At 45.1% G+C, this 71,681-nt stretch overlaps 2 protein-coding genes and 2 long non-coding RNA genes across 5 annotated transcripts in view; 1 reads left to right on the forward strand and 3 right to left on the reverse strand.

Moving 5' to 3' along the window:
• Positions 1-8,976: 8,976 nt before the first annotated feature.
• On the forward strand, positions 8,977-17,664 carry LOC144170732 (lopap-like). Its single transcript, XM_077700708.1, has 6 exons — positions 8,977-9,232; positions 12,005-12,138; positions 12,271-12,300; positions 13,203-13,279; positions 13,680-13,787; positions 17,140-17,664. The coding sequence occupies exons 1-6, from the start codon at positions 9,104-9,106 to the stop codon at positions 17,304-17,306; spliced, it is 645 nt and encodes a 214-aa protein (XP_077556834.1). The 5' UTR covers positions 8,977-9,103; the 3' UTR covers positions 17,307-17,664.
• Positions 17,665-18,775: 1,111 nt separating this feature from the next.
• On the reverse strand, positions 18,776-54,042 carry LOC144170731 (adhesion G protein-coupled receptor L1-like). Of its 2 annotated transcripts, XM_077700706.1 has the most exons (9): positions 53,688-54,034; positions 51,376-51,481; positions 50,548-50,701; positions 46,933-47,005; positions 46,678-46,744; positions 36,160-36,245; positions 35,948-36,080; positions 32,942-33,031; positions 18,776-19,204 (listed from the first exon to the last, which is right to left on the reverse strand). In XM_077700706.1, the coding sequence occupies exons 1-9, from the start codon at positions 53,801-53,803 to the stop codon at positions 18,980-18,982; spliced, it is 1,050 nt and encodes a 349-aa protein (XP_077556832.1). In that variant the 5' UTR covers positions 53,804-54,034; the 3' UTR covers positions 18,776-18,979. The 2 variants fall into 2 exon arrangements, with proteins under 2 accessions (XP_077556832.1, XP_077556833.1); XM_077700707.1 differs by lacking the exon at positions 32,942-33,031 and having other exon boundaries at positions 53,688-54,042.
• A 10,996-nt stretch (positions 54,043-65,038) lies between these two features.
• On the reverse strand, positions 65,039-66,758 carry LOC144170733 (uncharacterized). The gene is made up of 3 exons (XR_013322670.1): positions 66,520-66,758; positions 66,300-66,417; positions 65,039-65,851 (listed from the first exon to the last, which is right to left on the reverse strand). It is a non-coding gene; the product is annotated as an uncharacterized LOC144170733 (long non-coding RNA).
• A 91-nt stretch (positions 66,759-66,849) lies between these two features.
• LOC144170734 (uncharacterized) overlaps positions 66,850-71,681 on the reverse strand; it is a 41,192-nt gene continuing 36,360 nt past the window's right edge. The window contains exon 3 of the long non-coding RNA XR_013322671.1: positions 66,850-66,972. This is a non-coding gene — a long non-coding RNA (uncharacterized LOC144170734). The remainder of the gene's footprint in view (positions 66,973-71,681) is intronic.

Raw genomic sequence — 71,681 nt, forward strand, 5'->3', positions numbered from 1 at the left:
AGCTCATCCACCAAGGACTCAAATTCTGGTGTAGACAATTGATGACCCGGGGGAACGTATAAGGAACATACCGTAATCAGCCGGCCAAAAATGATCACGCGGACAGCAACTGCTTCAAGGCTGGTGAATAGTCTAATTGACTGAGATGGAATGGATTTTCGCGTAACAATGGCAACCCCGCCAGGTAAATGAGCAAAGGCATCTCTATCTTTCCTGAAGACAGTGTATTGTTTCAGAAACGTACTTTGCTTGAGATTCAGGTGTGTCTCTTGGAGGCAAAAAATACTGGATTGATGTTTATAAAGAAGTTCATGTACATCATCTAAGTTTTTTATGAGACCTCTACGGTTCCACCGAACTACGTTTTCAACAGCAATTATGGATTAAAGATAATAAAAATATAGTTGAAGTAGCGTATTTTGGTTCATGTCATTGAGTCTTGTTTAAGGCCTGTGATACGTGGAGGTGTTTTTTTCCCACGGCCAAAAGTGCTGCGGCGCTAATTTTGCGCATGCTAGGCAGGTTGAGATGCCGAAGTGTCCACGTCCTCGTCTGACAATTCAGGCGGCACCGAAAGGGTGTCCTTCCGACATCCACCTCGTGGACTGGTTCCTGAGGTCGCCGCAGGCTTCTTGGTTGGAACGTGCGGTGCGGGAAAGGAAGGAATATGCGTAGGGCCCCCTGTGTTCGTGCTCTCAAAGCCCTCGGGTGTAGTGCAGGCCAATGGAGCTGAACTGGAAGAGGCGGGACCAGTCCCAACACCGCCCGTCACCACGTCCTCCATGGGCTCCGCAGAAGTTGCGGTGGGGTGCTCGGCTGTGGATGGCAGCCCAGCAAGAGGAGGGACCACCAGGGCCTCTGCTGTAGAGGCAGGAGCTGGGGGCTGTTCAGAAGGGGTTAATTACAGCGACACATCAGCTAGGCTGCATTGTGTCGCAGTACTGACCAAACGTCACCCCAACCTCTGGCAGGCGTATGCAGCGTGTGAACCACTGCAGTTCGGACAATTCATGATTGTGTTTTCGCAGTCATCAGAAGAGTGATCATTTTCGCCGCATTTCGCGCAGGTGAGCTTGCCACGGCAAACTAGAGTTCAATGACCGTAGTGTTGACATTTAAAGCATCGCCTCGGGTTTGGAATATAGGCGCGTATATGGCAGCTAATAAAAGCTGCCTTCACTGTCTCGGGCAGGGTAAAGCTAGCAAATGTTAGGATGATGTGTCGGGTCTTGATCTCTGCTCCATCTCTTCTCATAATAATTCTACGGACGCCAACAACACCTTGGTCATGCAGACCCTCAAGGAGATCATCATCTGTCTCATGGAGGAGTTCTTTGTCAGAGATAACACCTTGCACAGTGTTTAGCATGCGGTGTGGAGTGAGGGTGACGGTAAAGTTGGCAATTTTTTCTTGATTCAGGAGGTTCTCGCTTTGGTGCTTTCGCATAACTTCAACACGGAGGTCTCCAGAGGGCATCTTTTTTGCGTTTTAGTTTTCGCCAACAATGTTTTCAATACACTTGGCAATTAAGAAGACTGACAGGTCGGTGATATGTTTTTCGTCGGTCGAGTGTACAACTAGGTATTTATCTATTTAGCAATACTGCTAGCCCCAACGTGGGGCCATAGCAGAGTGGGTGTACATGGTACAAGAACAAAATCAACAGTACAATACCGAAGTCAGAACACAGAACAATGCACTTCAAACAAGATGAAAAAGATTTCACATGCAAAGCAAAAAAAAAAAAGCAAGCATGGCTAGGCAGATATCAATTTTTCAAATTCCTCAATACTGGTTGATTCAATAATTTTACTGTCGAGCTCATTCCATTCTTTGACAGTGCGCGGGAGAAAGGAATACTTGAAAACATTATTTTTGGGCTGGAAAGGAACGACAGTGTGTTTGTGACGTTGTCTGGTAGAATAACCGGTAGAGAAGTTTAAGTATTCACCTGTGGTGCTATTTATCCGACCATTAACTATTTTAAAGAAGAACAACAAACGGGCAATTCTATTCCTTTCAGATGTTCGTTTCAATCCGGCTTTGGCAACCAATTCAGAGACTGACGTTGGGCCGTATTTATTGAAAATAAATCTGACAGCCTTGTTTTGGATTCTATCTAGTTTATGGATATTGACATTGGTGTAAGGATCCCAAATAATGTTTCCATAATCAAGAATGGGTTGGATAAGAGATTTGTATGCTAAAAGTTTAGTGTCACATGACGAATATCGAAGAGAACGTCTCAAAAAATGTAATTTCATCATTGCATTATTAGCTATGTAGTTGATATGTCGATCCCAGTGGAGGTTGCTACATATATGCAAGCCGAGATATTTGTACTCAGTTACTCGATTTAGGATATTTCCATCAGCTGTGTAATTATAAACAAGGGGACACTTCTAATTTGTTATCGACATAGCCACACTTTTCTGATAGTTGACACACATTTGCCAAGAACTACACCATTTCATGAGTTTCTCAATTTCTGTGTTAAGCTTTACTTGGTCATCGACTGTGTGAATAAGAGAATACAGTGCACAATCATCAGCGTATAAACGTATTTTAACACCGCAGTTATCAACAATATCAATAATGAACAGTAAAAATAATAACGGGCCGAGCACAGAGCCCTGAGGGACCCCTGAGCCAACAGGTAACATGTTTGAGGGAGTGTCTTTAAAAACAACGTATTGCTGCCGGGATGTTAGATAAGATTTAATCCAGTTACACAGTTTTCGGTTTTTCAATATAGCGTTCAGTTTAAGGAGCAATTTAGTATGGGAAATCTTGTCAAATGCTTTGGCAAAATTTAAAAAAACTACATCTATCTGCTTTCTCTCATTAATAGCTGCGGCGAAGTCATGTGTCATTTCTACCAGTTGAGTTACAGTAGAGAAACCACGCCGGAATCCATGTTGCATTGGTGTTAATATTGAGTAATTTTCCAAGAAGACCGTAATATGCTTATGAATAAGATGTTCAAGGATTTTACAACACGTACATGTTAAAGCTATAGGACGATAGTTCGAAATAAGCTGCTTATCGCCATTTTTAAACAATGGTTTTATCTTGGAAATTCTCCAGTCATCAGGCAAGGTACCCGTCGAAAGGGATGTACTGTAAATAATTAACAAAAATTTAGATGACCACTCAGCGTATCGTTTAAGGAATGCATTGGGTATATTATCTGGTCCATCTGATTTTTTTACATCTAAATTAAGCAAGAGGTTAAATATTCCACTTTCTGTTATTTCCATATCTTCAATCGGAGGCAATGTCTGGAAATTGTCAAATAAGGGTATGCTACCATCATCTTTTGAAAAAACAGTTTCAAAGTGGGTGTTGAAGGCCTCAGAAATCTTAGCAGCATCGGATGTAAAATCATTGCCTACGTTAAATGTATTTGTACTTGAGGTCTTCGGTGTGATGGTCCTCCAAAACTTAGCTGGTGCCTCCTTTACCAGAGTGCTTAAACGCACGTTATAGAAGTTAAAACGTTCCTTCTTCATCTTTTTCTTAAGTTCACGAGAAAGCATTGCCACTTCAGCGATACGTTTTGGACTACTGTTCTTTTTAATTTGTTTCCTAAGACGGTTTAGTTTTCTTTTAATGTGAATGCTATCACGTGTGATCCAAGGATTCTTAGAATTGATTTTTCGGTACTTGACAGGTACAAAGAGCTGAATGCAGGCATGAATTGTGTTTTTAAATTTCAGCCACACTGAATTGACGTCATACACTTCAGTGACCATACTACTGCTAAGTTCGTCGTAGGCTATTTCGAGTCTGTCTAATATAGATGTATCATCAGCAGCCGAGAAGTCAGGGAAATGAGATACCTTAACCATAGGCTTCTGCAGTAACGAAGAAAACTCTATTAAAACACCTTTATGGTCGGAAATTCCCTCAACTATTTCACATTTAGAATCACCACGAATACTTGAACTAACAAAAACAAGGTCAAGCACAGATTTACTAGTTCCGTGAACACGTGTGTAGTCTTTAACTAGTTGGGTTAAGCCAAATTGAAATGAAATATCAATTAATAATTCGTTATTCTTTGCGTCGCTTCTGTCAGCCGAAAGAGTGTTCCAATTAATGCCAGGAAGGTTAAAATCACCACACAAAATAAATTTAGTGTTATCAGTTGTATTGCAATCAATGTACTTTCTAAGATTCTCTAGTACTTCTAAATCACTCGTGAGTGGTCGGTATACAACGCCAACAATCATATATTGGCCCTCATGAAACAGCTTACAAAAAAGTGCTTCAACTTCTGCGGCATCAGACATTCTAGCCACGTTCAAATTTTTCTTGAAAAGAAGGGCAACTCCCCCACCACGAGAGTTGCGATCACGACGATAAACATGAAAATTTGGGGGAGTGAATTCGTTATCATAAACACCACTGTGAAGCCAGGTTTCAGTAAGCGCGATAACATCGGGCTCGTGAATTGCCACCAAGTGTTCAAGATCAAGACCCTTATTCACGATACTTCGACAGTTTACATTAAGCAGCTTTAAGGAATTGCAACCAGTTGTTCGTCATGTTTGGTGGCGTTTAGGAAAACGAACAATAGAACCGCTGGTATCGTCCCACATGTAAAGAACATCGTTAATGGACACTTTGTCGAAGATCAGCTTCACTTTCTGTTTATTTTTCCTATTTTCTGCGGTGCAGTCCCATAATTTTGATCTAATTTCCCGGACTTTCTGAGAAAAGTCTTCTGTGATATAGTAATCTGACCCCTTAAGTTTAGCGCAGTTTTTTAGAATTGCAAGCTTTTCACGGAAGTCAAGTAATTTCACGATGACAGGCCGCGTCTTATCAGGCCGTTTACTGCCAAGTCTGTGGCATCTTTCTATTCCTGATACAGTAAGCTCGAGCCGGTCATGAAAAAAAGTTTGGGTTACACACTCCCGTAATGAAGCAGGAGTTTCGCCAGTGGGTTCCTCAAGACCATGAATAATAATGTTGTTGCGACGACTGCGATTTTCTAGATCATCAATTTTGCTTACCATAGAAACAACACTTTTTTGCAGTATGCAAACTTCAGATTCAATGGCTTCAAGTTTGCCTTGCGTCAAGGATAAGTTGGCAAGAGCCGTCTCCAGCGAATCAAGCCTACCCTTACATTCAGTCAGTGTGTCAGATAATGTATTCTGCGCAGCACTGAAGTCGTTCATGCGTTTGATAATTTCTTTCTGGCCTGTAAGAACATTGAGTATCAGGTCGCGATCACTTAAATCTGAGAGCGATGCTTTGAACTCGGATACGCCTTCATCGTTATCAGAATCAGGACCCGGATTTTGCTCTACATCCCCACATTGTACAATCAAGTAAACAAAAACGCACAACATGGAATAAACATCATTTAGCACATGGGGGCAAGGCAGCAGCACTAAGCAAACATCATTACTACGAACACACTTAGCATTGGGCAGATAACTAACCTGCACAAGAAAGAAGACGTGCTTGTTCAGCATTGCTGTCGACGTGCTGCCACATTGCCCACTGAAGTGCCAGAGGGACGTCGGCCGGTATAAGTAGCTGTCAAGTCGTGACGTCACTCCGAAGGAGACGCCGTAGTCGGTAGCTTCCACGCGTTCGTACAGCATCGGCTCGATGAAATCGCAGATTGTCGAAACGGTGAATGCGTCCTTTTCTTCTCGAGCTACGGCAGCTGGCGAATCCAAGCGGAGGGAAGCATTTTCCAAGGCAAGCGCATGCTCACCAAAGGCGACAGTCAAAATCTGCACAAGAAAGAAGACGTGCTTGTTCAGCATTGCTGTCGATGTGCTGCCACATTGCCCACTGAAGTGCCAGAGGGACGTCGGCCGGTATAAGTAGCTGTCAAGTCGTGACGTCACTCCGAAGGAGACGCCGTAGTCGGTAGCTTCCACGCGTTCGTACAGCATCGGCTCGATGAAATCGCAGATTGTCGAAACGGTGAATGCGTCCTTTTCTTCTCGAGCTACGGCAGCTGGCGAATCCAAGCGGAGGGAAGCATTTTCCAAGGCAAGCGCATGCTCACCAAAGGCGACAGTCAAAATCTGCACAAGAAAGAGGACGTGCTTGTTCAGCATTGCTGTCGACGTGCTGCCACATTGCCCACTCTGAAAGCTGCCCATTGCTGAAAGCTGCCTTAGGTGGTTGGGTGCGGAGTGCTTCGGTGCGACCCCTTTTGGGAGGTCGATCAGGGTGTTTTGCGGCAGTTGAGAAAATAGCCATAGAACATGAAATCAATCCGGTGACAAGGCCAGTCGCCCACCACCGAGCCCAACAAGGGAACGTGGCTTTGAAGCACACGTTAACTGTACCTCGCCACTATATCCCTATGGTTGGAATCTAGGGTGATGCCCTCACACAGGTTTAACCCTCGCCGCCTGGAGAAGAATGCAGAAATGTGGGAGAGAAAAGACGACAGCACAGCGTTAGGAAAGAAAATAGGAAAGTGAAAGAGTGAAGAAGAGGACAGGAAAAGGCGACCGGCTGATTTTCCCCAGGACGGGTCAGACTGGGGGCACCGTCTACGGGAAGCGGGGGCCGAAGTGCTGTGTTGCCTCTGCCAGGGGGCCATAAAGGTCCAAATCAAGCCTGGCCTTCTCAACCACCAGGATGCCCTTTTCCCCGGACACGGGAAAGCCACATACAGCCGAGAGCGTGGGTGGGTCCAACCCACATGTGCGCGGGGTCCGTGGTGTCGCCACTACCGTCACCTTGAAACGCAAGGTGCCCCTGCGGGGGGCAGACGTCGTTCATACGACGCCTATAAAGAGGTGGTGCGTTGATTGGTAACTCGCACGATGTTGCGCAGAGCCGCATCTAATATTTGTTGATCATTCTCGCAGCTTCTTCTAGCCGTTGCTTCTTCTAGCATTTTGAATGTTGGAAAAAGATGAAAAAAGTGTTGCAGGGTCCTTTTAAAACCAGACTGGTGCCGTCGTCAATAGTACAAATGATAAGAGAGAGGCCGCTCCGATGGGCGTGGCTTGGTGGGCCACTCGGTAAGGCATGCAATACGCAGGCAAGCAAGGCTGGATGGATTGAATATTATAACTCAGCCCACCGGCAATGCCAGCGTGATCGTAAAAACCATGAAAGAAAGAGAGTGTTACCACACCTATCGGCCTCAACAGAAAGCGAGAAGCGTTCAGGTGCAAGGCGCGACGAAACACATGCAGTCCTCAAATTCTACGCAATATATTTATGAACGTTGAAGTCATTGTTATTAACGCGATAACATTATTAGGCTCATTTTTCAATTTTCTCGTGCCTTCTAGCCGTCTATTATAAGCCGTCCTCATCAAGCGTCCGCGGAAGTACGCCATCGCTTCTACCGGAAATTGCTACTGCTGCAGCCAGATATGAGGGCTCACCTCAACCTTGAGTACGGCAGAGCGGCAACCGCAGTGTGGAAAGGAGCACGATAATACTACAGCGGCGACGAAAGAAAATATATGGGATCTCTGCAGGCCTGCTAAGAAAAGCAGGTTCTACGCCCTGGTAGCCGTATTCTCGACAGATACGGCGCCCAGGCGCTCCCGCAACTTACGCCAGTACCCCAAAGCGTTCCTGCCACCGTAACTGATGACTAGTGCTAACATTGTGTCACGGAACTAAATAGAATTGTGGAAGGTTAATGCCCCGTTCTCAAAAACCAAACAAGGTCTAGATTAGGACCAGGAAGTATGTGTTAACACGAAATTAAACCGGGCATATGGCGTGTAATTACCAACTTTTAAATAGATTTTCAGATTTATTGTTCTCCTCTTGCCGCTGCAAGCTCTATGCAGAGAACGATTCATGGCGCCACGCGGCCGATTTAAAAACGACGCTGAAATTGGTCAGGTTGTCGTTCGAGTGGGCAGTCACGTAAAAATCGTCACGTAAAAATTTTAAAATTTTTAGCCATTTGGACCAAGTAGTAAAACCTAACCACGAGAAAAGACAGAAAGAGAACAACGAAACAAGGCTTACGCAGGCACTGATCACGATACTGGTATCCTAGAGCCTGCCGTTCTAGAAAGTTACCGACAGAGGATTAAAACGCCTTCGCGTCTGCGTTCAAGGAGCGCATAAAACTTCCAAATACTATGTCGATTATACATTCGCCTACAGGTCACTTGACTTTTCTGCGGAGCATGTCATTTCTTTTTGTCCATTTCGCATTCACTGTTTTGTAAGGCAACAAATTAAGGCATATAGGCAGTTTAGACTCCCTTAATAAAGATTAAAAACAAGGAGAAATCGTTAAAAAGAAAATTAGTGAACAGGGTCAGCGCTGCCAAGACGCAGGCAGGGGATCCCGGGCTAGGAATCCGCTCCAGCGAGCGGGTGCCTTAACAACTGCACCTGTCGCTGTGAATAAAGATTTTATTCATTCATTCATTCCGATCCAATGGTGCGATGCTTTGCAAGATTGGATTTAAAACAACGGAATAATTAACGACATCAAGCCAGATGTATAGTAACACAATTCAAAAACATTACGTATGTCCCTGGTGCGCTTTTGCCCCTGCATTAGCTCTGCTGAAAACGTCCGCGCCCTCCAAGTGCATTACGTATAATACACGGCCACCCAGATTCAAGCTGAGCTCTCTTTTTACGCATCGCTCTCCCTCGTAGCGGCCACAACCGAGTTTGCCGCCTACTCCATTACCGTGAGCGAGAATGTATCAAAATTCGTGGCGGACACGTTCCACTCCGGCGACGACGTGCCCGATAGCTGCACGGGTAAACGGCCTAGGCGGAGCCCATCTCGGCGTAGCATCCTCACCTCCAGGTGCCGCTGTCTCAGGGGCTTCACGCATTGGGCGCTCTAACCGCGCTCATGAAAATGGAGACGCACGGCTTGTTCTCGGCGGTGCCGGGTGCGTGCACACACAATGCGCACACGAAGGATCATCTGCACGCCCCGGATAACAGGCTCTAGCGGAGCGCCGCGAGCGGATGCAAGAGTTGATCCGCAACGGTTGAGACCCGGCCGCATCGCTTGCCGCTCCCGTTCGCACGCGAGTCGTCTCTTTTACCGTCGTCGCCAGTTGCGTCCAGTCGCTGTTTCCCGAAGTGCGTGACACGGGCGCCTGGTGTGTTTCTATGGGAAGACCTTCAAGAAGGGTTGGTTCCTTGCTGGCGCTGCTTCTGGCAGTGACGGTTACCACTGCCATGGTTATGCCGGGACTGTGTCCCACGCTGAAGGAGAAGGATGAGTTTGACTTAAACAGGGTATGGACGCTTTACTGGCATAGTGTTCTGTCCGCTCGGTGTTTGGTGTGTATTACTGTAGTGCTGTAGAATTAGATGGGCCTGCAGTTGGCCGAGTTGGTGCTTCTTAAAAACGTATATCCCGCACGAAATGCAGACGGCCACACAGAAGGAAACACGCAAAGACAGTCTCAGGGCTTCTCTTTGTGTACTTCCCTGGGCCTGTCCTTGCTTCCGACCTTCCTGCGGTCGTCTGCAGTTCCCGCATTATATACTTTTTTTAAGTGTCTAGGGGTCTAACATTTGCATTTCATTCCTGAGGTAACGGCCAAAGTTCTCTAGCACCCGATAATATACTAACCACCTAAAGAGCTTCAGAATGGGCGATTTTTAGAATAGATGTTCTTCACCATCGTTAAGCGTAATTTTAATTGAGCACAACCAATGTTCTAGTTACTCCTGGGTCCGTTGAACACAACCGCCGTGTACAGCCGGTAAAACGCTTATCTATAACAGCTACTTCTACTTCAACTTGCTGTATCTTGGGAATGTAACCGGGTACTCATCAAACAAGTGTTGGGGGATGAAGTGGTCGGCGTAGACTTCAGAATGGTGCCTACTTTTTTCTAAATTATTTCAATCCAACACGGGAAAAGGCCGGAAGCAGAAAATCTGAGCTATAGACAAGCGTTTCAGCGACTGCACGTACGGAAACAGTGGAAGTCACGGAAGCGGGAAAGTATAAATATATAAATATATAAATATATAAAAAAATTTGCTACAGTCTTAAAGCTTGCCGAATTTGCACTAAATAATGCACTCTTTGGTAGCAAATTGAGAATCTTGTAATACATAATCATTAAATTGAGCACATTTTCGTACTTACGGAGCAGTGGCATCGCGGGAATTTTATGTCGCTGAAGCTGTCGGCGTGAATTATCTAAAATTTAGGATTGTTTCCTATTATATTTTTGCAATTGCTTTTGGTCACGCTGTCATGTGCAACTACGTCAAGACGTTACCACAAATTTGATCCTTGGACACACACTCTAGGCAAAGACACGCCAGCATCTCGCCAGTGTAGTGAACCTAATTCAAAACCGAGCTCTACATCACAACATCGGTATTACTTTTTGTATATGAACGCTTGTTTTAAGTGCTCATTATACGTGTCATTCACTTGCGGTAGCAGAAAACTTTTCCTTCTAAATGTTTCAACTTAGAAGGCCAACTTCAGCCATTTACTCGGGCGAACTTTTATCTGATCATTTTTTCGTTGTTGAAAAATGCAAAATTGAAAATACATGCGACGAAGCTGCGCTTCGGTTTTAGACCTATCCTATCGGGTGCTATGGGTTCATTAAAGCCGGTTCATGACGAGGAAATTTCCTCAAAATCGCTCAAGTAGAAGAGTTTTTGTGTCGCCTCGAAGCAAATAAAAAATTTTGCGTAGCTTGCAACAGTAATGTAAAGCTGGAGGAACATCAAAGCTGCAGGTCTTACCTATACAGGAAGTTCTTGGAGCTCACGGTTGTTCTTGCCAAATCGAAGTAATTTCTCGGGGAAGCACGTATGAGTGAAAACGACTCCCCGAGTCTTCTCAGACATGTCCTTACAGAGGAGAAACCACGCGGCTCCCTGGGTCGACATTTCAACAGCATTGAGCACGTTCAAAGCAAAGGACTTCCGCACTTCAGGGTAACCTATGTCCCAGCGTTCCTCCAACACCTCGGCCATGGCGTTGTGGAGGTTAGACATTCCGAGGTCGGCCTTGTTTACGTAGCCGACGATGTACCTGCCAACGGCATTGTGATCGAAAATGACTTCAATGTCTATGTTGGAGTCGAGCCCCGATTCAATCCATGGGTTGATGGGTTGGCCCACTACTGATCAGGCCGCCGCTTGTACAAGACGCAGGGACCACTGACTCCAGATCTGAGAATCTCCAAGTAGTGACCCTCGTTCCGCGCACCAAAGCGGCGCTAGAACTGTCGGATGTCACCGAACGTCCTGTGTTCCAGGTGGTCATGCGTCTCTTCGCTGAGGCCCGTCAGCTTTTGAATGCGTTTGCGCTCGTCTTTGCCTCCTTCTTTGTCGTCTATATCGTCTTCGTCGCCTAAATCTCGCTTCTGGCCATCGCGAACGGGGTCGGGTAGAGAGACTTCAATTAACGCGCCTAACCTATAGGTATATCTGCAAACACGACACCTCCTCGCTGTTGTTACCGTAAAGCAGAGAAATCGGGGCCCTGCCTTCTCCCGGCGCCTGGACCAAGTAGTGGTGAAACATGTTACGCTGGGGCAGGATGGAAGACACGAACCATTGCAGATGAAGGGATGATTTAAGGGGCGGCCTAATTATTAGCACCAGCACTCGGGGTATGCGCTGTTCTGTTAGTCGTCATCGTCTACGTCGGGTTAACATGGCGCATTGCGCCGTGTTCCGGCTTCTTCCTTCTTGTAGAGTTTCGCACTCAGCCTTTTCTTTGTATTTTTTCCAAGCGCTACTCAGGAGACGCACGATCACGCACGCTTGGCATTTTCTTGGTATTTTTTCTGCGAATGTACGGCGCAACCAAGAGCTTCAATAGGCCTGCTGTTAAAAGAGGGGTTTGCATGGTAATGCTATGTAAAAGTTTTGTTATCATGTGCTCCGCTTTCCGCCGAAACCTTGCGGGAACTGTGGAGCCTACATATTCTGGATTGGACCACACAAATTTTCTTTATAAACACCAATCATGTGACAGTGATATACGCCTGAAATTCATTCTGACACTTTTTTGTACCATTGCAGTTCATGGGAACATGGTTTGAAATCCTGCGCACGCCATTCATAATAGAATACATGATCAAATGCGTCAGGTTTCACTGCTTAGACAAGGGGGAAGAGAACAGCGTTGGATTGAAGGTCATTGGCGAAAGGTCACCGTAAGTAGAGTCTCATTTGTAAATAGTTTAAAGCTCATTGAACAACAACCAATGTTTTGTTTAGAATCATTGGGCTTACAAAGCACATAGGTAATGTCAAGTATGAGCTCACGTATTTGTTTGTCGTTCTAGGATGGCAGCGGTGTTTACCAGCGGCGATCGGTAAGGAAGCCGGAAACAAGCTGGTTTTATGACTTTTCCATATTATATTTTGTAATCATGCGTCTATCTTTTTCCTACCTTCTGTCTTTTTCTTGGGTGGAGGAAACAGCCTGCAATCATTATACAGTAACAAGGGCGCGGGAGCTAAAATGAAAATGCTTGAGAAGTCCATGATCATGTCTGAACCGTAGACATTATAAAATAGCCCTGATAGCAACTGACAGAACAAAAACGTTCACAGCGGAATAACCAGCATGTCAGTCTCTGGATTCACTTTTACATATGACACTTCCATAGTCGTACCTCCTTCCTTCACTAACAGTGGAGATGTAAGTATCTGCACTTCAAAATTCTTTAACTTTTGATCTAATTGTGACACAAGGCATGCATTTTTTATAGTTTGAAGCCTGCGTTCTACTTTCTTCTTTATTTTTCGTTTTCTTTCAATTTGTTTCTTTTCGTTTTCATCATATTTCCTTTTTGTCCTTTTCGTCTTTTTCTTCCTCCCTCTTTGCCGTTTTCTTTTTTTTTCCTTGCCTGTGCTTTTTTTTTCGCCTTTTTACTTATTGCCTGCTCCTACCAGAATTATGTTATTACCTTGTTGCTGCCTTTTTTCTTTCCATTATAAGCCTGTAGGTAAGCTTGTAAGTTTGTAAATTTGAATTGAGAAATTTTGCTGAATATCTTTCTCTGACAGCTTTGTGGTGTAGAAACTTAAAGTATATGCTTTTTTATATACTCTTGTTCTTAATGACTTCCTGAGCCTTGCCAAGCTGATTGTAAACGCATTCAACGCGTGGAGCTTTGCTAGCAACATTGTCCAAAATAAATACTTGAACATACTATTTCAACCGATGCTACTGAGTGGTGTTCTTACATAATGTTTTTTTTTTCTTTTCTAGTAGTGACCCCCTATCTATCGATGGGGAAATTCTGACCAGGGACGCCAACAGTCCGTATGGAATCAAGTTGAAAGGAGGTATTTACTACATTTACGCATACATATTTCCTCCATACATATTTCCCCCAAAGGGCGACTGTTAGTACCTGCTAAGCATATTTTTTTCACTTATAACTACGTGAAACGACAAGACTTTAGGCTACGACTGTTTTGTAGGTGCGCTATGCCGGTATGAGAGCATGGCCGCCATCGCTTAAACTTTCTTCTTGGCTGGATGTAGCATGTACGCAAAAGTATTTGCCCATGAGCATAAAAACATGGTTTTTCCAGTGTAAAGTATTTTTGGAAGAGGCGTTAAAAATTAAACACTTTGAAGCATATAAACCTTCAGCGCCCGGAATAAAATAAGAGGAGGTATTCCTGTTTTGCGTGTGCTAATGTAACGAAAAATGCGTATTCTTTTGCTCTTCCTATTCAGGATCTTTTCAGTATTCTTCTCCAATGATGGTTCTTGACTCTGACTATGACACGTACGCCGTGCTGTGGGCATGCGAGAACAACATCATCAACGGCATTGTCCGGAGAGGTATTTTCCGACCCTTATTAAGCGAGGGTTTGTGGGTTGGTTGTGGGTATCAAAAGACAAAGCTGCATGACGCGCCGTAGTGGAGGGCTCCAAATTAATTTTTACCTCCTGGGTATATTAAACGTGCGCTGTAATCTAAACATACGCTTTTTTTCTTTTCGCTTTCATAAGAAAAGTAGCCCGCGACCTTGGTGTAGCCACTGAGCCACCACGGCTGGTCTTTTTAAATGATTATGTAGCTTGGTAGCGCTGTTGAACCAAGAAATAAACAACAGCAAATACCAATACAATATCTGTCGATATCTACATTTTGCTCCGAGAATTCACGGTGCCTTACCCGACATGTCGCGCTAATGCTAGTTAATCCTACCTGCGGTAAATTTTTAGATTGCATGCACCTTTGAATAAGACTCTGCATTTCTCTAGCGATGTGATAGAAGGGCAACCTTACGCAATCTTCGCAATAAGCCTGGCCGTATCAAAATTTCTTAAGAGCACACTCGCATCATCACAGGCCATTCGTTACGTGATATATTATTGCCCAAGTGCCGCAAAATGACAAAAAACAATTACCAGTCAATTATCACTGGTTACAATAGTGCGTATAGCCAAGGAAATAGAAAACAAATACATTAACGAAGTGTTCCGAGGCAGCATAACTACAGTGAATAAACATTTTTTTTATTTTAGACCAGAAATATAGATCTAGTCACATTCTAAAAAATATATAAGAATTATACCACTCTTCTCCAATCAAGATAGTTTGCATTTATTCAAATCGAGGTAATATGTCGAGGTTACTAAGGACGACTTCAAACTAATTGTTGGTCAAGAGTAATGAACAGTCGGTGTTTTGTACACCATGACTACCTTTATCGCAGCTGTTTAAGGCCGTTCCCACTTGTGTGCGCACTGAACCTAGACACTGGATTGGGTTGAAAGACGTGGCCATCTGATAAATGTTTTTTTCATGATCAGTGAGCGTGATTTTTCGTCTTAATCTTTTATTTTACACGCCGTATGCCGAGATTGTCTTAGTTTTTTGTTGTTGGTAATTTATTGTTATAAATATTTGTAATGCGGGTATACTCTAACAATCGTTTTTGGTCCTCAAGCTTTTGACAAAGTAACATATACATCTACGACTTGCAGTCGTCGCAAACTAAAACTACTAAGCCAAAATATCAAATTTGTATACCCTAAGGGGGGAAAAGTTGGGGGCTACAATAATCCCTCCCCGGCAAGCTTTTGCGATAACCCCGATCTTCTTTTCTATAGGAAATGTCATCACGTACACACATACAATCATTGTATCATTAAATGCTGCGAAGTTTGTTAGGCGAACACCACGATTCGAGTTCAAGTTCAAGTAACCATTTACGCGGCATAATATATAAATATATATATATATATATATATATATATATATATATATATATATATATATATATATATATATATATATATATATATATATATATATATATATATATATGGTTAGGAAATGAGGGGCTCGTTAGGATATACAGAAAGAAATGCGGGCAGTCTACAACGCCAAAGAAGGCATAGGGGAATGGTTGGACTATAAAATTTTTTTTTCATATTAATTGAAGCGAGAAAGAAAGGAAGAAAAACACGCGCCCAGAGTGGGGACCGAACCCTAGCCTTTCGATTAGATCTCGAATGCCTTACCAATTCGGCTATCTGGGCGACTGTGTTCTGCTTCACTTTCTGGGGTATTTATATTTACTACAACTGTATCTGACGCTTGAGGGTGGTAGCCAGCGCCACTCAGACAACACGGGGAGAAGGGGACCTTCTTTTCAACCCCCGGGGCGTGACGCGAACGTCTACAGCCTGTCGTAAGCGGGTAACTGGCGGGAAATCCTCTTATGCTACCTTGGCATCAAGGCTGCCACAACCGAGGCCCTCGCTAAGCTTTCGCAGGAAAGCTTAGCGAGGGCCTGCGAAAGCTTAGCGAGGGCCTCGGTTGTGGCAGCCTTGATGCCAAGGTAGCATAAGAGGGTTTCCCGCCAGTTACCCGCTTATGACAGGCTGTAGACGTTCGCGTCACGCCCCGGGGGTTGAAAAGAAGGTCCCCTTCTCCCCGTGTTGTCTGAGTGGCGCTGGCTACCACCCTCAAGCGTCAGATACAGTTGTAGTAAATATAAATACCCCAGAAAGTGAAGCAGAACACAGTCGCCCAGATAGCCGAATTGGTAAGGCATTCGAGATCTAATCGAAAGGCGTGGGTTCGGTCCCCACTCTGGGCGCGTGTTTTTCTTCCTTTCTTTCTTTCTCACTTCAATTAATATGAAAAAAAAATATATGTATAGTCCAACCATTCCCCTATGCCTTCTTTGGCGTTGTAGACTGCCCGCATTTCTTATATATATATATATATATATATATATATATATATATATATATATATATATATATATATATATATAGATATATATATAATGGAGGTACAAATAAACATCAGTTCATACTGTCTTCAATTCCAACAAAGCAGGAGGCTGATCAGAATTGGCGAAGCACTTGAGCTTAAAAGCAAAAAAAACGGAGGGTGGATAATTTATTAGAAGCGAAGGTGTTGAGGTCTAACTCCTTAGGAAACAGCGCGAAAAACTTGGACAGAGAGAGGGCAAACAGACACAAGCGCTGTGTACCCAACTATCCCAAAGTCCAGTTGAAGTGTAACACTGTAGGGTCCTGATCGTTATCTAAAAATGTATGTTGACTTTTTGAGTTCTAAAGCACAGAAAGCAGCGACATCGTCAAAACAATCGGAAGTATAAATATACACACAAAAAATAAGAATAAATATACGGTACAAGATCCACGATAAGTCAAGGATATTGTTGAACATGCAACAAAAAACAATACAGAACAAAATTAGTGGCAATATGGGGTGACAAAAATATATTTCGAATTACATGAATGTAGCATTTGGTTTTTCCGCTTTAAAAGAAAGGAGCACAACGGAGGATAGGGAAAGGCCTCCAGGTTTTTTTTTGCGTCGCCGGCCATACTACGACGTTGTAGTTTTCAGGGAGCCACGTTACCACTATCATGATAATAGGTGATATGGTGTAAGTGCGCACTCTGACTAAGCAGGCAAAATACATCGCCCACGCACAGTCACGCCAGTGCAGTTACAGTTACGGTCGCAGTGTCGCATCTTGCTCAATCATCAACCTCCGTTAAGCTCCGGGAATTGTTGTCGAGAACTATCTCGGGTTGGTTGTGATTGGATGAGGAGTTGCGAGAGAACGTCCTGGGGGGCCCACCCACACATTTATTGGACTTTATATAACGTATACTGTTGTTTTTATTTCTTCTACAGAAAATATATGGGTTCTTTCAAGGACGCCAACCCTGAATAACACCATGCACAACTTGATCATGGACCATCTCAAGAAGCAGACCTACAGTTCGTATTTTCTCATGCCGACCGAGCAAAAATCTTGCAGGGGTCATCCCGTCCAAAAAGATATTCTCCCGAAGACTTGAATGATGAATAAAAGACGTTGTTCATAACACTGATGCCTTTTCTTGATAAAGTAAGGAGAAAAGACAAAACAACAGAAGCAAAATCCGAACTGGAGATTATTTATACCCCTCACGTAACGCTTTTTATCAAAGACTCCAATTGGGGGTACAAACAGCCGACACTTGGCCTGGGGAATTGCCATATGTTGTATTCAGCATAAAAAAATACAGAAGCTTGATGGATAGCAGCCGCACAAATCACAGCCAGAGCTATCGCAGAAGTCGCGGTCCTTCACACAGATGCATGAGATATGCACACTTAAGGAATGTCATGCTATATGCGTAACGCAGCAATGCAATTAGGCTGTAATAAATACGCCTCATAAATATATTAAGATAACAGGAGTTGATTACTTCACCCTTCATGAAAACCGATACTCCCACCTCCAAATGCTACGACTTCCCGGAGCATTCGTCCTCCAAACATGAGAAATGTCACAGGAGAGACAATCATTTCATTTTACCCGCGTGCAAAAAAGTATTGCTTAAAATAATCACCAGAAGTCTTTCCTGTGGACAAATGTATACGTGCCACTATTCTTGCTCGCCGCCAGAACTTGACTGAACATTGGAAGAAAGTATGGGCCTTCCTCTCAGTTTCCATTCCAGCCTCACTGCTGTAATGCATGTCACGCATCAGTAAATAATTATCAGACAGTACCTCGTATTTCGGATTGCGCTCGAAATATACTAAGCTTTCACCTAATCTCAAACATTTGTGCAAATGGGAGTGGTCTTAGCAATAAAATTTACGCTTAGAAAACCTTCGTAATTAGTGGGAGTTCGATATGCTTATCTCTGTCGTGCATTGTTAGTACGCATATGTGGCCAAATTTTAAATTACACCATATAAAACTATAACACATTCTCAGGTAGAAAAGAATCAGTTCAAAGTAGTTGATCAAACATTAAAAAAGAGTGCGGTATAAAATAATTGCCGAAAGCGAGGTGCAGAGAAGCAAGTCGGCTGAAATCATTAGGTCGCAGGTATCAACGCACTTCATTACGACACCCGGTTCACCTGTAAATATATACAAGGGGAGAGGAAACCAAGAACAAAGCACGTAAACTACAGATGAGGACTATCATGATAAACGAACTGTGGAGTCACTCGTCAGTGAGTTAATGTCACATAAACCCTAAATTTAGGTGTATAAAACGGCCATGCCCTTAATTTTTGTTTTGATGTCGCTTGATTAGGGTAATGGAGTGCGGCGAAAGACAGTATCCCTTCTACAGCACATGTCACATCTTGCAGGTTTGCGCAACATCTTCAATACACGTGACTCACAAGCGAGAAAATTTCCATAGGGCAAGACTATAGATGTTGAGGCAGGTTCCTTTAAATTTTAACTTAAGACGCACACGCGTAACCACGATTGGTTATGCGTGTGTGGGTTATTTGCAGTGCTAGCATAGTGCCGTGATGATTCTGGTATACAGAAGGCACTGTACAAGTAAAAGGGCGAACCAGGAAACAGAATTCAGTGAGATACCTGGCGCACTGTTTGTTAGCTTGTGCAAGCGTACAACAGACGAAGAGTGGACGAATGCGGTGCAGTGCGTTACACACAAATACAAATTCCAATAGGATATTGAATGAGGGGTGGTCAACCTCCTAGAACAACTCCTCCTCACGTCGACCGGTCATTGGCGTCGCTGACTTTCAGGTTGTACCGAAAGGCTCCCTGCCACCACCGGCGTGGTCGGCTCACATTCCCCAGCTCTTCCAAGGTCTGGAGGAATCGTTCTCTTCCTTGCCGAATACGCCTGGTGGTAGTTAGGTTCGATGACGATGACGTGAAAAGTTCCGTGTTCGTAGTTGACGTAGAACTCAAGCCAGTGGATCGGAACGACTCCTGCAAGCCATTAGAAAGACACATTGAACCTTCAAGAGGTTTTCTACAAGGTGAACAATTGTATGCTTTTGAAGGCGGAGCTTTCTTTGCCGAGTAAACCTACAGCCAGGTCCGTTTAACGCCCTCATTTCCAGAAAAATGAAGATTTGGCGGAAGTAACATCTTTAATCATTATAATAGCGTAAATGGAGATAATTGGTCAGACAGAAATTCCATCATCATCATCATCAACAACAACAACAACAACAGCCTGCTCAGGCCCACTGCAGGGTGAAGGCCTCTCCCACTGACTTCCAACCGCTCCTGTCATGCGCCGCTCGACTCCACTGTTGCCCACCGAATTTCATGATTTCAACCCTCCACCATGTTATTAGCCTTCACCTTCGAGACCTGTCTCTTGATATACACTTTGTTGCCCAAACTGTCCCCCGGTTGTTGGTTCGTGTCACTACATAGCCAGCCAAAGTTCTTTTCTTTTAAATGCGAATGCATTTCTTAGCCGCAGGTTGTCTTGCGTCGTTGAGCGGCGTGCGCCTAGCAACAGCTGTGGCGCACACCTAGCAACCGGAGCAGGTGCGGAGTAGCGGAGGGCAAGGGGAGAGGAGGAGCGCGCTCGGCGTGTGAGGGCGCTCGCACCGCGGAGCTCGGGCGGAGTAGCGGAGTGAGTGGAGAGGAGGAGCGCGCTCGGCGTGTGAGGGCGCTCGCATCGCGGAGCTCGGGGCGGAGAGAGAGCTCGCGCGCGGGCTGGCGCGGGTCTCTCTCTCCTCTCCGCGTACCCCTCTCCGCTCGCTGCGCATATAAATGCAGGGAGCGCGCGCCTCTCTCCGTGACTGCTTGCCGACTGGCGCCTTGATAGCGATGGAAGTCGGTGAAGTCGAATCCCTCGCGGCAACGATACCGCAAAGAAGAATTCGGTGCACCCAATGCATTCGCATTTCCACACGATCCCCTTCGGGGAGGTGGGGGGATTTTTTTCCTCACTTGAACAGTGATAACATCTACTGGAGTTTGTTTCCTTATCCAGGAAGTTAGTTCCCTCTCCCTAAGCGTAACATTATACGTTCCATGGCCCGTGGAGCCGATCCAAGTTTGATTTCCCTTTGTTTAGAAAGGCGCCAAGTTTCAGCTCCATATGTCATTACCGGCAGAACGGCAGTATGTACTGTTTGTATATTTTTCTGTTTACTGCTAGAGGTAGCTTACTTTTCATAGTTTGCGAGTGCTTGCCGAGTTCTGCCCAGCCCATACCTATTCTGCGCTGGGTTTTTCTCCCGTAGTTTGGGTCAGAACTAACCATTCGTCCGATGTGGCTGTATTCCTTTACCTTTCCTAGCGTTTAATTCTCTAAGCTGAAGAGGGCGCTTTCGGCATGCTTATTCTTCATTACTTTAAATGTATTTATTTTTATTTTTAGCCCCACATCCGTGATTTCTGATTGTAGTTCCTCAAGCATTTCTTGCAGGTGTTTTGCAGTCTCACCCTGCAAGACTGTGTCGTCGTCTGCAAGCCTCAACTGACTCAGGTATTCTCCTTTTATCTTTTATGCTGTTGTCCCCGTCAAGCGCCTTAAATGCCCCTCGTACCCCCCCCCCTTCCACCAGACATGTGGTTAACAGTTCTGGCGAAATGGTACCTCCCTATCTTATCCCCTTTTGGATCTAAAATTGATTGCTTTGCCTGCGAATGTGTTATCCTGACGGTACATCCTTTATATAGGTCATCTAGAAGACTTATGCAGGTCTCTTCCATCTCCTGGTCTCTTGATGTTTTCAGCACGGCTGCAGTGTGTACCCAGTTGAACGCGTTCTCATAGCCTATAAAAGCCATGTAACGCGTTAGTGTATTCTATAGATTTTTCTGTCACTTCCTTTACAACAGGGATGCGATTCATTATTGAGTACCTTTTCCTCAAATCTGCTCTCTGGGTTGTTGGTAATTCTGGTTGTCGCCTATTCGGCTAACTATAAGTTTGGAAAACGGATTATAAACAACTGAAGGTACACTGATGGGTCTGTAATTATTAAGGTCCTTGGTATCACCCTTTTTAAGATTCACAAAAATGTTTGCGTTTTTTCAGGCTATGGGCAGTTTTTGAGCCCTTAAGCATTCCGGAAATAGGGCAGCAAGCTTTTACAGTACAATATGTCCCCCCTCCTTCAACAGATCCACGATTTTTTCATCATCACCTGCAGCTTTTCCTCTTTTCATGCCGTTAAGAGCCTTTCCTACCTCGTTTTTAGTTCCTAGAGGGACACCGCGAGTTTAGCTTTTAGCCTCAGTAGTTTGCCCTGGTCTAACGTCGCTGGCTTACGTTCTGGTGTAGAATCGAGTGCTAAAATATCTCGTCCATGTTGTGTGTAATGTTACGCTGCTCGTCTCTGAGTGCGTAGATTCGATTTTTGCCGATGATGGGCTTCCTCTTAGTAGGTTTCGTGCTTCCTCCGCTTTGCAGCGTTTTTTCGATCACTGCCATGTTATATGAACGAATAGCGTTTATTTTACTTCTGTAACCAATTTAGACAGCTGTTTCAGAGTTATGCCTTTCTTTTTATTACTTTTCCATGCTCCTTCTCATAAGCTACTGCAGATTCTGTGATTGACGTTGTTAGGTTGTCATTTACCCCAGCTACACTATCGTCATTCTAGTTTAGAAGCTCAAATTTGTATTGAGGAGTTATTTTAAACTCCTCCGCCCCGGCACTGACTGACTCAACGCTCGGTTTCTTAGTCTTCACTAGATTCCTTCTTTCTCATTTGAGATTCAGCCTTACATTGCATATAACAAAACTAGGATAGCTTAGAACCTCTACGTCCTGTACATGAAGTCAAATTCGGTTTTGTTAAACCATCGGCGCTTTTCCATCTTCTTTTCCTATTCTTTTGTTTGCAAGAGAATGTGTTCCCGAATTCATCAACCCCAGGTTATTTATCTGCGCAAACACCAACGGTCTATCTCTTCGGCTGTTGCGATTGCTATTCCAAAGTTTCCCACCAGTCTTTCTCCCGTTTGCTTTTTACTACTTTTGCGTTAGACTAACATCACAATCGTGGACTGTGTTGTTGCCTTTTTCATAGCTGATTCTTTGTCCTCGTAGAAAATGTCCACGGCTCCATCATCGTGGCAGGTTGTTGGCTAATTGGCATGTACTAATTTTAACTTGTATCGCTCGTTTAGCTTGATTACAACGGCTGCGACTCTTCTGTTAGTGCTGAAGAATTCTTCCACATTCCCTGCTATTTCTCTATGGATTAAAAATCCCACACCATGTTTTTTTTTTCTCCTTAGAGTCCTCTGTCGCAGAAGTAAGGCCCGCTAACAGCTTCATGAACCCCTTCCCGTCCCCTCTAACTTCGCAGCTTAACCATGTAATATCCCAATTGACGTCAGAAAGCTCATCTAATCATACAGCTAAGTTTCCCTCGCTAGACGGAGTGCATGCGTGGGACATTGCCAGTGTCAAGTTCTAAAGGCGGCCTGTGCGAACCCAGATATTCTTAGAAACATCTGCTGTATCACTGGCTTGACTGCTGCCGTGGTCGGGTGCTCTACAGCTGCTGGGGACCGAGGACCGAAGTTTGCTTTGGCAAGTAATAGGAGGTCTCGGCTAACTACTACACCAGGGCTGCCAGATCCTTTTCTCGTGAAAAAGCGCTGTTTGTGTACAAGAGCCTTCCCAGCATGGTTGAACCTATCTGGTTTAGCTCCTTAGGTATCCGAGTCGATTGCTATTTCTGGAGCAGGTGGCATTCCATACTCAAACGAAGAGCGAAGAAAGAGTAGATAGAGAGAGAGGGAGAAGGAGAGAGAAAAGTATCTGGTGTATGTCGTTGCCCCGCACACTGCAGTAAGACTGCGTCAACCTTTGTTCGATTATCTTTTTATATGGGGGATTCACAGGGAATAAGTGGAGACGTTGGCTTACCGAGGAAACACCTGCTCACGCCTGGCGGTTGAAAAACTGTGTAACTTTTATGGGAATGAAATAGTAAAAGATGCAGAGGCATCCGGCGTATGACCTTGCCCCGAGCACGGAAAGCGCGTTCTCGGGCGTATAACCGGAAAATAAAGCAATAAATGCACAAACACTGAAAAAAAAATCATAAAACTGAAATGATCTGACAAAAACAAAGTATGCATCTTATACATCACCTCCGAAACTAAAAAATAAAGGAAAAAATTCCCCAAAAGAACGTTCATGATACTAATAAACAAATAGCGAAAACTGCGAACCATGTAACGAGTTTCATTTCCACAACATCCAGATTTGGTGGAAGTAACACCCTTAATCATTACAGTAGTGTAAATAGAGATTATTTTCGGGCAAATTAAAAAAGAACAGAAATAATAAAAATAAAAACGTAAAATTTTCACAAGAATGACGGGACAAAATCAAAATTTTGAATTTCATGCATCTACCCAAACAACCAAGAACAGAGAAAAAGCTCCGTGAAAGAAAGTTCAAAATATGAATAAAAAATTTGCACCCCTCCGAATAACGATGACGATGGTTAAACGCGAAGCTTTCTCGTGACGGATCATCGTCGTCTTCACACGATGGGGTGCAGGATTTTTCTGTCCTGTTTTGCAGGTCCTTGCACCTCTCTCCAAATCCATACCACTTGAGCATGTCGAAATGAAACAATCGAAGAGACGCCGGCTTCATAACGATAGGGCCCAGGGACTCCAGTTACATTCCCGCCACGGGAAGCGTTTCTTTTTTTCTTTCACTTTAGCCGTTTTCGCTCTAGAGACAACGTCAGGGAGAACATAAAGCTTCGCTTTAAAAATAGCGGGCATGGCGAACCGTCTTACGCCCTTCATTCCGAAATGCGGATTTGGCGGAAGTGGCACCTTTAACGGTAATGATAACGTAGATAGCTGTTCGGACAAAATTTTGAGAAACCAAGAAATCAGAAAAATGTAAAAATGAAATTTCCACAAAAATGATCTGACGAAATCAGGAATATGCTTCTTATACATCTCCCCCCAAAAAATCAAAGCCTAAACAAAAAGTCTTGAAGAGACCTTTCGAAATGCGTAGCAGAAATAGCGTATACGGAACAACTCCGCAGTACGCCTTGCATCTTGGAAAAACACACACTTAGCAAAATAAAGGCACTTAATCGGTATAATGGTATAAACATACATCATTTGTGAAAAGAAAGAAAAAATCTTAAAAAGAATAAAATAATCTCACCTTTTTCGCTACTCATGCCACATTTGGCTCTGCAGAAGTCTCACTCTAAACAAATGGCTTAAGAACGTTACACATTTCCAGACAATGTTCTGAATTTTTGCAGAGTATTTACTAATTTATTGGAACTGTGTTTTGCTTGTGTGTTCTTACGAGATGCACTTCGTGCGTACGGAATATATTTTTATTTGGTTCCTCTTGTTTTCAGCGCGCACGCAAAAAATTCAATGCCCTTACTCTGGGTGAAAAAGGGTGACCATCGAAACTGGACGCAATCTGAGGACGGCACAGAGCTAAACACGGCTATTTGTAATTTGTGACTGAGGATATTCCCTAGCTAATTAGCTGAACGAACTTCGAAGGACTAGAATTTTGTTCTGGCGGACAAACATGGGGCGGTCCGTTCCCTCCCGTAGAAGCCAATGAAGTTACAGCATACGGAAACCCTGTAACGTTTACAACTTCAATGTGAACTAAGTAATTAAGGAAAGTACGTGAAACTCGGCGCGATATTAGGGCCGTCTTTGCGGCCAAGCGACAAAAAAATTGTTTCAGGATGGCTTTTACAAAACAACAGTTGCTGCCGTCTTCTGTAACCGCGCTCCCTCAGCAGATGGCAGTGCATTGACAGCAGATAGGAATTTCGTAATTTATCCCTATTTATCCCAAGTAATGTTTTTTACCAGAGATTGCCCTACAGAACAAGAAAAAAGTTTTCATTGGTACAACGCTGCACCACTGACACGCGTAAATTCAGGAAGTGACCAGTGCTGGGGCCCCCATATCCAGCGCTTGAGATCTGGGGTCTCCCAGGATGGAGCTCCGTGCCTCTGGAGGTGTTGCGTTGGGGCGTCTCTAAGACCTGGGCAAGTTCACAGCAAGTGTTCAACGTCAGCTCCCGACGCTGGAGGCCCACAGAAGGGGCAGGTGTCCGTGAATGGTGCGTGATGAGGGGCAACGCTTATGTGGGTAACTGCTGCGGATAACGGCACCCCAATCGGAATCCTCCGCAACACGACCTGCTTCCGTCAGTTCCACGCAGCGGAAGTAAAGAACACGTGGCGCGACAGAGGGTTTCCTTTCTCACCAGCAGTTCTTTCGTGGTGGATACTGGAAGAAGTAGTAGTGGCCGTGGGAGGTTTCTGTGGCAGGCGTGATACGCCGGGGTGTGGGAAAGAAGCATGTCTCAGCGAATCCACAAAACGCGGACAGGGCATGGATAAGTATCCAAAATTGCGTGAATGCGTTCGGCCAAGCTTTTACAACTCGCTACGCGACGCCAAACTCGAATCGCTGCCATTGAGTCAGTATAAAGTTCCAGCTCGGTCCCTCTAGTCAACGTCCATGCAAGCGCCTGCAGACCATCCTGAATGGCAGTAAGTTCGGCTAGCAGGCGTGGGAGTGCACGGAGTGTCTCGTGCACGCAGCTTTGGTTTAGTGGGGGGTAAGGGGGACGACACCGGCTTAATGCTAGAGTATTCATAACGGCAATTTTAGTAGAAATTCTTGCAAGATACCTATATAGATTGAGCGGTACAGAGCACTTTACGTTGCCTCTGAAGCAAGCGCGTGCAATTCTTTGTCGACGCGACTCGATAGACGCACGCAATTTTGTCGAGAACAAGACGCAAGACAGCTTCGGTGTTAAAATGGTTCTTGGCACATTGCTTTGTTACAGTGTAAGTAGGCTGATAAGCCTCTTCTCTCGCCCCTCCCCCCCAAAAAAAACTGTCCGAAAATATTGTAATGCAGGAGATGTCCTAATCATGGCGAGGAAAGCGCCTGCATGCTCCACATTCGAAACAGTAATAATGTACCTACAGACACAAAGCACAGACAAAGAAGTTATAGATGCAATTATACAGGGAAACAGGGGTATGTAAGCTATAGTATACTTAATTACCCCGACATGTCCGTTTAGGTCACTGGGCGCGCATACAAAAAGAGGAACAGCTAGCCGGTCACTTAAACATATGCCCAACGTGGACCGGAGGGTGCGCCAGCACTATATCGCGGTACAAAGTGGTGAAATGAGAAAGGGTACTTCCATGTGAAGAACGAACACACGAGTAACAGCGGCGTTCGTTAGGCTCTTTCGACGAGAACTACACGTCCCCTTCCGCTGGTAGCCATGTCCGACTACCCGGCTGCATACCCAGCTCCTGTAACCGTCTCACTACCAGTTCCGGCAGAATGTTCCCTCTTCCTTATGCAATTCTTACATGTCATGAAAGTCGTTCTGCAGGCCCGCACCCACTCATTACACCAACCCACTCGCCTCTCCTGACTTTACTGCATCCCACACATTTCTCTGCCAGTCTGTCCCGGTCTGCCATACCCCTACAAAGGATCCCGCTATGCCGACCTGCCCCCATCCTTACAAATCCACATAATTACGCCAGATAGCAAATGGCTGTTGCGACAGGCTTTCAGAGACAACAAACTGGCTTCCAAGATTCTCTGGTTCCTGAATGGCTGCGTGGATTGAGAAGGCTCTTCAAAGCCATCCGCCCTGTGTTGCAGAAAGTTTGATATGCGCAGTATATTTTGGTGAACGCAGCCAACATTTTTTTCCGTCTATGTTTTTGCTCTTAACCTGTTTCACTGAAGCCCTTTTTATGGCTCATTCAAGGCCGAATGTGTAGCATCCGCTGAAAGTAAAAAATCTGCAGAAATTTAGAGTTATTTTCTACTGCCTAGCATTTATATGCCGCCTGTCTAGAGTGGCAGTTCCTTAGAGCAATATATGGCTAAAGTAGCGAAAGACGTTGAATTACTTCCTTCTTTTTAAGTTTTCCTTTGTTTCTTTTTAGGCAATAATGTAAATATTTATCATTATAGCGATTAAGTGCCTTTACTTCAAATATTATGTATCCTTTCCGAAGAAGCAAGGAGTAATGCAGAGTCGGTTGATTTACGCAATTTTTATAGGCAATCACAGGCTCCTTTGCGGACTTTTTTTGTTTATTCTTTGGTTTTGGGGTGAGATGTATAAAATGCCTATTTATTTTTTATTTGCTCAGAGCAATCTTTGGAAAATTTTACTTTTTTATTTTAGTCTTGTTTTCTGGTTTTTTCAGAATTCGGTTCGGCGAATGATCTCACATTATGATATTACAAGTGATGTATCCGATGCGCCTGATCTAACTAGCCTCCATAGTTACCTTAACCAATTGCTGTGTTGGTGTGAACACTCGCAAATGGACTTTAATTCTAACAAATATAGACTTGTCCTTTCAGCGACGTCGTAACCAGCCGATTAGTTCCTACATTAGTTCCTTACATTAGTTCCTACATTAGTTCCTTACGTCGCCGTTTTGAGCATTAACATCCGAAGCATTACTAAAAACTGGGATCAGTTATGCGCGCATCTGAATGAAAGAAAGATTGCTGTCGATGTAATTGTTTTAACTGAAGTGAACATTGATGCGCAACGACAGTTTTCTTTTTCACTTAATGGGTATTCCAGAGCGGCGCTGTGTCGTGAAAATCGAAAAGGTGAAGGAATCTTCGTATTCGTAAAGGAAAACTGGCTGTTAGGTTCCACTGAGCTAAACTTTGAATATGCAGAGGCATTGCTGATTTCGATCAGTAAGAAAAACGTGACGTACACGATATGTGCAATTTACAGGCCACCTAACATGAATGTTAACTTGTTTTTAGTTGAAATGAAACAAATGCTAAACCGTCAGATGAATGAAAAGAACCTTATAATAATAGGAGACATTAACATTGATGTTATGCAAGAATCAAAAATTGCAGTAATGGACTACCTCAACTTATTATCGGAATTCGGGCTTTCAGTGGTCATCGGTGACTATACAAGGGAAGAATACTTAAGGGACCAAATCACCAGATCATGCATAGATCATATCATAACACGCAGAACGGAGCAAAGACATCAGTCTGGAGTGATTAGGCTAAAGTTGGCTGACCATTACTTTATAGCAAGAGCGATCTATTCTAAGGCAGCGAGTGAAAATGTTGAGCATTTTACAATGAAAAATATTTTAGACGAAAAGAAAATTGATGCCTACATAAGTGAGACTAATTGGAACACCTTGCTGTCTCTGGATCACGTAAGCTTGTACATTAGGCTAACTGAAATTTTTCGTGACATCTATGAGCGTTCCAGTAGGTGTGTAAAATTAAAACAAAGACAATTGAACAACCGATGGATCACAACTGAAATAATGGAACTTTGTTATTTGAAAGATAAAGCATGGCAAAGATGCCGGAAAGAACCGCAGGATACGCTAAAGAGGCAAGAGTTTCGGACTTTGCGGAATTTGGTAACAGCCAAAATACGCCTGGCTAAAAGCAAATACCTTTTGTCCCAATTTTCCCAACATAAGAAAAACAGTAAGAAAACGTGGAAGATGGCGAACGAATTAATGGGAAGAATTAAACAAGCGAGCGTAGATGACACAATCAGAAAGAACTTTCCGAAAGAAAACACGCGTGAGTTGTGCAATAAATTTAACGACACGTTTATACAAGCCGCTGAGGCATTGATGGAAAAGGGGGGCGACGATGGAACGCGCACGGAAGAGTACAAGCCACTACGCGCGTGCGCTAGCACAGCTTATCTGCCGATGATTACCGAAGCAGAGCTTTGGAACATCATCCGCGGAATGAAACCGTTTAAACCGCCCGGATTTGACAACATTAGACTAAGAGACTTGTTGTGTCACTACAGCAGATTAAAACGTGTACTTTTAAAGATTCTTAATGGAATATTTGAAACGGGAAACATACCCAAAGAAATGAAAGTTTCCATTGTGAGGCCGATTTACAAACACGGAAAAAAAGGCGAGCTCGGTAACTACAGACCGATTGCAATATTATCAGTGTTGTCTCATGTAGTGGAGAAGCATATAGCGTCTGTAATGCAATCCTTTTGCGAAAAGTACAACTTAAATAACCCTGCACAGTTTGGTTTCACAAAAAACAGAAACAGTATTTTACTCTTAGAAGAATTTTCGGACCTCGTTAACGCCTGTATTGAAAACAACGAAGCCATTTTAGTGTTATTTTTAGACCTTTCGAAAGCATTCGATACAGTAAACCATAAATTGATGTTACAAAAACTTAGCTCTTTGGGGTTTCGTGGGCAATTTCTTAAGTTCTTTACGAGTTATTTCTCACAATGATTTCAATGCGTAAAACTCCATGGGGAATACAGCGAACTTAAGGAAATACAATGTGGAGTGCCTCAGGGGAGCACGCTAGGGCCCATACTCTTCAATATATACGTTACCGATCTTAGCTTACTTCCACTGAAGTCGAACGTGTTCCAGTATGCAGATGACACTGCTCTGGCTCTGAAAATCACCGACTCCTCTTGCGGAACAGACACTTTTCAAAATGACATTCACAAAGTCATGGATTGGTTCAAACAAAATTCAATTTTTGTAAATCTACAGAAAACAAAATTGGTATGCTTCAGGAACCCACATAAAGCTGTTTGTCTCGATAGGCCTGTATATTTGCATACGTCACAGTGCAGCTCTTCTAAATGTAGGCCCCTTGAATTAGAACCCGAAGTAAAATATTTAGGCCTTTTCTTTGACCAACACTTCACGTGGAATAAACATGTGCTGTTTGTATGCAAGAAATTAAGGGGTGTAGCAGCTATGATTCACAACTTAAGAGGGAAGGCTCCATTGAAATTAAGACAAACCATATATAAATCACTGGCGGAAGGAATTTTGAATATGGAATTACCCTGTATGGTTCCTGCTCAGATCATAAACAACAGTGTATAAACCGAGTAATTAACAGAATAACAAACAGTATTGCCGACGGAACAAAGTTACAAGATGCAAAAATAGAGGACAAGTATTCTTATTTAGGTATACTTCAGGTGCACCAGATTTTTCGGTATGAGGTACTAACTCGATATTACTTCTGCAACCAGTTCAAAGTTCCGGTTAGTAAAAGTAGAACGCTAAGAAAAACAGAAAGGTTCGTGAAGCCGCGAGTGTTCACAAACTATGGGAAAAAAATGCGGAAACATTACGTGCCAGAAGTTTTCAATGCTCTCCGAAACGATTTGTATAATTTAAAAACACGGAGGAAAATGTTTAAGAAAATTCGCGAATATTGTGTCTCAGGAAACTCATATGGGTGAAGAGTGGAATACATTTATGCTGTACGTTTTTGCTGTTTATATTGTGTTTCAATGCATAATTCTGCTATGTTATTTTTGACTGAGAAGTATTTGTCATGTTCAAATTTGAGAGTGTGCTTATTCTCTTTTGTGTATGTTTACACCAACTGCCTGGAAAGCCAACAAGCATTCGGTGCTTAGGCAGACCAGAGAAAAAAAACTATGTAAAACAAAAGTGAATAAAGCTGAATGAATGAATGAATGAATGAATGAATGAATGAATACCTTCTAACACGCATGTTGAGCAGGTGCATTCATACAAATACCTTGGCCCAACTGTGCGCTGTAATTTAACTTGGACTGAGGATATCCGGAATATCATCGCAGCTCCTAATCGTACTCTCGGATTCCTAAAACGTCATCTGCGCGACGCAACTCGCCATGTATAACTATTACCTGATCATTCCCTCGTAACAAGCAAGCTGGAGAATGCGTCGTCAATTTGAAGCCCACAACACGCGTATCTCATAACTGCCCTCGAATCCCCTCAAAACTGCGCCCCTAGATTCAATCATTCCTCGAATGCTTATAATATTAGCGCGTCGTCTATAAAAGCAGAAATGAACCTGTCACCTATCTTACCGCCGCCGCATTGCTACCCTTTGCTTGTTCCATAAACGTTTTCACAGTCCACTTGCAATAGAACCTTACATCTCCCCACCATTGCACAGATCCTGTCACATTGGCCATGCCTTTCAAGTTGGCCGTCAACGTTCCGGTAGCGTTACTTTTGCTGCCTCATTTTTTGTGTGCAGCAAATAGCTGTAACGACATCCTTCACCATCTTGCAGCAATAACCCGCCCATCACTGTTTATAGAAAGCGTAACAAGCCATCCTTTGGGCTGACTCGTGGTTTTTTGTACGTTTTTGTAGCCCCTTGATTATGTGATGTTCCTCAGAGGATCTTTAAGGTAATTAACAAAATGATATGAAACATTTCCACTAACGTGAAACCTGGGGAGGGGCAAAGCATGCAGTGTATAAGTGTATTTTCGGCACCTTGTCGTTCTTGCCAATGGAGATGAAACAGTTGGGGGTAGAGGTATAGAGCTTTGCGCTAGAAGTCTCGTGCATTTGAAGCATGAAGCGTTATAGCGCGAGGCGTAAACGAGTGTACCGGTGTTTCTTTAGAACGCGTAACTAATAGTTCCAGAGCGTGGTGTAAACAAGATTCCTGGTGTTTTAGTACCGTGGCTGCATGAGACGACGGCGACGACGACGGCAGGAGACGCCAACAGCCGGAGCCCTAAGGGGCTTCACCCCTAATAATAATTACAGGTGTTAATCGCGGTAAATCTGTATTTTTGTGGAAATGCAAGGCGTTACACGGTTCGCCATTTTCGATATTTTCATTTGTATTGTGAACTTTCTGTTGCGGACTTTTTTTGTTTATCCTTGGGCTTTGGAGGGAGATGAATAAGATGCATATTTTTGATTTTGTAAGATACATTTTGTGAATTTGTTTTCTTACTTTCAATTTTTCCAAATTCTGTCAGACCATTTATGTGCATTTACGCTATTATAGCGACTACCGGTGTTACGTTAGCCAAATCTGGATTATTGTGTAAATTCAGGGCATTACACGGTTCACATTTTCGTTATTTTTTTCTCGTATTTTGAACGTTTTTTTGGTAGTTTTTTGTGTATTCTTTTGGTTTGTCGGAAGATGTGTAAGACGCACATTTTATTCTTTTCTCGGAACATTTTCCTGACAATGTTATTTGTTTCTTTTCGGTTTTGGTTCTTTTTTTTTCAAAATTTAGTTCAGCGTATTACCTCAATTTACGCTATTATAACGATTACAGGTGTTAATACCGCCAAATCTTAATGGCTGTGGAAATGCACCTGCGTTACAGTGTCCTGGCTGAGGATATACTCCTCTAATAATGCTATGCATTAAAACCCCCTGTAACAGATTTCAGAGAAAAGGGGTCAGTGTTGTTGTGATGGTAAAATACTACGCTAGGCCTACTAGATCCTGTTCCTCGGAGGAGCACTTGCTTCCACAAATTTCTCTGATTTTTAGCGTACTCATATTACTCATGTAGATATCAGCACGTGTCTCTGGCACACGTTTCTCCGACGAAAGGCCACAACGTACTCACTAGGTCCACCTTCAAACATCAAGACCTCTCGAGCTGTCCTAGCTCTCTCGATGGACCCGTCTCGCATTCTGTGCCACCTGGGAGCAATTCCTATTCTGACAAATTTGCCCAAATCATTTTTCTACTCAACTTCTTCAATGTTGTTTCCTTTGCGTGTCGGCCTTTTTATCAGTCAGATTTTCTACCAACCGGCGTAATTTATTCCTACCAAGTCATCAGATTTCATCGCATTAAAAAGAAATGGGAGGTTACCAGTACACTTACCGAATTCGACAGCATAGAAGAAAATGTCTTTAAAACCTCCCGTCGTGTTTTCTGATTTAAAAGGACGTGACAAACAAATATTCCTAATCCCTGCAAAAAAGAAAAAAAAAACGAAACTTTTGTTTTAGGTTTGGCTAGAAACTGCAAAAGAAAGGTGAAGTCCGAGTGCAAGAGAAATTGGTAAGCGTAATAAATGTTTACCGTTTTTTACACCTGTGACAAGTGTTGCTGATATCTTATTGAACACGAATGACATAGGCAAAGTGAGAAGTATTTGACACTTATTACAAATGAACTGCCATAGAAAAAAGTGAGGATGCGCCAGGGCGAAAAGCTGCTGCTGCTGTTGCTGCTTACGATGTGATTATGAGAATATCATTGGCTTAAGGAATTTTCTATGAATTCATGATTTCGTGAGGAAGAGATTGTTAATACTCTCTAAGTCGCCTCACACGCCCGTGCCACATGAATGTCCATCTCCTTGTCCTCGCCCAAATCTCAATGCTCTTTCTCTCCCGTCTCGCTCCTCCCACGATAAACAAGGTAGAGGTATGCTCAAGTAAATTCAAATTTCCCGCGCTCCCCTCGTCGCCTGCCGTCCACTGGAATCTATCGGTACTTTGGACTTGCAATGCCTCAATATCCCCTTCCAAGAGGTCTAGGCCGGCCATGAGGCCCTTTTTGAGGGGGGGGGGGGGGGGGGGGAGGGGAAGGGAAAACATTGTTTTAATCGCGAACTTTTATTTCCTATCCCAAATATCAAACGCAAATCAATTTTAAATTAAAAGGACGCTTGTTAGCACAAGTTATGCATTCCTCTTTTTCTTCATATACGCCTATTGTTTCCATTACACTCAATAAAGTTTATAAGTACAGAGTAGGGTACCATATTCAGTGGTTTGGAAAGACTTTGCCTATATAAACTTTTCATTTCAAAATTCTTTATTTTTTAGTTGTGTGGCTGAGTCGAGGGACAGACAGACAGACAGACAGACAGACAGACAGACAGACAGACAGACAGATAGACAGACAGACAGACAGACACAGACAGACAGACAGACCAAAATTTTGGCATTTGAGAGCCAGATTTAAAATACCTCCAGCGTTACGCCAAAGATCATGTTCTCTTTGTAATTAGCCGTAATGTTGAGATGTATCTTAAATCTCTGGGGGAACAGGTTAAGCCGTACGTTTGCCACTTTTGTTTGCGGAAACTTCGCGTGGATATATTTCCGAGAAAGCCATCTTCGGCACACATTAAACATCACCAGTTGGTCAAAACTAATTCAGTGCCCTCCATTACGGTGCACCTCATAGCCAGGTTTTGTGTGGAAGCGTTAAGACCCATAATTAATCAATATTTTTACGTTGTCATGATTGAAAAATGCCCGCAAAATTTTACAACCCTTTGGCGCCGTGTTTTCAGCGGGAATTCGCAGAAGCCTAAATTTTGAACGAGCAGCAGTTAAAAACGTTTACCGTTCAAACAATTACAACTTGGCTTAATAGGTTAAAACGAAGGTTACACTAAAGAAAATGATTCTTTTCTTGTTTTTATGAAAAACAATGAAGTAATACGTATAGACTTTTTATTGTTGCTATGTCTTAGTTTCTACTGCTGCGACTCTCCCACCAAACAACTGCAAAGAGCACTTGATCTTGGGGTTGTAAGTTGGAGAGATATAATACACACCAAAAATAAAAATTTAGGTTCACCGAAAAGACAAATGTACTCGAAGGAACCCGAGCCACACTATCCGAAAGTCGGGGGAAAATAATCCAACAATCATTGGTTTTGATAACAACAAACCATATGAGAGAGAGAGAGAGAAAGACTTTATTACGTGATCCTGCGTGGGGAGGGATGAGAGGAAAACCCTCGTAGGGGGTATTCTCCCCCCTCCTGCCTAGTCTAGGCCTCGAGGGGTGTACGTTTGGCCAGTGGCCCAGCTCAAGCTACTAAGCTTCCTCCACCCGCGCCGCCCTCCCCGGCACCCTCGGAGTGCGGGGGGAAGGCGCGACGGCAGCGGAGTTCTCCGTTCGCTCTTGCCGGGCCAGGGCTTCCTCGAGCCGCTGGATGGCTTGTCTCTGGGATTCACAGTCCGACGCTGTAGTCATTGTCACTATGTTCGGCGGTAGATCGGACGGGGTAGCGTTCCCACACGGCGTAACATTGTCATTTAAGGTGTCACTGCACTTGAACACGCGCACTGCACCACTGTTCACCTGCCCGCCACCTGATTTCCCGTGTTCCCACAAGATGTGGGAGAGGGTGGCGGGCGCTCGCGCACACACACTGCACATGTAGTCTTTAAAGCGTCCTGGGCACACATAACGAGCCAGCGCGGGTGTGAATAATTTCTTGTGATTCGTGTGAACTCTTGTGTAACCATTTGTGGTCATCCTCAAAAAAATTAACGAAAATAGGTCTTTTATAGGCCTTCCCATCGCGAACTCTAATCGCATATTTCGCACTGATGCCGCAAGTGGCGCCGCCGTTTTATTTCTCAGGACGCCCAGTAGGGGCTGCTGGGTTTCCTAATGGTGCAAATTTTTTTTTTCTAAATAATCAAAAACATACTGCCGTCAGTCTTGGTGTCAAGCAGAATACACCACAAAATGTGACCTTCATGAAACGTTTGAGAGCGAATGGAGAAGAGTTTGCTCAAGGCAAATATGTAAGAACGCTCAATTAGCGCCGCAATACCGTGCTCTGGCATTTCAATATCTAAGAATTCGCGTTGTTACGGCTGCCCTTACTACGAAGAGGGGAGATAAAGGGACAAGAATAGACTCAGTAACTATCCTGAAGGTATACGGACTATGCAAACATTTCCTGATAATGCTTTTTTAAATTCTAAGTATTTCAAGAATTCAGTGCTTCTCAGCGCAATACGTGTGCTTTGAATACGTGTGTTTTGAAATGTTTGGAATGTAAAAAAAATAATCGCAAGAATATAACAGGTAAATGGTTGCTTTGTCGCTTGTTAGAAAGCGGCTATTTACCTGGAAGGAGTTGAATATGGTGAATATGTAGGCACCCGTCTTGTACAGACTGTTACTTCCTAGCATGAGGAAGCCGAGGAGCCACGTAATGCCCAGTATCGGCAGAAGGATGAACGTCCCCCGAAGCCAGCTCCTTGGGTCAAGAAACGAAAGTAATTACGTAGCTTCTTACAGCCCAACAAGCGAAAAAAAAAACGCACATGCTGACTCACTTCACTTTTTCAGCCGTTGATTTGTCAACCAAGAGCTGGGTTTGGGACATTTTCCACAAAACCAGAAGCAGGGCTCCCAGGTTGAGCTGCAGAAAAGCAGAATGACGAAGTAATCGGGTTCGAAGAATCAGAACCCGCGCTTTGCAAAGAAAACAAAATAAGTGCAAAGATAAACACGATGAACTTAATAATCACCTCCAAATTGGCAAAACTGGAATGATTGTACGCATTTTCGACTGAGACGAAGCCTGCTTCGGCGGATTTGTTTATGAATACACTGTCGAGGCCGTCAGTTATTGGGGGAGATAAATATCAGGGGCACAAGCTAGAACCTATCTATTTATTGCGCGTGTGCATAGCACCGAACGCCCACATAGGTTATACTCCCCATGTCGCTGTGCATTGGAGATATGAAACGCTCAATTTATTTTTAGACATCGAAAGAACGAACAGACGGTACTTAATTGCCTCGGACGCTTCCGAACTTACGACATTGAGGTAAAGGCCGCATGAAATGCTGCTTACTGGTATTTTAATTTTGTTATCAACAAAACAAACGCATTTTAGTGTAATTAGAGAAATCATTAGTTATTAAGTTGCAATTTATGCCGGATAAACAATCCCGATATCTATTCGACGCTTGTCTTTCGGTGGAACCTGCGTGTCGGCACGATAACTCCATCAAATTTTGCGTGGTCGATAGTAGCAGATAAAAGTGTCTTAAAGCGACCCTGTAACACTTTTTCCAGCTTTTTTTTTAAAGCTTAAATTCTTGAAGAACGTAGTCACCCAACACACCCGGTACTTAGATTAGGGGGTCGCAAAGTACCTTAGCCAAAAATTACTGCTCCATGCCCATCAGATAACTTGTAAACTCGCTCAAAAGGTTATTCTCCCTTTCCCGGTCTTGGCAGTCTTCGACGGCTCTAATTACGTCACTAAGGCCATGTAGCGGCTGTTGGCCGGTTTTCCTTCAGTTGCAGCAATAAACGCTTTTCGATAGTAACTCAAAAATAAAGCCACAAAAACAAATTAGAAATGGAAGGCGTATCTGGTGCGACGAGCAAATCACGAAGTGCTGCTCTGTGCTGGCGATAACTATAGCTTTCGCAGTGGTTCCAGACGAGAAGGAAAAAGTCAACGCGCTTATCGAAAGTGTTGCAGAGTCTCTTTAGTAGCAGTGTTGCTTAAGCTTTTAGTTGCACCGTTTATACACACAAAAATACCAAAAAAATGCCGCGCGCACGTGAGCGTGCGTCTCGTTAGGAGCGCCCGGAAACATAGCAAGAAAGTACGTAGTGCAAAATGGTACGAGAAGAAAAACAAGACGACGAACAGAATAGCTCACATCAAGAGAGGTCATGCCGCCCCTTAATAAGGCCGACCCTTAAATCATCTCTTCGTCAGCAATGGTTCGTGCCTTTCATGCTGACGCCGCGTAGCATGTGTGGACACTACTTGTTCATGGCTCCGAGAGAAAATAGGGCCCAGATTTGTCTGCTTTCCAGCAACAACCGCGAGTAGTTGTCGTTACCACGGGTCAGGAGCGGAAACTCATATACCACGGGTCAGGAGCGTAAACTCAGGTCTCACCACCCGACCCCGTCCGCGATGGCCAGAAGCGAGATTTAGACGACGAAGACGATATAGACGACGAAGAAGGAGACAATGACGAGGACAAACGCATTCAAAAGCTCAAGGACCTCTGCGAAAGTCTCTGCAGGACTGACTGGAACACACGACGTTCGATGACATCGAACAGTTCTGTCGTCGCTTTGTTGCGGGGAGCGAGGGTCACTATTTGGAGACTCTCAGAGCCGGAGTCAGTCGTCTCTGCGTCTTGCACAAGCGGCGCCCCGATCAGAAGTGGGCCAACCCATTCAACCACTGGATTGCCTCCGGGCTCGACTCCAGCATGGACGTTCAAGTCATTCTCGATCACAATGCCGTTGGCACGTACGTCGTCAACTATGAACAAGGCCGACTGCGGAATGTCTAACCTGCACAAGGCCGTGGCCAAGATATACGACAGGACGAGGGGGCATGGGTAACACAAAAGTGCTCGAGGCGCTCTCTTTGAACATGCACAAGGGGTTCGAGATGTCGGTCCAGGAAACCGCGCGGTTTCTCCTCCGTCAGGACGTGTTCGAGAAGTGTCGGGAGTCGTTCACATTCCTACGTGCTTTCCCGAGAAGCGAGTTCGAGTCCGCTAGGCGAACAAGGAGCTCGAAGAACTTCCTCACAGGTAATACCACCAGCGCTGCTGTTTCTCAAGCCTTGCACCATTAGTGCAAGCTGCGCCGATTTACGTGGAGCAATATTGACCAGAAAACCCGGTGCTTGCGCTAGGAGATAACAAATTTAATACAGCGATTACCTAATACCGTAAAAGCTCGTTAGTTCCAACTCGGTTAATTCGAATTTCCGGTTAAATCGAACTCACGCCCTGGTCCCGGCACAGCCCTGTATATTTCAATGAGGGAAAACTCCCCATAATTCGAACGCTTTGGTATCCAGACCAGATAATTCGAACTATGATCCCCTGGTTTCCATAGCTGCTGGTAGAAGAAGTCGGCCCAGAGTGATTACAATACGTTGCAAATCCAAACCAAACCAAATTTAGTGGAGATGAAAAACAACGAAACAGAAAAACAACAGTGGCACGCGCTACGATTTTAGAATAGTTTATTTCGCGTCTACAGAGGGTGCCGCGCCACTGGCGCCAGTGCTCCGGCGCATGCCATTATTATTAACGAAACATTATTTAATAAATCACCTGCCCCAAACGTGCAGTAGGGCCTAATTCGCAATGACGAGTCCAGAGGTGGCTTCTTTGTGTTCTGTTCGCGCAGTATGGCGCCATTTCTATTCATTATAGAGACCGCTCGCTAATTCGAACTCCGCTTAATTAGAGCAATTTTATGGTCCCCTTCGAGTTCAAATTAACGAGCTTTTACAGTATCTTGAAATGTTGTCAATGGCGATTCGAAACGGAACCGGGAGAGGATTTAAGTGGCCATAAAGGCAAAGTATACAAGTTTGGTTCATCGCAAACTTAAGAAACTCACCTTCATCGCAAACTAAAAAAAAAATGAGCGAGGTATTAAAGAAAACACGTGAAGCAGTTGTGAATTCCCAGTCACTTCTCTGCGATTTTGTTTATGACGTCATAGGATGTTTGGACGATTGGGGGTCATCAACCAGAGCCGCCACCGAGAAACATGACTGCGCGTTGTTAGCGGGCCACCAGTTCCACTTGATGGTAACACGTGAATGCTCACGTGTAGTTGACCTACACATAACTATGTTTTAGTGCTGGCCCATATTACGTCCCTTTTTCTAATACTACGTCACCATAGCGTGAAATGTTTACGTCTTAAAAATTTCAAGGTGTCTCGGTTTCAAATCACTTTTTGCAACTCGAACACAGCTGAGTAAGTTACAGCTGCTATTTCTTTCAAATTGAAGAGAAATCCTGTTTTGTCCTACTGCCCATTCAAGGATTGTTCAATTATATTTTTACATTTCTGTTTGGAATGCGTATGTATTTTTCTTTTCCTTCTTCGCCACGCACGTGGCCAAGAAGGAAGAGGTGGCACGTCGGAAGCATGAGGTGGGCGGTTCTCGGCGAGTTCTTTGCTGGACGCAAACGCCCAGGAGACTCAACGCCGAACCACCCCTATCTTCAAGCCTTTAAGAATGGCGACAACTTCACAGCGTCGACAACGCCGTTCTCCTTCTTCAACCCGCAAGCTCCCGGCAGAAAGACATGTTATTACTCCACCTTGACCACGCCACCTGCCAGCGCACCGCTCCTGCAATCCGAAGCCATCGACTCCGCACGTGAACCTGAACCTTTGTGAACAAGTCTTCTTCAAAGAATTGCACTGATTAGATTATTTGTATTTTTATTTGTGTGCTTCCTAATTTGTCTTATGAATATATTTGCTCCGTGTCCTCTTCTCATCCAGCCTGGTTTTCCGCCAGTTCTAACATAGCCTCGTTCATCACTAAAATAAACTACTTTACATAGGAGCCTAGAGAATTAAATTACGCTTAGCCTTCGAGTTACCGGTCAAGGATGTTTTTGAAAAAAAAAAGGAATATAAACTGGTACAACATCAAACCACATAGGAATTAAATCCAAGCTGTGGAATGTGTGTGGTACAGGCTCCCGAAAACTGACAAAATAAAAGGCATGTATAATCATGAGCACCGCTACACAATACCGCCACAAATAAAAGGTCCACAGCATCATTTAACCGTCAGTTCTCTTTTTCTTTTAGCTTTTCTATGGTTACATAAATAAAAAAAGTTCCAGCAGCTTCCACTAGTGTTTCAAGGCTTCAGAAACAGCACAGCTGGCGGCCTTACCTCGGAGGAAGTTTTTCGAGCTCCAGGTAGGTCTTGCGAACTCCAAATCGCTTCCAGTGGATGGTGGTGGTGAAAAACATTTATTAGGTCTGTGTACAAGTGAGAGATAGGGGCTGCCTTAAGGGCCAACCCTGTACGAACTCTAGGAGGAGTCCCTAGTCCGGGACCTTTGTGGCTTCCGCGGCGGCACGCGCCCTGACCACGAGGGCTCTTTGACCCTCCAGGGTCGAGCAGCCGAGCAGGGCAGCCTCCCAGCTCTCACGGGTAGTGGGGAAGGTGACGGGATTGGGGGGACCACCGGGTTATATGGGCATGCCCACACCATGTGGAAAGTATCCGCAAATGAATGATCACAGTGTGGGAATTCCCCGGAGAAGGCCGGATTTAAATGCTTAATTATCGCCGGGCACAATACCGTGTTAGTGTGTAGGCGTAAGAGATAGCGCTCGTCAGCCTTAGCTAGGCCCTGCGCCGGAGGCGGAGATCGGAGCCTGTTCGATTTGTACATTGCTGTGATGGAGGGCGAGGAGGGTCCCGGGAATAAAGCGCGCAGGCTGAGACATCGGCCGCCTCGTTACCACCTAGTCCTGCGTGAGCTGGAGTCCAGATAACGGAACGTGTATTTGGGCGGTCCATATAATAAGAGCCCTTGGGGATTTGAGCAGTGCGAATGGTGATGCGACCTTTCGTAAGATTTTGGCACGCACTCCACGAATCGGTAATAATGATTCGAGATGCGGGCTCCGCTGCGGCGAGAGCTATGGTGACTTCCTCCGCGTGTGTAATGTCCGCGGCTCGAAAAGTGAGCCCTTGAACAGGCACGTTTTGATGGACTACGGCTGTCATGTACCACCCCCCGTGGTGAGGGCCAGACGCGTCCGTGTAGAATACTCCAAGCCGGGACCCATAGCGTCCTTGCAAGGCTGTAACCCGCGCAGTTCGCCTGCCTTTGCGAGTCCCCCTAGACATGTTTTGGTGCAGAGGCTGGATATCCAACGCACCACGCCAGTCCTCTGGGATCATGGTCCGCTCTTCTGCCTGATAGGTGTAGGAGATATGAAGGCGTTGTAAGAGGCATCTCCGAGCGTGCGACTCGGTAAGCCGCAGGTACTGGTTATGGAGATGGGCCTCTTTGAGTTCCCCGTACGTGTTGGTCATGCCCAAATCTGCAAGACGCTGATTAGACGTCGAAATCGGGACGTAGAGGGCGCGCTTGTACATTTTGCGGAGAATGACTTCGAGCGGGTGCACATCACATTTGCACAAACGTAGGTAGGGTGTCGAATAGAGGATCCGACTGGTCACGAAAGCGTTGGCGAGACGAAAAGCATCGCGGCTTCTGACACCCCCCCCCCCCCCCCCCCCGCTTGTTCGATACCCGAAGGACAATGCGGCCCACTTGATCCCCGACCATACCTAACTTGCGCAGGGTTGTCTCGACTTTCCTGCTCTTGTGTATGAACAGCCCCTTGTGTATGAACAGGCGCGCCTCAAGCGGGCCGAGGTGAGCGGCGGTTTCCCTGTGTTCGGAGGGGGAACTATCCATCGCCTCCGGCGCCTGCCCGAAGGGTGTCGAATTAGGTGAGGACGAGCGGTTCGCAAGCGCCCCCACCGTCTGCGTTAACGAGGCAACTTGGGCCTGTAACCTGCAGAATTCAATTTGTTCCTGTGTGGGACTGGAAGGGGTTGGCGGTTTGGGTTTGGGGATCACGTAGGGTGTGGGCGAAGAGGCTGCCCCGCCCGAGCCGCTCACCTGGGATCCTGGCCGGACGCGAGCGGCCCACGATGAATCTCCCTGGGCAGCGGGCTTGAGTTCAGGTGATGGCTGGTTCGGTTTGGATGGGGTGGGAGAAGCCTGCCCATGCGTTAGGCTTCTTGGCCGGAGGTCCGACCAGAGTTGGGCCTCGCCGGGAAGGCCCGATAGCCACCGATCCATGGCGTGGGGGCGGGTCAGGATTGGTGGCAGGGGGCCGAGCCACCTGCGGCGATTCCCGCGAGCCCGACTTCCACGGCTTGCGTGGGCGTTGACGTTTTCGCTTCTTGCGGTCGGCTTGACCTTCCGATGGAAGAGTGGATGGCTTGGGTGGGGGCACCCTGTAGCGCTCCTTACAGCGCCGGTCACCGGTGACGTGGGAACCAGCACACAGAGCACACCTGGGCGTACACTCATATGGGGCACGGGCGCCTTCCTTGAGCGGCACCGTCTTTCCGCAGATGCCGCAAAGGTCTGGTTCGGGGCCGGGACAGGCGTCGGGTCGATACCCAACGGAGCCGCACCGACCGCGGGCTGTAACAGTTTTTTTTGTACGGCTGCACCGGGGTCAGTAGGGCGTCGTAGGAGACGTAACTGGGCTTCACCTTGCCGGAGAAGGTGAGGCGCACCTTATTAGAGGTGCCCAGTCGCCGGACGTGTAAAATCTCGCCTTCAGGCGAGTGAAGGCTCTCACGCAGTGCGGCTACGGTGTCGGAGCTGCGCACCGTCACCACTCCATAAAGGCCCAACCACATGCACGCGTAAAATCGACGTACTCGCGCAACGACGTACGCCTGCGGCGACATACGCCGCTGCCTTTACGCCGACCGACAACGTCGGAGAGGGCTAGAAAGCTCATATTGCCGCAACGCGCGCGTAAACCCATAGAGTTAATACGTAAACCAATGCGCCGCGCAGTGTGGCTTGACTACTCTGTACTCAGCTTTGTGGCGACCAGTTCAACTTCATTTTAACTGAAATGAAACCAATAATGGCTATTCTCACAAAAGTACGTATATTTAATGCAGAAACAACTAAAAGAGTTCTTGGGACATTAAAAAACGTTAAGAATTAGTATGCATACTTGGCAGGCACAAAACCCTCTGCTACATTTGGCGTAAACTGCCTTGCTCCTATAATTGCTCGGAGTCAGTCGTATTAACTCTATGGTTGCTCGTTGCTTCGCGTGTTTTGTCCGGTTGTTTGGTCTCCGTATTTTACAAATTACTTCGTTTTATTGCATAATTAATAGTGAAGTTAGCTTATTTATCAGTTCGCTGACTTTTTATGCGACCTGACCGCCCATAACATCACCGCCAGAGGGCTGCGTCAACACCGTGCGCCCGAAAGTTTGGGTTGATGTCTGGCGGGCTCTGACTTGGGCATAACAAGCGCGTAGCAATGCATTCGGCGTACGCCGGAGTACGCCGGTTCCTTACGCGGTTACGCTGGTTTGCATCGTTGCGCGAGTACGTCGGTTTTACGGGTGCATCTGGTTGGGCCTTAACAGGAGTTTTGAGTGTTCGCGCGCAAGTGCCCGAACAGGGGCACCGGTACGGCGGGTGAGGGAACCGCAAACTCGCCGATAAGTTTGTCCGCTATGTGCGGGTGCGAGGTGTAGACTAAGATGAGATTTTGTTCCCGCACCATCACAACAGTGACTATCCGTGTCGCGGAAGCTCCGAGGTGGGCGATGATCGCGCGACCGGCCCCGTTCTCGGGGAAAGCGTCGGCGAGGGACAGCTGAGTCCGGGGTTTGAGCACAACGACGAAGTCCGTTGCTTTCGGCTTCGGCAGGGGTTGAGGATGCCACAAAGACCTCTTGGGTCCCCGCTGCGGGCCCGCGGAGCGCGTCGCTGGCGGCGAATTGTTGAAGAGCAGGCGCCAGCTTCCGCGTCGGCAGCTGCGGCCAGGGACGCCGCGTCGGTGGAGGCCGCCCTGAGTGCGTTGCTCGCCTGCTCTCGACGAGCGACCGCGGCAGTACGCGCGGCGCTCTTGAATGATTGGGCCGACTCCGGTGGGCTGTCCGAAGTCGGGACAGAGGTCCAAACCCTGCTGTAAGGATCATATCCAGTTTGGGTGTCCGCCATTGCTGCGGCTGCGGTGCGGGGCCGGCCGTCCTTTCTACCGGGAGGCACCATTGCCGTTAGGCCTAGAGACGCCTCCGGCGTGGTCGAGACTTAAATCGCCCGTAAGAAAAGTTGGAGGGGCCCACCTGCCGAAATGTGGTATCCAGATGAACCGGATCACCTTCCGGTGACGGTGGTGAGATTTTCTCGGAGGTTCAAAGAAGTACTCTGGTGTTCCGAACGAAAATGGTCGGAGCCGGTGAGCTGAACATCCGATACGCTCGCGCGCTCGCAGCGCCCCCCTCCAGGGGAAGCACGTGGGAGGGTAAACGGCTCCCCGACTCTTCTCGGACATGTCCTGACGAAGGACAAGCCACGCGGCTTCCTGGGCCGACATTTTGTCCGCCTTGAGCACGTTCAAAGCGAGCGGATTGCGCACTTCGGGGTAACCTATGTCCCCGTGCTCCTCCAACATCTCGGCCGTGGCGTTGTGAAGGTTAGACATTCCGCAGTCGGCCTTGTTCACGTAGTCGACGACGTACGTGCCAACGGCATTGTAATCGAGAATGACTTGAATGTCCATGCTGGAGTCGAGCCCGGAGGCAATCCAGTGGTTGAATGGGTTGGCCCACTTCTGATCGGGGTGCCGCTTGTGCGCAGAGACGACTGACTCCGGCTCTGAGAGCCGCCAAATAGTGACCCTCGCTCCGCGCAACAAAGCGACGCCAGAACGGTTCGATGTCATCGAACGTCGTGTGTTCCAGTCAGTCATGCAGAGACTTTCGCAGAGGTCCTTGAGCTTTTGAATGCGCTTGCCCTCGTCATTGTCTCCTTCTTCATCGTCTACATCGTCTCCGTCGTCTAAATCTCGCTTGTGGCCATCGCGAACGGGATCGCGTGGTGAGACCTTAATTTACGCTCCTGAGTCTGGTATATCTGAGGAAACAACTACTCGCGGTTGTTACTGTAAAGCAGACAAATAGGGGCCCTATTTTCTCTCGGAGCCATGAATAAGTAGTGTCGACACATGCTACGCGGCGTCAGCATGAAAGACACGAACCATTGCAGACGAAGAGATGATTTACTAGGCGGTCATAATAGCACGAGCAGTCGGGGTATGTGGTATGCTGTCCGTCACCGTCTTTTACGTCGGGTTAATATGGCGCAGTGAGCCGGTGCTGGCTTCTTCCTTCATGTAGCATTTTGTGCTCGGCATTGTTTTGGTATTTTTTCCAGGCGCTCCTGACAAGACGCACGCTCACGTACGCTCGGCATTTTCTAGGTACTCTTCTGTGTATAGAATAAGCACTACTTAAGTACAATGGTGAATAGTAGTCCCTAAATGCGTTATTAGTCCACACCTGCTTAAATTGCACCCTCGATCAAACGCAAGACCCTAGCTTTTTTCTTTACGTCAAATGTAACTCAGTAATCCCTCGTTAACTCGAACTCAGATATCTAGAAATATTGTTTGTCGAATCTTCTTTTCGCCGTGCACTTACCTCCCATAGGCGCCGTGTATTTGCCCCTTTTATCTCGCAACGTTTTTTTTCGGGCCACCGCGGATATCTCGAAATGTTGACAGAGACGACACAATGGAAATTCCGCCACAGTCAGCTGATAAGGTTCGTATGCTTACCTCCCACTATGGACCGAACGCGGTCATGAGCGGCAAATTTATGCGGAGATCGCGTTGTACGAGGCCGATGTTTCCGTTTCCGGAATGCTCTTCGACGCCTACATCGTTGAGATAGTTCTGAAGGGTGCAGCTGATCATGCGGATGACGAGGAGGTTCCAGAGGTGCATACAACGGCAGAAACAAGAAACATGCTGCACCTGGAACAAGTTAGAATTTAGCGGTGGCGGCCAACAACTGATGTGTGGCCTTGAGTATGTCGAGAATGCTTTTCTGGGACTAGATTCGGACGCGAAAGAGGCGAGCATCACGCACTCCTTTCTTCCGAACAAATAAAACTGTGTTTTCCCTGCGAATTATTTTGCACTGATTGCGAAAGCTCCGCTGTGCAGTGGAGCTTTTGCTACCAGCAGTAGCTCTTATTTCGGTGACCTGGCCACACATTTTCGGCATTTCACTTAACTCGAAACTCCGCTTTTCTGGAAATTTTCAGCTGATTTTACTACTTCTAGTTAACGAGGGATTACGGTATTTGGTTGGCGGGATAGATGTAAAAAAAGATTTAACTAAACCAGCGCTACTCTTGATTTCTCCTTATCAAGTGTAGAGACAAAGAAGCGATTGAAGAGGTGCACCTCGCATAATAGCACTGTTGAGATTTCTTTTCCAACGTCGGTATACTCACGAAGATGACAGCTGCTACTGGGCCGATAAAGCTGTACCGCATGCCCTTTTCCTCTGGAAGCCAGCAGCTACGGAAGAAACAATACGAGAAGGCTGAGTGAGCGAGCGAAACCTGTAGTGAAGCGGGTGAAAATAACAGAGATTCGAAGGAAAATTTTTCTCTCTTTCGAAAGCGTCGAGGAGCCGCCATTAAGCTTTTTTTTTTTGCGTAACAGGCACTCAGCAGATACAATTTAATAATCGCTAATAAACTTACTATGCTCCGGATTTTGGGCTGTAGGAGTGGTACTGGGAACCAAGAGTGATGCTGGCTATCATAAGGGGAATGCCTAGGCAGAACAAGTGGAGGGTGATTAATTAACTGCAACGATGCAATGCATTGATAGAACTTGCGAAAACAGATACCAACGGACACCTGTCCGGAAATGGACTTTAATGTGGTCCGTCACGAACATGATGAGCAAAAAAGAATCAATTGTAGCACGATAAACACGTAAGGTGCAAGTCTCATTAGAACATGTTTTGTAGTGGCTGACCGCTAATGTGAACCGTTCCGCTCATGGGAGAGGTACATTACCATACGACATACAGCACGGTCCCAAAAAGTGCCCAACCGAACTGAGCGCAGCGTTTTTTATGGTCATCACTTTAACCAGTTGCGATGAAGTGCCCATTTTTACAAGGCATAATTCATGATGGGACTCATGCTTGTAAAGCTGTTACGAAGCTGTCACTAGCATCAATACCTTTATCTGTAAAGCTGCCATCGTTCTTCCTGTGCGCCCAACCTCCGTCAAAAAATAATAAAAACCTGCAGAAATTCAGAGAATTCTCTACTGATCCGCAGCATCCTTATGCCGCTTAAGTGTGAATTCTTTACAGCCAAATATTGGTATGATTATCAAAAGATGTGGAATTATTTTATTCGTTTTTTTTATTTTCGTTTCTTTTATCCAATGATGTATATTTATACCATCATAGGGAATAAATGCCGTTACTTCGCTAACTATGTTTCCTTTTCCCAAGATACAAGGCGTACTGCAGAGTTCCTTTGTTTACGCTATTTTTATTCGTATTTTCAATGTTCTTTTGCGGACTTTCTTTTGTTTGCCTTCTGTTTTATCGGGATATGCATAAGATGCATAATTTTGATTTTCTCAAATCGTTTTCGTGAAAGTTTTTCCGATTTTCTCTATTTTTTTTTAAATTCCGTCCAACCATTCTCCATCTATTTGATTGATTGATTGACTGATTGATTAATTGTTTTATTGTGAGGTATTTCCCGCCGATGCTACACAGGCGATTAGGCGCACTGTAGTGTAGGGCTCCAGATTAATTTTTACCTCCAGGACATTTTTAACGTGCGCCGAAACATCGACTACAGGGGATTTTTCGGTTTTCGACTCCGCCAGAAAATGCACGAATTTCCATCTGCGCTATTTTAACGATTACAGGTGTCACTTCGCCAAATCTGCACTTCTGTGGAAATTCATAGTGTTGGATGGTTCGCCATTTCGGTATTTTTATTAGTATTTTGAGCATCTTATTGCAGACTAGTGTGCTGATTCTTTGGTTTTAGGGGGAGATGCATATGATGCGTATTTTTGTTTTTGTCAGATAATTTTTGTGAAAAGGTTGTTGGTATATATACTTGTTTTTTAACATTCTGTTCGACCAATTACCTCTATATACGTTATATAGCGATTTCAGGCATTACTTCCGCCAAATTCGCATTTTTTGAAACTGCGGGGTGTTACACGGTTCCCATTTTTGCTATTTTTTTGCGTATTTCGAACGTGCTTTTGCGGACTATTTTTGTTGATTCTTTGGTTTTGGGGGAGATGTATAAGGTGCGTATTTCTGATTTTGTCAGAATATCTCTGTGAAAATTTTGTTCTATCTTCTTTTCTTATTTTGTTATTTATCAAAATTCTCTCCGACCGATTATCTGCGTTTACGTTATCATAAATATTACATGTGTTACTTCCGCCAAAGCTCCATTTTAGGGCCTTACACGGTTCGCCATTTTTGCTATTCACTCTTAAAAAAAAGGTCGGAGCATTCACTAATAGATTACTAACAAGTTACTTGTCCCAGTATACACTAGGTACTTAGTAACTGGAGGTAGTAAATGCGGCCCTAGTCAGGGTTACTAACCGAAGCAGGCAGTAAGCACCACTACCCCAACTAGTAAAGTCCCAGCGATAGCACTCTTCTGAGCTACATGCGTTTACTAACTGGCCATGCACAACCTAGTCATAAGCACAACCTAAATCTAGTGCTACCACTTCCTACACTCAGTTAATTTACTAACCATGCAGTTGTTAGTGCCAGGGCCTACGTACAAAACCGCGGGGTAGTAAGGTTCGTAAGGAGTTAGTATATACGGCCGTTACTACCTTTTTACGACCTTTTTTATTAAGAGTGTTGGTAGTCGTACTTTGAACGTGTTTCTTCGGAAATATTTTTAGTCTTGTTTTGGGGGAAGATATATAAGGCGCACATTTTTGGTTTTGCCAAATCATTTTTGCGAATTTTTTTTTAATTTCTCGTATTCCTTGGTTTTTCAAAATTATGTGCGACAAATTATCTCCAGTATAGCAATTAAAGCTGTTACTTCCGCCAAATCTGCATTTTTGTGACAAATCAGGGCATTATACGGTCCACGCGGTGGGGAGGTAGGGGGCGGTACTCGCAGGGAATTCTACGTATTAATATTTTAGCCACTCCTCTGGTTCCTAGGATACCTCGAAAATAAAGAACACTTGTTACATGCCTCGGCAAGACGTCTTTGAATCAAAGAAACTGCAGTAGCATTCTATAGTAATGCCAGCACGTATTTGGTCAACACGAACAATAAGAAGCATCCATACTACGTTAAATACACAGCAACACATTACTTCGTTGTTGGTCATTTAATAAAAAGGAATTTATGTTTTAATGCATTCAATTGCATTTCAGCACTTTTCTTACACAGTAATCTGAGAATTGTTGATTTTATTCCCCGATTCATATTTCGTGTTTTCTTCCTCGACGTTACAGAGGACGGAAACCATACCTTCAAAGTGTAAAATATTTAGTTTGGCTCTCATGACCCATAGGTGCGCTGAAGAGAAATAATCAAGCAATGCCAAATAAGGTTAGGTGTTTGTACACTTTTAATAGCGCTTGACATCTTATCACGGTTGTTTGTCATTGATGTTGTGCTTGAGTCTAATCTACAGATATAAATATTGCATGTTCTTGAAATAGGCGAAGTCATGTATTTCTAAATACTGAATGGTATTAGAATCTCTCTAGTTTAGTTGTAGTAGGTAATATCTCTAAAGATCCACACGATCAACAGTGACGGAAACATGTAGACCACGCAGAATTTTCTTCCGGTTTTATTTGAAGTCATTCACTTTTAAAGTTTGTATTCACGTACCAACGGTAAGACCTAAAACACAACTTTTACTGGTTAACTATCCGTCTCAGAGGACACTGTGCAGGGTTAAGCGTAAATAGTCAAAAGAGTAATACCAATTGTTCCAGTCAAGTATCGCATATCCTAGGGAATCCAAGGGAGATGCCTTTTTGGGGAGAAAACTAACCTCTAGAATTGTAATGTTTGTTTCCAGAACTGCAATATAGCCGCGCTGTTGAGTAAAAGAAACTCATGGTAAGCTCCTTGCTTTGCCTTTACGCTGTGTGCCCTATAATGGGGCATTTGCGACTTATGACTGCGGTCTGCTATAACTCTCTATTTTCTCCAATGGTCTGGTGGAGCAATACCTTACAAGAGGCATACCAAAGAAAAGAAAAAAGGCTCTGCTACATCTGTTTGAATGAGAACATCTTCGTTGAGAATTCGAACTGTTTAGGTGCTCACCGTATCCAGCCAAATAATACCGCTCGTAGTACGACCGCCTCTGGTTGAAGACCTTCCATAGAAGTACGATAATGTGGCATCCTTCGAGGGCCATCCAGCCAAACGCCGAGAGGAAAAGAAAGTGTAGAGAGAAGGCCATGATGGTGCAGCGAACCTATTGAAAACGGCATGCCGAACATTGAAACCATTATAGAACTAAATTCGGCCGATTGGTGTGCCGTCGTATATTCACTTCGCTGAGCGTCACGCATAGGAACTATCCAATAGGTAGAGTGCGTTTAAAATCATTGTGGAGCCCTAACTGTGATTAGAAAAGATTTCGCTGGAGGGTAGTCAATTCAGGGACCGTGATGGTAGTTGAAGACAAAGTCGACGAAGTGCTACCTAATTATTCCTGTACCATTACTACGGGGCAGTGTCGGGTCAGTGTCGGGCCAAAGGGGTCAGTGTCGGGCCAAAAGGACGCTGTTTGCGGCGACCTCCATCACGGTTTTTTAGTAATATTGAGCTCTTAAAACCCATTCCTGCTTTAAAATCAGTTAAGGAACGGAAAACAAGCTCACACACTGCCACACAAGGGTGCACGAGCACTACCCTGTGAGCAATCAAAGCAAGTGAGTAACTCTATTTAACACCAATCTTAACAAGAATTGCATAGGTATAAAAACGGCACCACAGGTATACCCATGAGCAGTGGTCATAGTTTAGACATTGCGATTAATGTGTTCCTAATGTCAACATGCGGCGAAACATTGATACCCCTTAATATAATATCCCACGACTCCTTAGATGCAATTGGTGCAAATCAGAAGAGCAGTGCGCACTTACTTCATTATCATCGTTCTTTTTCATCCCGACCAAAAGAAGTATTTCAGCGATGAGGAGGGACAGGCACAGATTTCTGTGAATGGTGTTACTGATGCCCCTTAAGCGCCTGCAGTGGGGTAAAGAGAGCAGTGCAGCCGGAATTGTGGGTTCTTTTTTTATTTTTGCCGCAAAAGCCTTCAATACTCTGTGAATGAAAGATCAAATTTTAGTATAGGACACAAGCACCGAAATGCGTCCAGCATGTGGATGGTTAGAGCACGCGGGGAACGGAACGCCCATGCTTCGAGCGGAGCTGCTGAGGGCATCCCAGCGGTCAGACGCGACTGCGTCTTCCTCCCCACTCTGTCACTGGGACAACCGCCACGAAACCGCTGCGCGCATGCGAAGAACGACGAGTGGACCCATCACGGATCCCCACTCTGCCTTACGACATGGATCGCGCAGCGAGTGTTTCGTGGTGCAGGCAGCTCTAGCTGTTAGTAAATAGTGCAGCTAGTCGTGCTAACTGCGGCGGTTTTGATTGCGATAGCTTTATCGGGGTAATTTCTCGATTTTCCCTGCGTATTCGCTGTCGGTTATCAGCCGCGCTCACCGAGCGTCCACGGACGTACGTCATCGCTACAAACAGAAAACCACGAGCAAGGCAGCCAGATACAAAGGCTCACCTGAAAAGGCCTGCGCCGTGCATTTTGTTAAACACCCCGTCGGGTGTCATACACTCCGAAGAGAAGCTAGCCAGCCCTGCCCCCAACTTACGCCATCACACCAAAGCGCCTCCCCCAGCGGAACGGATGGCGGCACCAACACTGTGGAGCTTAACTAAAAATAAAGATGCGAAAGATTAACGCCAGGCTGTCAAAACCCAATGAATGTCTAGATCATGACAAGAAACGAACTAAAATGCCTCAATAATTAATAAAACGGTTTATGTAGCGTTTAATTGAAAGAATATTTAGAATAATTTTTAAATTTTTTGCGCTACTCTCGACGCCGCAAACTGCCCGGCAACAATGGATCTCGCCACGCAAGCAAGTTAAATCATAAACCGAAAAATATGCCGGGATGTCATCGCAGAGAACGGTCACGTACAAATCTTTCGCATTGCTCTAAAAAGAAACGACAGAGCTTATCTCATAATCGGTAAAATACAGGAAATCATTAACCACTTGGGTCACATTGTTAAGCGCCTAACAAGGAGAAAAGAAGCAATGTGAGCAGACGAAACGGCAACACCTAAGGAGGAACTCATCATGAACCGGATATTGCACAGCCTGCCTTGCCAAAAACTTACCTACACTCAAGAAAACTTAATAAAGGGCATTATCAGGGCAACTTACAAGGCGGCCCTAAGACTTCTCATTTTCATGGTCACAGAAAAGGTCCTTATAATGCGTCTTTATAATACCTTTCATGAAATCACACGCAACTTTACTAGCACACAGCGAAAGCTCCAAGGAAAAAAATCGGGATGGGCCTTAGATATAATCAAGACATTCAGGAAGAAATATTTTTAGAGCCTAAGTGTACACTGATTTTCTCCTCTAGGCAGCCCAACCGCGTGGAGGAGCACAGTCTGAGTAATCAATTCATTACAATGAAATGCCGACTCAGCACATTTGGCTGTACGAATTGGCTTTAAAGTTGCGCGCTTGAGGACCGCGATGTTACGTAAGGCTAGTCAGTAATAGGCTCTAACTGCACGCGGCAGTTTAACCACATGGCTTCAAGCAATTTGAGGTAAATGTGTAGGCCCTCGCTTTAGGCGATGTGTATTAGAATAACAGACGTAACCACTATGTATCCACGGTTGATTGTTGGTTTTATGTTCTACGAACTAACGTGGTTTCAGTGCGCATCTTTTCATATTATATGCCCTTTATTTAAACTCGTTGGCCCTTTTATAGTTCCCGCTTACTGGCATTACGATTGCGTAGGACATTAAAAACACGTCGGAATAAATTCCTGCACCTTCTCCAATTCCTTGGACACAATTATTCTCTCGGTGGTGAGGGGTATTTTTAGATACCCTAACGTTGCGGGGAGCCATATGGCCTGTCCCGAGATTAAGCCGCACATAAAATAGTGCGAGCAGTCGGTGTGAAAACAACACGTCTCTCACCTGGTCCTGCTTTGTGATTTAGGCAGATGCATCGCGCAGAGCACCTATCTCGTCTTTTTCAAACAAACAGGCTGACACCCGAGCAAACAAACAAAAATGTATCTTAAAAAAACAAACTACAAGTCAGGGGGCAACACATTAAAACAGCTGACGATTTTATATCACAAAATATGACTAAGAGTCAATGGCTCACCTGCATGCCGTGAAGACTACTACGCAGGCAATCAGGCAGACGATTGAGATGCCGCATCCTATCTGTGTGATGCGCACAAGTACTTCGACCTCGCCATTCGGATCGGTAGGACTCATCAGGATGGCAAATATAGTGAGGTGATTGCAAGAGCAGACGACAGTTCCATCGGTCACCTCTCCAGCTGTACAGCCCTCTGCGCTCCATTCGCTGAAGTTGTTCTCGCTGCAGACGATTTGCAAGCATAGTGCACCTCAATCATCATCATCACAATAATCGTCAATATCCACACCGCAATGGGTATTATTAAATCAATATTCAACGCCCAATTCTACTGTTATATATTCAAAAGCTACTGCAAATGCAGGGTTTTCACCAATTCCACATTGGGCAGCCTTCTCGTTGACTTATCACGGGGATGCACTAGTCGACTTAACCCAGTTCGAAAATGTTGTTACCTCATTTGAATGGTCAGGCCTGATAAAAACACTGATAGAGTAAATTTCTCCCGGGAATCGTAACAGGCTACACGAAAAATCTGCCGCAACCATCTGAACAAACGTTACATTAGAAAACGACAAAAATCAACTTGGTTAGGTGATCGCATTCTTTCCGTCATCAATAAAAAAATGGTTCTGGCAGCATTGACTTAACTCACCTGGCAACTCACTCTTCCATTCTCTTTAGAAAATACCCGTTCAGCAAAAGTACTTCAGTAGTCTCATCTGGGCTCCCTGCTTAGCTAAAGTAGAAACTGAACAAGTGCTCGAAATGAATACGCGCTGGAAAACACTATACCTCACACGACAACCCAATCGTTGCCGCTTTAATCTGGAGAACATGGCTTTTTCATTAAAAGTATCAGATGTTCGAATGGCTACACTAAAACTGCTAATGAATTTAGCCTCGTTTTTGCTAGGCCTCCTAGCCCTACCGGTGCCTTGGTTTATGGCACAGATTATACAATTGTCGAAACACGTTCTTAAACCTGGTGTTGTTTTTTGCCATTTCGAAGAAGTTGTACACTGAAGGCAATTTTGAGCATCGACAGTCAGCAGGTATTGACAGAGTATGTGTTATTGGCTTGGGATATAAGTTTTAATAATACACTGTGCTGTGCCTTTGGAAATGGCATTCTGGAAAGTGATACATTCCATTTGACTTCATACATGAATACATGCAGAAATTTTACGCCCACCTTGTAATCTGGAGATTGCACACCAATTTGCAACTATCACCATACATCCAGTCTACCTTACTTTGTAAACATTTTGTGAAACGTGAAGAAACGTTTTGCACACAAGCATGGCTGTCTTTCTGAATGCATGGATTAAAAAACAACTTTTTCGGATTCCTGAAGGTTACTATGACATGCTGCATGAATCTTTTAATAATATGGATTACCTGTGCTGTCGTCTTAAATATTGAGAAAAATATGATGCTGCCACTGAAGATATTCTTGTAAAGAAGCTCTGCGAAAATGATTTTACACCCACAGGCTGTTTTTAAAGAATGCGAGAACACGCTGTCCTTTTGCTCCCCCAAACCCGTTTTCCTTACATCAAGGACTGAAATTATAGCCCAGTACCTCCACGAACGAAAAAAGTTCCCGCCGCCGCACCCTGTCTATCCAGAGCCAACGCAACCGCCTTTCGCCGGCTTCAGACCAACACCTATCGTAATGGCACTTCCTTTCATGACATGTACCCCACACTCTATTACGCTACCTGTAATTTCGGCCGCCATCTTCTCAGCCTTTGTAAGATGGTGTGGGAGCGCGGGAACAGCCCATTTCTTACCCGCAATTTTTACCCAACGCTCAGCAGTGGGCGGGCCAGTCGGCCAGCACTGACGTCTCAGTCCACCGTAGCCTAGTGGAGGGGGCATGGCCACTCCCTCACTCACTCACTTCCTCATTCCAAGTTTATTTTATTAATGTCAGAGTTTTCCTTCTAAACACTTACGACTTAGGCTATCACGTTCGCATTAAACTCTTCCGCATGGTTCAGTTCACTTTCTGTCGCTGTTAAATCTGCATGCTATGACTAGTACAAGTATTTATCTAGGTCAAATGTTCCTAGCTTTTTTTTAATGCGTCGCATTCTTTGTCGAGTACCACCGCAGCTAGGACCGTGTAACGCCCTGCATTTACACAGAAATGCAGATTTGGCAAAAGTAACAACTGTAACCGTTATACTATGGTATATTAAAATAATTGGTCCGACAGAATTTTGAAAAATTCAAAATTAGAATGACCCAAAAAATATATTTTAAACAAAAATGATCTCACAAAATAAAAGGTATTTATAATATACATGTCCCCCCAAAGCCGGAACACAAAAAAAAGTTCGCAAAAAAAAAAACGTTCAAATGACGAATAAACAAAAGTGAGAATGGGGAACCATGCAACGCCCTGCATTTCCCAGAAATGCAGTTTTGGCGAAAGTAACACCTGTAATCGCTAAATGGCGTGATTTGAGATAATTTGTCGCACAGAATTTTAAAACACAAAAATAGAAAAAATGAAAAAATAGGAACTTCGCAGAAATTATCTGGCAAAATCAGAAATGTGCATCGTACACATGTGCCCTCAAAACCAAAGAATATACAAAAAAAGCCGCGAAAAGAACGTTCAAAACACGAATAAAAATAACCAGAATGGCGGACCGTGTAACACCCTCCATTTCCGCAAAAATGAAAATTTGGCAAAAGCTACACCTGCAATTGTTGTAATCGCGTGAATGGGGGCAATTGGATGGACAAATTTTGAAAAACTAAGAAACAAGAAAAATAACACAATAAAATTTGCACAAAAATGATCGGGCTTAATCACAAAAATATGGATCTTATACGACTCTCCCCAAAACCGAAGAATAAACAAAAGAACTTGGCAAAATAACGCTGGAATTACGAATAAAAAACAACATAAATGGACCAAATATTCAGTATGGTTTGCATGCTCGCCCAAAACGCAATTAAAGAAGTAAAGGCACTTCATCGCTGTAATGGCTTATATTTACATCACGAGCATAAAGATACAAACTAAAAGTTTAAAATGATAAGATATACCAATACTTTTCGATCGCTACTCATAGCTACATTTGGCTGTAACGAACTTACACTCTTGACAATCGGCTTAAGAATGCTACGTATTAGTAGAGAGTTCTCTAAATTTCTGCCGATTTTTTTCACTGGTTTTTAATCTGGCTGGCAATATATGTCCAATGCTGTCTCTAACTAAAAGGTCTCTGATTCCGCCGGTGACACGGCTGTGTCTGTGACTAGAACCGATTACTTGTAACCGGCCTTCACCGAGGAAGGAAGGACTTAGTTATAGCCTGCAGCATAGCCTAATCTTTTCTAGTTGCCGTACCTTTCTAACGCCCTAATTTAGTCGCATTTTGTCGCACTTCCATGAAACGCAATCTGTAATTTTAAACAACGCGAAGACAATCATATTCATTTCATTTAAATTCAGCATTTATTAAGTGCGAATGCACTTTATAAGCGACCCCGAACCTTCCGCCGTCCGCATAGCAACAGCTGCGGGTGCGCGCGCTTTTCGTCTTCCTTAGCAACGGGGGGAGACGGGCGCGCGCTGCCTGGCCGCTGACATGGCACATACCCACGTGGGAGATTGGCTAGGAATAAGTGCGAATGCACTTCTTAAGTGAGCCTGAATCGTCCGCCGGGGAGGGGGGGGTCCCGCTCACCTTCCCGATCTAAACTCGGTCGAAGAGCGCCTCATCTCGCCTCGCCTCCCCTTCATGGCCATCAGGCGGCTGACTCGGGGCAACGGTCAGTACGGCATTAAGGGATAGATCGTGAACGTGCCCATCGACGTTCCGAGCGTGGTGGAGTGTCTTCCGCGGCTGGTTCCCGAGGACGTTGCGATAGACGTGCACGTGAAGCGGAGGCTGGTGAGTCCGGCTACGTACAGGCGCGGACTAGTAAAGCGTGGTAGCATCTTGGCGTGGTTGAAGCACCAGTAGCATGCGCCGTTGTATGTCGCTAGCGGCGTGCGCATCGACTGGAGTCGGCTGGGTCCGGCTCCGATTGCCCCCACCTCCCCGAAGGGAATCGTGAAGGGAAGGGAAGGGTTAGGTTTGCACTCACCCTCGGCGCGCGCCTCTCCCCTCGCCTGACAGCTCCCCCTCGCCGGTACTGCGCCTCTCAAGGCGATGGCACAATTACTACGCCGTGTACTCTCGGCGGAAGAAATGCATTCGCACTTCCTCACGATTCCCTTCGGGGAGGTGGGTGCAATTTTTTTTATAACACACGACCAAAAAAAATTCCCCCGCATTTCCCCGAAGGGGAGTATGAGGAAGTGCGAAGCACGGGGTGATGCTATGAGGGGGAGTTTGTTGAAGTGTGGTGGCATTTTGCCCGTTAGTTACATTAACACCCCCTCGTGATCACGTTCGGCTTAACACGCCTCGTTTGTCCCTCTGCGGAAATCTTGGTGAATTAACGTGTATGTTCGAGAGGAGGAGCGCAGCGCACCGCAGCGCACCGCAGCTGCGAAGCGCCGACCGGAGTGAAGGGAGAGGAGGCGCAGTCACGTGAGAGAATGCAGAACTAGCGGGTTTGTAGTATCACGTGTACACCACGCAGTTATCAAGCCGCTATAACGCCGCTGAGTCGCCAACGCACGCCGCTGACGACGTAGTTTGAATGCGTTAAAGATATAAGGCGCGTTACTAACAATGATATCAACGTCGCGTCCTTGGCTTAGTCGGTAGAGCGTCGCGCTGCGGCCGCAAAGTCCGCAGATCGAAACCTGGCGCCGGATGCTGTTTTTTTTATATAGTGTAGTGGCCTGGCTGGCGCGCCGAGAGAGGGTGTTGCGAGCTGGAGAGTAGTAAAGGGGCTTTAGGAGAGTAGGCGAGGGGGAGACGAGGCGCTATGCGAGCGCGACGATTCAGGCTCGCTTAGGAAGTGCATTCGCACTTATTCCTGGCCAATCTCCCACGTGGGTATGTGCCATGTCAGCGGCCAGGCAGCGCGCGCCCATCTCCCCCCGTTAGACGAAAAGCGCGCGCACCCGCAGCTGTTGCTATGCGGACGGCGGAAGGTTCGGGGTCGCTTATAAAGTGCATTCGCAGTTAAAAACCAACGTTAGCGGTTATAACTCCACCCTCTGGCCCCCTGTTTCAATCTTATAGAACCACAATTACTGCTACTCGTTTCTAGAGTATGTGAAACGCAGAAAAAATATTTACGGAGTATTTTGTATTGTCGCTGTCTGTCTGTCTGTCTGTCCGTCCGTCCGTCCGTCCACCCGCCTGCCCGCCCGTCTTGGTGTTTTTCTGGCTGGCTGTCTGTCTGTGAATAGTCGCACAAAAAATGGACAGAAAGTCGCGAATAGGGCATTTTTATTCAGCGTATAGCATTCATAGTTTAATCATCTTCAAGGCGCTGTCTACTCATACTTTTTTTCCTGTTAAGGGTGCCGTGGCAGCAGGAAAGAAACAAAGCAGGAAGAGTCAGCGCGATGAAGAGTATTAAACTATGAACGGTACTCGGCATATAAAAATTTCCTACTCGAGAGTTTCTGTCCGGTTTCTTGTGCGATGATTCAGACAGACAGACAGACAGACAGACAGACAGACAGACAGACAGACAGACAGACAGACAGACAGACAGACAGACAGACAGACAGACAGACAGACAGACAGACAGAACTGCTGGTACGAAATTTCCACGTGCACCACCTTCTACAAATCAGTATTTTTAAAATTGGGATTCATACTATTCTCTTATTGTTCTTAAATTTCCGTATCTGATACCGAAAGGATGGCTGTTATTTTGGCATCTTTCGTCCCAGTACCAAATGCCTACAATTAATACAGCCTCCCCAGGCTGTCCTGTAATCACCCGCCTATGCCTGCCTGCGTCGTATAACGTCTAGCCACCATTGTTGACGCGGCGCTACCAGTTGTACACGGAGGGCCTCATATTCTTGGAATTGTCATATACGAGCAACACATTGCTGCAGTAGGTATGTTGATTTAAATGCCACTGAACAGAACAGCCAGCTCGCAATTTTTTTTACTTCCTGAGTCGTGTCTTCCTTTCCTTTCCACAGTGTTTCACTAACCATCTGCCCCTGAAAACGCGCATTTTTGAACTTCCGCTCATGCGCGAGTGCTCTTCGCAGGAGGCTCTCATTTTCCCTCGTCTGTCCCGTTAGAGTTACTACTGGGACGATTAATGGCGCAGGGCCAATCCATTCGCCATGACGGAGTACTTCCATCACCGTGGTGAAGGCTTCCGGTAGGGTTCTAATAACACAGGCAGGCCAATGCACAAGGAACAGCATGTAAGACGTACAGTATATCTTACACCGTGGAATGCACTGAGGTATAAATGGCTCATTTCATGCATGATTTATATGTGTCAGATGCGGCAGGCGTCTTATGCATTCCATCCGAGAAAAGCTCATATCTAAGCATGACCGCACCATGGTATTTCCTATATAAAACGCAAAACCATTCGGTTACTCGCTTTCTTTCAGCCAATTATTGTCCGTATTAGTCCGAAACCGACGCTATGTGTCACGAATCGACACAAAAAAAATAGAAAAGCATGCCAGCAGACCTACGTTACCGTTGAGATTCATATCCCCGTTTAACCGCTACTAATAATGCTTCATTGCGCCTTCGACCTCCAGAAAACTGCCCCAACAAACCTACAAACCTGCAATACTGAAACTTTACTCCCGCATAACCAAAACATCCCCCTTAAAATTATTTATGAAAATCGAACTAGAATTTACCCTACAGAAATGACACCAACTCGGGGCATCGCTGCTCGCATCCCCCATTTCTTGGTAGTTTCATCATCATCATCACCAGACTATCTACGCCCACTGCAGGGCAAAGGCCTCTCCCATTATTCTCCAATTACCTCGGTCCTGTGCCAACTGTGACCAATTTATCCCCGCAAACTTCTTGATCTCGTCTGCCCATCTAACTTACTGCCGCCCCCTGCAACGCTTGCCTTCTCTAGGGATCCACTCTGTTACCCTTAATGACCAACGGTTATCTTGCCTTCGCATTGCATGCCCTGCCCACGTCCATTTCTTCTTCTTAATTTCTACTAATATGTCCTTAACACGCGTTTGTTCCCTCCCCCACTCCGCTCTCTTCTTGTCCCTTAATGTTACACCTATCATCTTCCATTCCATTGCTCGCTGAGTCGTCCTCAATCTAAGTTGAACCCTCTTAGTGAGCCTCCAAGTTTCTGCCCTGTAGGTGAGTACCGGTAAAATGCAGCTGTCATACACTTTCTTCTTAAGGTACAATGGCAGGCTGCCATTCATTATCTGAGAATGCCTGCCGAATGCACTCCACCCCATTCTTATCCTTCTAATTATCTCTGCCTCATGATTTGGATCCGGGGTCATAACTTGGCCTAAGTACACATATTCGCTTGCCACTTCTACTGCCTCGTCACCTATCTCAAACCGTTGTGCTGCCCCGAGGTTATTGATCATTAGTTTAGTTTTCTGCATATTAATTTTCCGGCTCACGGTTCTACTCTGTTTTTCCAGTGCGGTAAGCATGCTTTGCAATTCATCCGCTGAGTTACTTAGCAAGGCAACGTCATCAGAAATTTTGAGGTTACTGAGGTATTCTTCATTAACCCTTACTCACACCTGTTCCCAATCTAATGTTCTGAATTCTTCTTGTAAACATGCTGTGAACAACATTGGAGAGATTGTTGTATCTCCTTGTCTGATTCCCTTCCTATTTTACTGCTCTCCTTATGAAGGATGATGGTAGCTGTGCACCCATTGGAAAATATCCTCTAGTATTTTTACATAATGCTCATCTACACCCTGGTTCCGTAATGCCTGAATGACTGCTGAGGTTTCGACAGAGTCAAATGCTTTCTCATAATCTAAGAAGGCTTACTATAGGCGTTCAGTATACTCCGCGCACTTCTCTATCACCTGTGTGAATATGGTCCATTGTTTAACAGCCTTTACGAAACCCTGCTTGTTCTTTAGGTTGACTGAATTCTGAGGTTGCATAAATTCTGTTAGCGATTAACTTGGTAGCTACCTTGTAGACGACTGACAGTAACCCGATCGGCCTGTAATTTTTCAAGTCCTTCATGTCACCTTTCTTATGGATTAGGACGATGTTCGCGTTCTTCCAAAATTCCGGTACACTTGCGGTAATTAGGCAGTGCGTGTACAGGTTTGCCAGTTTTTCAAGTACAATTTGCCCTCCATCCTTCAAGAGGTCTGCTGTTATCTGATCTTCACCAGGTGCTTTGCCCCCTTTCATTTCTTTCAAAGCCTTCCTTACTTCTTCTGTCGTTACTGGTGGGACGTCTATCTCCTCAGAACCAATTTCTCGTTCGGCATTATCCTGGATGTCCTGGCTACTGTACACATCCCTGTAGAACTCCTCGGCTACTATGACTGTTTCATCCCTATTTGTGATGACATTCCTTTGCTTGTCTTTAAGTGCATACATCTGATTTTTCCCCACGCCTAATTGCCTCTTCACTGCTTTCAGGCTGCCTTCATTCTTTAGAGCATATTCGATCCTCTCCATATTATACTTCCGTATGTGAGGTGTCTTACGCTTATTGATCAACCTCGAAAGCTCCGCTAGTTCTATTCTGTCCGCTGCGGTGCAGATTGTCATGCTTTGGCGTTTCATAATTAGATCTTTCGTCTCCTTGGAAATTTTACCTGTATCCTGTCTAGCCATCACGCCCCCGACTTCTACTGCACACTCCGCGGTAATGCGTGTTATTGTCACTGGCTTCCTGTGTAAAAAACTATGTTTCCACGGTAAGAGCTGAATATCGGTTCTACTGCGCGATCCTGTCTTCTTCAACTTTACGTCTCACTATTAGCTCATTGATCGGATTCTTACGTACTAGCTTTTTACGGTCATTCCTAAATCTAGCCTAACACGAGATCTTACCATACGGTGGTAACTATACCTTACCCTACCCAGCCTTTCCACAGCCTGCACGACGCCAAGGTAATCGCATATGAAGTCTATTTAATTTTTATGGTCCCCATTGGGGCTCCTCCACGTCCACTTCCGGCTCTCCCTTTTGCAGAAGAAGGTGTTCATGATGCGTAGAATATACCGTTCTTCGAACTCGACTAGTAGGTCCCCCCTGCTATTTCTACAGCCCAGACCAAAGTTACCAACTGCCTTGTCTCCAGCCTGATTCTTGCCTACTTTAGCATTTAAGTCCCCCATACCTACGGTATATGGTGTTTTTACTTTTGCCATTGCCGATTTCACATCTTCATAGAAACGTTCAACTAGCTTGTCGTCATGGCTGGATGTAGGCGCGTAGCCCTGTACTACATGGAATTTGTACCTCTTATTAAGCCTAATTGCAAGACCGGCTACCCTTTTGTTAATGCTATACCATTCGTCTATGTTGCCCAATATCCTTTTATGTACTAAAAATCCCACTCGCAGTTCTCTTATGTCCGCTGGATCACGGTAACATAGGACGTGTCCATTTTTCAGCACCGTAAAGGCTTCACCTGTCCTCATAACCTCACTAAGCCCTATTACGTCCCATTTAATGCCCTCTAATTCCTCGAACAACACATCTAGGCTCGCTTCACTAGATAAGGTTCTCGTATTAAACGTTGCCAGGTTCAGATTCCAATGGCGGCCTGTCCGGGTCCAGGTATTCTTAGCAACCTCTGCTGCGTCACAGGTCTGACCGGCGCCGTGGTCAGTTGCTTCGCAGCCACTGGAGGCTGAGGGTCGTGGTTTAATTGGCGCATTAATGGGAGGTTGTCGCCATTGCTACACCAGAGTGGCCAATCCTGCTCTCGTGAGGCATTCCGTTACCGGCGATGGTCGCCGGTGTCAGGCCGCACCCCAAGGTAGTTTATCTTCCGGTAGTTTAACTTGTGTTTAATTAAGTGTCGTATGATCTGTCCAGCCGCCAAGTAACAAGGGGCAGTCCCGTGTAAATTTAAACTTAGCACCGGATCAAGTTCTTCCACGACCCCACGCAATCTGTCTACATGCTCTGTGTGAGAGAGTAATTGCTTATTGAAAAGGAGAAGAGGTCGGCCTGAAAAAGCGATCTTTGGCCTGCTATTTCCCATTGGGGGGCGGGGGGGGGGAGGTTACTGGGGACAAAAAGAGAAAGGTATGGGTATGGTAGGTATGGGAAATGATAATCAAATCGTAAAATGTACCAGCAGTAAAACCAATAAACGTCTCACATACAAAGGGGCGCCGTATCAGATGATTACAGTCCACTTTTAGGCACAATACTGTCGCCCATAAATAAACAATCGAGAGATTACTCCTGTCTGATAAATCGTGTCGCAACCTAGAGCCGAAAGTCCAGAGAGAAGTCACTAAAAAATATCAGCAGGGCTTTAACGGCTAGGCTTTGTTTACTGTTGTCAGGTAACATGCCCAAGATCTTTTGTTCGTACAGAGGGCGAGTGTCCCAGCGTAGTAATGCTGCCTCAAGGTTATTTCGCTCACTAGAGTACTTTGGACAAGCGCTAAGAAAATGCTCGATAGTTTCAGGACAACCACACAGAAGGCAGTCCGGGCTATCCTCCCGCCTGATTGTGTGGAGATACTTCTGGGTCAAGGCTATTCCAAGACGAAGCCTGTGTAGCAATGTCTCTTGACTTCTGCGAAGTCGAGGAGCATGAGTAATTCAAAACGTTTGCTCTGAATCGAGGCTGTAGAGGCGTTCATGTCGGTTGTACGGCTACGACGAATGCAATGCTGCAGCTTCTTTATTTTATCGGTAGAGTATCGCGTTGGCATCCTGCAGTGTGATGGGTGTAGCCGAGAGAGTACCATCCGGTGTGCTTGCTGTGCCTCTGCATCCGCCAACTCATTTCCAGCGATGCCACGGTGACTTGGTATCCACTGAAGCACCACCGTCCAATGCTTATAACTGCATGCATTATTATGTTTTCCAATGTGGCATGTGCTCACTTAAAATTTCCCTGCATATCAGTGATACATTTCCCGCGAAACCATATGCATTTAAATATTTTGCGATATTTGTTCCGTGCCCTGCTCGCGTTTCGCGTTACGCTTTTAACATAAGCGAGAACGCATTCAGGAATTTTCCGAAACAGACTAACTAACGTAATACCCAGAATCTTTCACCGCAATTCACGGGCCCCCTGCACCCCACCCCAACTGAGACGCGCTATTTTACTTAGTTGTGACAGCGCACAGGAAAACACGTGTACACCGTATTTGAGCGCTTCGGTATGCACTCATGAGCAGCTTCAATGTAGAATTGTTTGTTAAAAAAATGGTACCAACGTAAAACCACAAAGCCATCGCAGGTATAGGACTCACTTGGTCATGATAAAAGAGCACTTGAGTGGCCCCATACTTCCTCGGTATTCGTAAGGGAGAAAAAGTTTCACAGTTCCATTTGGAATGTTGGTTACTCGAGTACCATTCACCACCAACGAAGCGGTCACCAAAGGCGTAACCAAGACCGAACTCTCGGGCGATCTGTAGAGGCCGGTGATGAAAGGTGGTTAGCCGAGTTCTTGTATTCGCCAACACAAGTAAACACGGTACAGCACGAAATAAAGTTCCATACTGTGTGTTCAATGGCACATTTTGGTAACTACCGAAAGACAGCAGTTGTCAGGTGAAGAAAAAAAGTCATGCCAACGAGATCGCTCACATCACAATGGCTTTAGCATACAATCCCGATCGTCGGAGACGTCTCTCCTATGACGATTTATGCAGGAATTAATCAGATAATTGGTGAGTGTCGTAATTAGATTTAATGCCTCGTAATACAATCATCCAAAGGTGCCTTGAAGCTGTTTTCGACTAAGAGCGATGACAGTGAGCTAATCGTTTACTTCAGGCAACGAACGCGAACAAAATATAATATGCTTTCCGTTTTCTCATTCTACGATTGACGCTAGATATTAAAGGAGGGCAATCAGAAGGCTTTCCAGACTTACGCTTCTGCCGATGGAGAAGTAGGGCCATTCAATAGCTCCTTCGCGAGAAGGTTTTCTGAAAATATGACGCTGACATACTCATGGTCTCGTGTTTCGGAGGTTGAAGATAAGTTTACTCTTGAGCCCGAGTCACCGACAAGTCCGATCCCGTTCGCCAAGTCGTCGCCTCTGAGCTGCATCACCTCCACCTCTAACAAGGAGATATGAACATTAAAATTCACACGTCATTGGTGAATGGATTCGTGAAGGCACACCAAGCGCAGGCCAGCTCAATCATGCAGAGTTTTCTGGTTATTAGCGGCTATTTATCTGCTTAGCTTTAGATGAATGAAGTCTGATTGGCGTGGAAAACAGTTTATTTGTCAATTCATGCCTCGTTTGCACTGCAGGAGAATTTTTTGTTTGAGGTTATTTTAATGGCGGCCTTATTGTTTGCAACCACGCAGTTTTCCAGGGGTAAACGAGTGTCAAGGCCAAACTTTAATTAAAGACACGTCGTAAATACCAATAATTTTACTAACTTGTTGATTGCTTCATCGGCCAAACTTTAAGAAGTTTGTATTTATGTTTTTTTTTATTTTCACTTCAATTATTTTTCTGAAGTTCTGGAGACGTAGAATAGCGACTTAGAGACTCACTTAGATTCCCACTGCCCAGGCTTCTGTTCACAAAACTGCGGTCTTGGTTGCCCACCATTTTTATGACAAAATCTTCGACAGTTTCCAAGAGGCCACCAACTGTGCTTAGTCGGTGCTCCTGAATTTTAAATAAAAATGTTTCCTAAGTCACATAGAATTCGGCATACACGTTTAAAGTACGCAAATAAACGTTATCGTCGGGAATCCCGGCAGAACTTACTCTATTTATTTTCTTCCAAACTTCTCCTTTCTGCATTGCTTTCTTTGCGAAATCAACGGTGACGTTGGCCAGATTGTGAGTAGCAGCAGCCCTTTCTGCAGAGGTCATGTTAATATTGAGGTTGTCGATAATCTTTAATATGCGTCCTAGAAAATACGGCATTGTTTGAATGTCCGCGGCGACACTGACATTTCCGTCCAAATATGTCAGCCCTTGAACGATATCTTGTATGCTGCCTGCTGCCTAAAAGCAAATAAAGAAAAGTCAGAATATTCTTATTTACTCAGATAAAGGCACGTATTTATCAAAATGCTTATACTACAGTATCCTGTGAGGGTTCTCTCACCAGCAGCTCCTTCCAGAGCTTATCCAAATTTTCAGAAACTTGGTCAAGGCACCTGGGGCACGTTGGACATTGCACGCACGCTTCACTACTACTTCTCTCCTGGCTCTCTGAAAAAAAAAATACGTCACGAATAAACACTGCGGGATATAAAGTGTGCAATCGATAGAATACATGCCTACGTTCCCAGAGCTGCTTATTTTCTTTCTACTTGTCACCTTTTTGTTACCATTGCAAGAGCAAGAAATTTAGAGTTCAAGCGACCATGTATTGACAAAGGAATGTGTTTCTAGTACACAATTAAATCAAGATAAATTAGCCAACTCATAAAAAACATTTCAAAGTACTTGTTAACATTGCAATACTGACGCCGTTCATTTCCTGTGCAGCGCTAAACACAAACATTGAGATATCCATCGCCAAAGTTTTTTAGAAGGCCGCCGGAAATTAATAGAGTAAAAGCAGGGGAAAACAATGAAGCCGCACGTTTGTAGTTCTTCTCAAGCAAAAAGCAAAAGCAAGTAGCAAATTCGTTTCCGCTACAGCTGCCGCCCATCGCCGCGGCACACTTAAACTAAACACACTAAAAGTATGAACTGGAGGCTCGACAGAAGTATGCTCCGGTCACCTCAACCTATACCTAACATGAGTAGACGTACGGCCCGGATTGTTTTAGAAAGTGTGAGTGCCAAGGCGACTCTAAGTCAGTTGAGTGGGTTTTGTGGGTTTTTCAGCACTTAATTTTGGTTACTGGGGGTGCCATTATTAGAATTCGTGATTGTAAGTGCATCATTAGGTTGCAAAAATACAATATACTAAGAGGGAACGCGCTCAAAGAGTGTACTAAGTTCGTATAAGGTGCGCGAGGTACAGGTGGTAATAACATAAAACGGACCAAGTGAGCGGCGTGCAAGACCTACGGGCGCGACATTTCCTGGCCTACCACCCACTGTTGAGATAGATGAGAGCGCATGCGGGTCCTTCGCTGATGATTGCGTATCAATTTTCTGCATTTCGTAGCATCAAGCAGCGCCTTATCACACGGCAGGACGAGCGGCTCGATTCGCAGCTGGTAGCCTCCAGCGCTGTAGCACCTTGTAGCTCCGAGATATCTTCGTCACGTGCTCTTTCGACTGGTAACCATCATTTGCCCAGTACTTCACACCACCGATGTTGGCGTACTTAAGCGCTTAAAAAGCAAAGATGAAAATAAAGGGTCGAAGGAAAGTTGTAAAACCAGACAACATACGAAATTCCGATAAGAAAAAAGAAAAAAAAAACAGAAATGTACTCAGGAAATCAAGCATGTTTCTTATACTCCGCGATCCCAGGATGAAGACAAAAATAAACAGCCTTGAAGGAACAAATAAAAAAAGAACACAAATTTAATGAAAACTGACCGACCATTCAACGCCTCGCATACACATAAAAATTCATAATCGGCGAAGTTAAGGTTATGTTTAGACACTACCTACGCAAAAGCGATATCATCTGTGAACGGGAAAAAAAAAACAAAAAAAAACGGCGTGTCACGTCGTTCGGTTGGCTGAGAAATGAAATGACGTCATTTTTTAAGGTTATAACGACAGCTGCGGCAAGTCTGAACCCGGCCTAACACGTTTTATCGCAATAATGATGTAACTATGTGCAATATTTGGCAAAGGAAGCAAACTTCTAATCTGTCTCTTCCGTTGAATACCTACCGGCATCTATTCATTCAAGCACCCAGCTTTATTGTCGAGCTTCTCTAACGCCAATCTATTGCATGCCAAGAAAATAATACTAACCGAGTGCCTTGCGCACACATCTCGAAACTGAACACCAAGCATAATACACGCGGCTTCGGCACGTGCGGCAGGCGGTCGGCAGCTGCAAACAATCGGGCCGCTCACTCGCCGTGCAGCACAAGGCACCGCCGGGTCTCTTCTCCGACAAAAAATTGCGGGCCATCTCTATTATAGAGTTTCTCAGTAAGCATATTAGAGAGAAACCTGTGCTTGGGAATCCATGACGCCGTGGGGGGCTATGTTGGGAAGACCAGAGATTTCCAGCTTGGGCTTGGCATGACCATTGGATTCTAAGGCGGTTTTTGGGATTTGCTTTATTCGCTATGCATTAGTACGATCCACGATGAGCCGAAATCCTCTCTGTTCTGTGGTAGCCGAGAGCGGTGACGACTGCGTGTTCGGTGAAAGAGCATGCAGTGCGTGATTGTACCTAACGTTGGTCATGCCGGAGGCTAAAGAACAAATGACTGAGCGGGTAACATGCCGCCGCGAAAGTTGAAGTGACGAGAAAAAAAAGAAACCAAACGTACTTCGGCGAAGGCAAGATACCACAGCTACGTGTGCCCGTATCCGTCCTACCTTGTGTTCTTCCACGACTGTTAACTCCACGTTTTAGTTTTTCTTCAATTATAAATCAGCTCGCTCAGCAACAAGTTTTGTTAAACTGTAGCTGGCGGTCGATGCATATGTTCAACACGAAGGTGACGTTTTCATAGGCACGCTGAGAAACAGTTCAAAGCCTTTCCAACAACGTATTATTTTAAATAATGGCAAAATAAGCAAATACGAGTCCCTAACGAGCTTCCCCCAAAATATTAACACTGTTGTTAACTCACAGCTTGGTCCGCAGAATATTAGGCCCAACCTTCCGGCAGAAATACTCGTTGCTTCTTTTTCTCCGGCTTTAAAAAAGTCTGTTTTACTTTTTACATATTCCTGGCATTTTTGTACCACTGTGTCCGAATACACGACCATTAAAACGTTTCATTTCAAGCCACTGACAAAACTAGGGCGAGCGTGAGGCATTGCGGAGGCCCATGACGACACATACGGCCTTAATATGAGCGGCATAGACGCTCTTTAGTGTACACAGAAACAAACTTTATGATCCCCACTGACGTGAAACTTGGGGATGGGCGGAGCATGCAGTGTGCAAGTGTATTCAAAGATTGTAAGTTCCTCCTCTCTTTTGTCACACGGCGCACGCTGATTTGGCGCCAGAGAAGCGCCGGTGAGAGGAGCAATTGCGCGCTTGCTGAGGCGGTCGCTCCCTCTCTTGCGTTGAACTGGATTTAAGGAATTTGTATGCCCCATCTGCCCCAGTTCGGGGTATTGGCAGGCCCAACGCGACAGGAGTGCTCAAGCACAATACCCGCGCCTCGCCCTTGGGGCCCGTCCGAAGTCATTTTTGTGTTTTCCTTGGAACATACGACGATAGACAGTACTCGCGGTGCCAGGCTCTATTACGTGCACATACATGGCCCATCTGTTTCATCTGAAAACATCGTAGCCTGTTGATAACAGAAAGGATAAACACTATACACAGAAGGAAGAAGAAGCTACCGTTGGAAGCTTTAATCCAAGTATACGCCTCGAGCTTTGCGATCCCTGCGCCGCCTGCCGCCGCTTCTCCGCGGAGTTGACGGGATTAGCGCTGCGCGGCCCATAGGGGCTCATGCAGTGTTTTGGTTCTCTGTCGCATCTTTTTGCCCTTCCAAGCGCTAAAAAAACTTGTTATGGTGACGTCTGTAAGTAAACAGTACGTTTAGGTCACTTCAAAAGACGCTGCGTCTTGGTAGGGTGCTGAAACACCAACAATAGCTATCCGGGAAAGCGGCTCTTCGTGCTTCTCGGCCGCTATTACGGGCGTCGGCGAATTGCAGCAGCATACCACCACTGTCACCTCCGAATACGTCCGGCACAAGTGAATTTTATTGCCGCCTCGTTTATACCTGATACTGGCACAGTGAGAGGTGTGTTTTGTTTTGTAGCGCGGACAACGAATGCGGCCTCATTACGAATATATGCGCGTAGAAAAATATATTTCGGGGATGCGATTACCCAATACCTGACAATAACTTGTGCCTTTTATAAGAATATAAGCCATGCTAAAACGTTAAGTATATTCCATGAGGCTCTGCATCGTGAAAAATGTGCACTCATGCCTTATAGCAAGAACCAATAAAAGTGAATTAAACCACTGAAAAATTAATGGTCTGCAAGTCCGAAGAAACAAAATAGCTCGTACAGAAATGAAAAAAAAAAAAAAAAACTCAGTGCAACTTCTGAAATGCTAAAGACGTTTGTATAAACTTAAGCCGGGTAGGACTTACGAGACCAACTAGTGTGCGAAATGCACTGATATTTCGCGAGACATGGGGAGGGGGAAGGGGAGGGGGAAGGGGAGGGGGACACTTACGTATCGTTGTGTACGACTGCGGAGCGAAATCAAGGAAAGAACGTTTTAGTAATCGCACACACAAGCTACTCATTCACGTCACTCTAGTTTTTAGACTTCAACTAACAGCTGATCCCTCGGCGAACGCATTTTTTGAGGTATACAAGTTCAAAACTGATAAAAGGTGTCGTTAGAAGAGTGGGATACCTGATAAGGCCTTCTGATTTCCGTTTGTGCTAGATTCTGCAGGCTCCCTGCGTCATATGACTATGCTTCGAAGAAACGTTTAGTCGCGAACGGGCATTACTGTAGAAGCCCTTCTCCGGCCTGCTCGCGGAGGACATGTGTAACATATATGAATGTTTGCGGGCGCTCAGCTCACGACAAGACGCCCCAGCATTTTAAAGACGATAGTCTTTCTTGGGCTACTTAAACCCAGAAATTTTGGTCTGTCTGTATGTCTGTGTGTCTGTATGTCTGTCCGTCTGTCTGTCTGTGACTCGATTCAGCCACCCGGCCAAAGCAAAACAGTGCCTGCGCAATAGTCTTATATAGTCACAGCTAAATCTACCCGTCTTGGTACGGTGTAATGTTCATACTTGTCAACATTTTTGAAGAACAACAAGACATTACG

This window comes from Haemaphysalis longicornis, unplaced genomic scaffold (genome assembly GCF_048455015.1).
Source record: "Haemaphysalis longicornis isolate Haplotype H1 unplaced genomic scaffold, Haemaphysalis longicornis Haplotype H1 scaffold_2, whole genome shotgun sequence".
Lineage (NCBI taxonomy): Eukaryota > Metazoa > Arthropoda > Arachnida > Ixodida > Ixodidae > Haemaphysalis > Haemaphysalis longicornis.

Bases quoted from the DNA above. Each gene is read 5' to 3' on its own strand.
- LOC144170732 (XM_077700708.1), top strand. From the start codon at position 9,104: ATGGGAAGACCTTCAAGAAGGGTTGGTTCCTTGCTGGCGCTGCTTCTG. The intron at 12,139-12,270 runs GTAAGTAGAGTC...TTGTCGTTCTAG, and splicing joins GTCATTGGCGAAAGGTCACC to GATGGCAGCGGTGTTTACCA. The intron at 13,788-17,139 runs GTATTTTCCGAC...TTTCTTCTACAG, and splicing joins CAACGGCATTGTCCGGAGAG to AAAATATATGGGTTCTTTCA.
- LOC144170731 (XM_077700706.1), bottom strand. From the start codon at position 53,803: ATGAGTCCTACCGATCCGAATGGCGAGGTCGAAGTACTTGTGCGCATC. The intron at 47,006-50,547 runs GTGAGCACCTAA...TGTTCTGCCTAG, and splicing joins GTATTATTTGGCTGGATACG to GCATTCCCCTTATGATAGCC. The intron at 36,246-46,677 runs GTGAGTATACCG...GCTTTTCTGCAG, and splicing joins CAGTAGCAGCTGTCATCTTC to CTCAACCTGGGAGCCCTGCT.